Source organism: Rhinatrema bivittatum, chromosome 19, assembly GCF_901001135.1.
Source record: "Rhinatrema bivittatum chromosome 19, aRhiBiv1.1, whole genome shotgun sequence".
NCBI classification, from domain to species: Eukaryota; Metazoa; Chordata; class Amphibia; order Gymnophiona; family Rhinatrematidae; genus Rhinatrema; species Rhinatrema bivittatum.
Genome location: NC_042633.1, coordinates 34,439,799 through 34,511,022, shown reverse-complemented (window position 1 = coordinate 34,511,022; position 71,224 = coordinate 34,439,799). Strand labels below are relative to the sequence as shown.

The 71,224-nt window shown below is 48.1% G+C and overlaps 1 protein-coding gene and 3 long non-coding RNA genes across 4 annotated transcripts in view; all 4 read right to left on the bottom strand.

Moving 5' to 3' along the window:
- Positions 1-36,926: 36,926 nt before the first annotated feature.
- On the bottom strand, positions 36,927-47,191 carry LOC115081186. The gene is made up of 3 exons (XR_003853743.1): positions 47,088-47,191; positions 44,359-44,573; positions 36,927-37,424 (listed from the first exon to the last, which is right to left on the bottom strand). It is a non-coding gene; the product is annotated as an uncharacterized LOC115081186 (long non-coding RNA).
- Positions 47,192-51,355: 4,164 nt separating this feature from the next.
- On the bottom strand, positions 51,356-53,101 carry LOC115080916 (zinc finger CCCH domain-containing protein 13-like). The gene is made up of 2 exons (XM_029585378.1): positions 52,674-53,101; positions 51,356-51,801 (listed from the first exon to the last, which is right to left on the bottom strand). Exons 1-2 carry the CDS (start codon positions 52,880-52,882, stop codon positions 51,600-51,602), a joined length of 411 nt encoding a protein of 136 aa, XP_029441238.1. The 5' UTR covers positions 52,883-53,101; the 3' UTR covers positions 51,356-51,599.
- Positions 53,102-56,724: 3,623 nt separating this feature from the next.
- Positions 56,725-57,732, bottom strand: LOC115080202. The gene is made up of 3 exons (XR_003853535.1): positions 57,613-57,732; positions 57,439-57,495; positions 56,725-57,107 (listed from the first exon to the last, which is right to left on the bottom strand). It is a non-coding gene; the product is annotated as an uncharacterized LOC115080202 (long non-coding RNA).
- Positions 57,733-58,289: 557 nt separating this feature from the next.
- LOC115080245 overlaps positions 58,290-71,224 on the bottom strand; it is a 14,836-nt gene continuing 1,901 nt past the window's right edge. Inside the window, exon 3 of the long non-coding RNA XR_003853545.1 lies at positions 58,290-58,417. This is a non-coding gene — a long non-coding RNA (uncharacterized LOC115080245). The remainder of the gene's footprint in view (positions 58,418-71,224) is intronic.

Genomic DNA, 71,224 nt, shown 5'->3' with positions numbered 1-71,224 from the left:
CTACACAGAGAGAGCGATCGCGGCCCAGGGGAGAAGGTGGGGGGAGGAAGGCACCGGGGGACGTGTGCGATGCTGCTGTGTGGGGATCGCTCCCTTATGCAGAGCCCTTCAGCAGCTCATAAAGACTCTGAGGAGCTCTGCTTTCCTATGGGAATCTAACTTTTTGCTTTTTAATGCGGCGATCGAGGAGGCTCCTGCACAGGTCAAGCAGTTCATGTCTCAGGTTCTGAAGGCTGCGAGATGCTCGGTTCCGGCCGAATGGAAGAAGATCGCCGGTCCAGCAATGTCACGGGCCTGCAGCCGTCCGGATGAGAAGCACAGGGGATGGAGCAGGTCAGGGCAATACGGAGAAACGGGCTGGATCCTTTACAACTATTGGGAAGTCCTAGGAGACGTGGAAATCCTAGCATTCTCCGGGGCGGGGGAATAAAAGAAGGGTTGGGGATATTGTTCTGTACTTTGTATTGGCTGTTGGTGGTTGCTGATTGATGGAGGCATTGTGGACTTGCTGTTTTCCTGATAAAAAAAAAAGTTTATTGTAATAAAAAAAAATCACATCGAAGTGTGTTTAAATAAAACAGACAGTAAATGTGAACCGTGGGACTTGTGGTTTCTAAACGGCTGCCTTTGAGCCCTGAGCCACGGTTGGATTCTGGGAGGCTGTAGTGCTCCTGGTAATGATATCTTTTCGCATGTGGTCGGGGGAGGTGTTTCTACTCCTTGAAAAGGTTAAATATAAGTTCCGAACGTTACTTGGTGTGAAATCCTCGCTGGCCCAAGGGTTGGGAGCCGGGTTAGTAACTTTGAGGCTGTGGGCTCGAAGCCCCATCAGCTCAGTGACACCGTGGATTGTAACATCCTCTCCGCGACAGAGGATGTTACTGATCACAAGGACTAGAAAGAGGTAGTTTTGGTGAAATTTGGGCCATTTTTCCTAGTAGAAAGTAGTAAAACCCCCAGTCTGCTAGTGGCTCTTTCTTGTTATTAATTAAGGCTCTTTCTCATTAGAGGTATTCACCGGAATATGCTTGGAACACAGGTCTAACTGACCCCCTCCTCCCCATCCACCCGCACCGCTTCCCTACACTGGCCCCCACCTAGCTTCTGGCTAAGCTAGACTCGAGTAAATCCCTGTAACGGAGCCACCAGTCAGCTGGGTACAAACGCTCCCGGGTTTATACCCCCTATTCTTCTCCTAGCACAGGACTCCAGCCCTTCACAGCAGGCTCTGCACTCTCCAGGCTGCCGGGGACAAAGGCTCCGGGGTTTTACCCCTCTTTCCACCACTCTTTTGTATTACACCCTCCAGTGATTAACAGTTACTCGCCCGCAATCACAAGAATGAAACGTTCTCTCTTAAAATAAAAGAATCTTTCTAACGCACACAGTGCGCGGTGAAACCTCCTCCCCTATGCAAACAAACATTAAAAGTGGACAGATTATGGGTTTCCAGCAGGGGCTGTTAGACACGGGCTCCGGGGGAGCTTCTGAGCCATCTCTTGCCAGCACTGCCCTGGGAAAGGAAGCCCCCAGGACAGATTTTGGCTTCCGCGTGTGCGATGTTTACCGCTCCCCCCCCCCCCCCCCCTCTCTCTTTCTCACGCACATCGCATCCCTCGCTCATTTATTTAACCGATTTCTGGTTCCATGCAAACACCTCTGGCACAATCAGACCGTGAACACAGAGCAGTTAGAACAGGCTGGCGGGAAGAGCCGCTTAAAACCCAGGGACGTTTGCACGGTTTGCAAGCTTAAAGCCTGGGGAGGGGGAGGCCGTAAAGCGCAGCTCATGCCTGGGCCAGAACCCGAGCTTCCCTAGCCTTAGCCCCCATTGCTCCTTCGGTGCTGAGCGGCTTTTCCCGGCAGGGCGGACGCTGCCCGCTTTCGGAGCGCACGGCCGAGCTCTCGATCACCGACCGGAAGCTACAGCTCCACCATGGTTGTGAGGGCGAGACAGGCAGGGTGGGAGCCTAATCACAGGAGAGAGCTCTGCTGCAGCCCCGCCCCTTCCTGCTGCTGCGAATGGACGGCAGGGGGAGGAGGCGGGGCACAGCACAGCCCGGTCCCGGCCGTTCCTTCGCAGCGAACCCGAGAGACGGATCCAGGCTCAGGGGAGAAGGTGGGGAGAAGCACGGACAGAGGTTGGAGACGGTGCGGGGAGGAAGGCCCCGGGGGACGTGTGCGATGCTGCTGTGTGGGGATCGCTCCCTTATGCAGAGCCCTTCAGCAGCTCATAAAGACTGAAGACTCTGGTTTCCTATGGGAATCAACTTTTTGCTTTTTAATGCGGCAATCGAGGAGGCTCCTGCACAGGTCAAGCAGTTCATGTCTCAAGTTCTTAAGGCTACGAGATGCTCGGTTCCGGCCGAATGGAAGAAGATCGCCGCTCCAGCAATGTCGCGGGCCTGCAGCCGTCCGGATGGAGCAGGTCAGGGCAATACGGAGAAACAGGCTGGATCCTTTACAACTATTGGGAAGTCCTAGGAGACGTGGAAATCCTAGCATTCTCCGGGGCGGGGGAATAACAGAAGGGTTGGGGATATTGTTCTGTACTTTGTATTGGCTGTTGGTGGTTGCTGATTGATGGAGGCATTGTGGACTTGCTGTTTTCCTGATAAAAAAAAAAAGTTTATTGTAATAAAAAAAATCACATCGAAGTGTGTTTAAATAAAACAGACAGTAAATGTGAACCGTGGGACTTGTGGTTTATAAACGGCTGCCTTTGAGCCCTGAGCCACGGTTGGATTCTGGGAGGCTGTAGTGCTCCTGGTAATGATATCTTTTCGCATGTGGTCGGGGGAGGCGTTTCTACTCCTTGAAAAGGTGAAATATAAGTTCCGAACGTTACTTGGTGTGAAAGCCTCGCTGGCCCAAGGGTTGGGAGCCGGGTTAGTAACATTGAGGCTGTAGGTTCGAAATGTACCGTTCTTTCCGTGACAGAGGATGTTACTGATCACAAGGAGGGGAAAGTTTTGGTGAAATTTGGGCCCAAATTTCACCAAAACTTCGCAGAGAGGATGCTGCAACCCACGGTGTTACTGAGCTGGTGGGGCTTCGAACCCACAACCTCAAGGATACTAGCCCGGCTCCCAACCCTTGGGTCAGCGAGGCTTTCACACCAGGTACCTTTCGGAACTTATATTTGACATTTCAAGGAACAGCAACGCCTCCCCCAACCACCTCCGGAAAGATATCTTTACCAAGAGCACCCTCAGCCACCCAAGATCCACCCGTGGCTCGGAGCTCAGAGAGAACCACTTATAAACCACAGGTCTCACAGTTCACGTTCAGTCTTTGTTTTATTTAAACACACTTCGATTTGATTTTTATTACGATAATTTTTTAAATTTTTTTTAATCAGGAAAACAGCAAGTGCACAACGCCTGTATCCATCGTAATTCAATCAGCACCAATCAACAGCCAATACAAAGTACAGAACAATATCCCCACCCCTTACATTATTCCCCCGCCCCGGACAATGCTCGGATTTCCACGTCTCCTAGGGCTTCCCTATATCTGTAAAGGATCCAGCCCGTTTCTCCGTATTGCCCTGACCTGCTCCATCCCCTGTGCATCTCATCTGGACGGCTGCAGGCCTGTGACATTGCCGGAGCGGCTATCTTCTTCCATTCGGCCGGAACCGGACATCTCGCAGCCTTAAGAACCTGAGACATGAACTGCTTGACCTGTGCAGGAGCCTCCTCGATTGCCGCATTAAACAGCAAAAAGTTAGATTCCCATAGGAAAGCAGAGCTCCTCAGAGTCTTTATGAGCTGCTGAAGGGCTCTGCATAAGGGAGCGATCCCCACACAGCAGCATCGCACACGTCCCCCGGTGCCTTCCTCCCCCCACCTTCTCCCCTGGGCCGCGATCTCTCTCTCTGTAGGGCTCTTTGCAGCTCCTGACCGGACAGAGGGTGAGATCCTGGGACCCGGTCCCTCCCTCCACGTCCCCTCTGCCCGCGCCTCTCCCTACCTTCTCCCCCGGGCCTGGATCCGTCTCTGGGCTTCTCTGAAGCTCCTGCTCGCTGCGAAAGAACGGCCGGGACCGGGCTGTGCTGTGCCCCGCCTCCTCCCCCTGCCGTCCATTCGCAGCAGCAGGAAGGGGCGGGGCTGCAGCAGAGCTCTCTCTTGTGATTAGGCTCCGACCCTGCCTGTCTCGCCCTCACAACCATGGTGGAGCTGTAGCTTCCGGTCGGTGATCGAGAGCTCGGCCGTGCGCTCCGACAGCGGGCAGCGTCCTTCCTGCCGGGAAAAGCCGCTTAGCACCGAAGGAGCAATGGGGGCTAAGGCTGTGGGGAAGCGCGGGTTCTGTCCCAGGCATGAGCTGCGCTTTACGGCCTCACCCTCCCCAGGCTTTAAGCTTGCAAACCGTGCAAACGTCTCCGGGGTTTAAGCGGCTCTTCCCGCCAGCCTGCTCTCACTGCTCCGTGTTCACGGTCTGATTGTGACTGAGGGGTTTGCATGGAACCAGAAATCGGTTAAAGAAATGAGCGAGGGATGCGATGTGCGTGAGAAAGAGAGGGGGGGGGGGAGCGGTAAACATCGCACACGCGGAAGCCAAAATCTGTCCTGGGGGCTTCCTTTCCCAGGGCAGTGCTGGCAAGAGATGGCTCAGAAGCTCCCCCGGAGCCCGTGTCTAACAGCCCCTGCTAGAAACCCATAATCTGTCCACTTTTAATGTTTGTTTGCATAGGGGAGGAGGTTTCACCGCGCACTGTGTGTGTTAGAAAGATTCTTTTATTTTAAGAGAGAACGTTTCATTCTTGTGATTGCGGGCGAGGAGCTGTTAATCACCGGAGGGTGTAATACAAGAGAGTCGTGGAAAGAGGGGTAAAACCCCGGAGCCTCTGTCTCCGGCTGCCTGGAGAGTGCAGAGCCGGCTGTGAAGGGCTGGAGTCCTGTGCTAGGAGAAGAATAAGGGGTAAAAACCCGGGAGTGTTTGTACCCAGCTGACTGGTGGCTCCGTTACAGGGATTTACTCGAGTCTAGCTTAGCCAGAAGCTAGGTGGGGGCCAGTGTAGGGAAGCGGTGCGGGTGGATGGGGAGGACGGGGTCAGTTAGACCTGTGTTCCAAGCATATTCCGGTGAATACCTCTAATGAGAAAGAGCCTTAATTAATAACAAGAAAGAGCCACCAGCAGCAGGGGCTTTTACTACTTTCTACTAGGAAAAATGGCCCAAATTTCACCAAAACTACCTCTTTCTAGTCCTTGTGATCAGTAACATCCTCTGTCGCGGAGAGGATGTTACAATCCACGGTGTCACTGGGCTGATGGGGCTTCGAGCCCACAGCCTCAATGTTACTAACCCGGCTCCCAACCCTTGGGCCAGCGAGGTTTTCACACCAAGTAACGTTCGGAACTTATATTTCACCTTTTCAAGGAGTAGAAACGCCTCCCCCGACCACATGCGAAAAGATATCATTACCAGGAGCACTACAGCCTCCCAGAATCCAACCGTGGCTCAGGGCTCAAAGGCAGCCGTTTATAAACCACAAGTCCCACGGTTCACATTTACTGTCTGTTTTATTTAAACACACTTCGATGTGATTTTTTTTATTACAATAAACTTTTTTTTTTATCAGGAAAACAGCAAGTGCACAACGCCTGTATCCATCGTAATTCAATCAGCACCAATCAACAGCCAATACAAAGTACAGAACAATATCCCCAGCCCTTACATTATTCCCCCGCCCCGGACAATGCTCGGATTTCCACGTCTCCTAGGGCTTCCCTATATCTGTAAAGGATCCAGCCCGTTTCTCCGTATTGCCCTGACCTGCCCCATCCCCTGTGCATCTCATCCGGACGGCTGCAGGCCCGCGACATTGCCGGAGCGGCGATCTTCTTCCATTCGGCCGGAACCGAGCGTCTCGCAGCCTTCAGAACCTGAGACATGAACTGCTTGACCTGTGCAGGAGCCTCCTCGATCGCCGCATTAAACAGCAAAACGTTAGATTCCCATAGGAAAGCAGAGCTCCTCAGAGTCTTTATGAGCTGCTGAAGGGCTCTGCATAAGGGAGCGATCCCCACACAGCAGCATCGCACACGTCCCCCGGTGCCTTCCTCCCCCCACCTTCTCCCCTGGGCCGCGATCGCTCTCTCTGTAGGGCTCTTTGCAGCTCCTGAGCGGACAGAGGGTGAGATCCTGGGCCCCGGTCCCTCCCTCCCTCCCTCCCTCTCCCTACCTTCTCCCCCGGGCCTGGATCCGTCTCTCTGGGCTTCTCTGAATCTCCTGCTCGCTGCGAAGGAACGGCCGGGACCGGGCTGTGCTGTGCCCCGCCTCCTCCCCCTGCCGTCCATTCGCAGCAGCAGGAAGGGGCGGGGCTGCAGCAGAGCTCTCTCCTGTGATTAGGCTCCCACCCTGCCTGTCTCGCCCTCACAACCATGGCGGAGCTGTAGCTTCCGGTCGGTGACCGAGAGCTCGGCCGTGCGCTCCGAGAGCGGGCAGCGGCCGCCCTGCCGGGAAAAGCCGCTTAGCACCGAAGGAGCAATGGGGGCTAAGGCTGGGGGAAAGCCCGGGTTCTGTCCCAGGCATGAGCTGCGCTTTACGGCCTCCCCCTCCCCAGGCTTTAAGCTTGCAAACCGTGCAAACGTCTCCGGGGTTTAAGCTCTTCTGCTCTCACTGCTCCGTGTTCACGGTCTGATTGCGACTGAGGTGTTTGTATGGAACCAGAAATCGGTTAAATAAATAAATAAATGAATGAATGACCGAGGGATGCGATGTGTGTGTGATAGAGGGTGAGCGGTAAATATCGCACACGGGGAAGCCAAAATCTGTCCTGGGGGCTTCCTTTCCCAGGGCACTGCTGGACGGTCTGTGCTGGCAAGAGATGGCTCAGAAGCTCCCACGGAGCCCTTGTCTAACAGCCCCTGCTAGAAACCCGTAATCTAATGTTTGTTTGCATAGGGGAGGAGGTTTCACCGCGCACTGTGTGCGTTAGAAAGATTCTTTTATTTTAAGAGAGAACATTTCATTCTTGTGAGTGCGGGCGAGGAGCTGTTAATCACTGGAGGGTGTAATACAGGGGAGTGGTGGAAAGAGGGGTAAAACCCCGGAGCCTCTGTCCCCGGCTGCCCGGAGAGTGCAGAGCCTGCTGTGAAGGGCTGGTCCTTAGGCTGGAGTCCTGTGCTAGGAGAAGAATAAGGGGTTAATCCCCGGGAGAGTCTGTACCCAGCTGACTGGTGGCTCAGCAGCTCTGTCCGATGGCTCCGTTACAGGGATTTACTCGAATATAGGAGGGCGCGGGTTCGAGTCTAGCTTAGCCAGAAGCTAGGTGGGGGCCAGTGTAGGTAAGTGGTGCGGGTGGATGGGGCGGAGGGGGGGGTCAGTTAGACCTGTGTTCCAAGCATATTCCGGTGAATACCTCTAATGAGAAAGAGCCTTAATTAATAACAAGAAAGAGCCACCAGCAGACTGGGGGTTTTACTACTTTTTACTAGGAAAAATGGAAAAAAATGGCCTAAATTTTACCAAAACTACCCCTTTCTGACCAGAGAGGATGCTACAACCCACGGTATTACGGAGCTGGTGGGGCTTCGAACTGAGCTGGTGCAGCATCCTCTCCGCCATAGAGGCTCAGTAACATCCTCTGTCGCGGAGAGGATGCTACAACCCACGGTGTTTCGGAGCTGGTGGGGCTTCGAACCCACAACCTCAACGTTACTGAGCTGGTGGGGCTTCGAACCCACAACCTCAACGTTACCGAGCTGGTGGGGCTTCGAACCCACAACCTCAATGATACTAACCCGGCTCCCAACCCTTGGGTCAGCGAGGCTTTCACACCAACTACTTTTCGGAACTTATATTTGACCTTTTCATGGAACAGCAACGCCTCCCCCAACCACCTCCGGAAAGATAACTTTATCAGGAGCACTACAGCTTTCCAACATCCCCCAGTGGTTCAGGGCTCAGAGGGAGTCACATATAAACCACAGGTCTCACAGTTCACATTCAGCCTCTGTTTTATACACTTCGATGTGATTTTTATTACAATAATTTTTTTTTTTTTTATCAGGAAAACAGCAAGTGCACAACGCCTGTATCCATCGTAATTCAATCAGCACCAATCAACAGCCAATACAAAGTACAGAACAATATCCCCAGCCCTTACATTATTCCCCCGCCCCGGAGAATGCTAGGATTCCCACTTCTCTAAATCGGTTAAATAAATAAATGAGCGATGCAATGTGAGTGAGAAAGAGAGAGGGTGAGCGGTAAATATCGCAAGCGGGGAAGCCAAAATCTGTCCTGGGGGCTTCCTTTCCCAGGGCAGTGCTGGACGGTCTGTGCTGGCGAGAGATAGACATGGGCTCCGGGGGAGCTTCTGAGCCAACAGTCCCTGCTAGAAACCCATAATCTATCCCCTTTTAATGTTTGTTTGCATAGATGACAATGGAAACTGTGTGTGTTAGAATGATTATTTTATTTTTTTAAATTTTCTTTTTATTAGTTTTAATCAATTAACATAAGCATTATTACACGCCTTAAATTCCGGGCCAGGCTTACATACATTTCATCTGGAAAATGTATTATTGCTTGCTAAATTATATACTAAAACAATATTGCAATTTTTCATACAATGACATTTTAATTCCATATTTTCTCTCAAAACTCCTTGCCTAATTACTATGCAATGTGGGGAGAACAAATATAGAAATTGGAGCAATATCTCTTAAACATTACTAGTGCAGAGAAAAAAGGGAGTAACAAGGTTATCTAAATAATACCGGTATTGTTTGGTGGAACAGCCCCTCATTCACTCCTTGAATTCAGGAAATGTTCAAGTTGCTCTGGCTCCATGAATACATATCTATTATTTTCTATATCAAGTATACATTTACAAGGAATCTTTATCATTATTTTCGCACCTAACTGGCGAGCTCTAGTGCACAGAGACAGAAAGTTTTTCCTACACAATTGCATTGATCTAATAATGTCCAGATATATCCATATTTTCCCTCCAAGGTAAGGCTTGTTCCTATTGTAGAAAAACTCTTTAAAACCATATCCCTTTCAGCAGGTAACAAAATCTTCCCCAGCAAATCACCTCTCTTTTCAATTTGTTCCTCCTGGGTTGTCTCAAGAAATCCAGACAGGTTATCAAACGGGGATGGGAACTCTGGACGCTCCCCTCGGTCTTCCTTGTCCTCTGTCTCTCCCCCACTTCTCTGTACTGAATCGTTGGTGTGGGAATTATGAGCTTTGCCAGCAAACCATTTCAGGGTTTAACACTAACTTCCCTTCCCCCTGACCTTTGCATTGAAGAAAGCATCACTTGTGCTTAAGCCTCTCTGCTTAGGAGAGGATACCTGACTGTAATGTATTTCTCTGGCTTATAATTAACCCTGATCGCCTGAAAGAAAAGCTAGTTGCCCCTAGTCAGGGGCAGGACAAAGACAGGAAGTATAGAATTCAGCAGCCAATGAAATGATCCGTACACACCCCCTGAGCCAAGCCAATAGTGTGGAGACACGTCTGTTGCTATGTGGAAAGGAGCCAATCGTGTGATGACACATCATCTGCCTTTGTATGAATGTGCAATAAAAAGAGGACCCTTGGGACTGCTCAGTCTTTTTCCTGCCTGCCATGAAACCTGCCTGATGTGCCTTCTTTTCCTCCAAATTCAATATCTGGTGACCCGCGTCGTGATACTCCCTGCTCATCCGGCTGGACATAGCTTAGGTGCGCACCGTACAGCAGACTTGCCTTCGCAATCGTAAGTATTTTTAAAGTACTTTTTAGTATTTTTTAAGTATTTGTCAGCAAGTTTGTTCCCCACATTCGTGAGCATGGGAAGTGATTTGACTGTACAGCAAAGGCTTCATGCTAGAGAGCTGCAGAAAATAATCAAGAATCATTATTTCATCACCAGAGGAAAAATAGCAAAAATTAAAATAGGGGACTTAGAAGAATTGATAAGTGAAATAGCTTGCCGCTGCCCCTGGTATTCACAGGCTGGAACTCTGAATATCCAGGACTGGATTTTAATAGGCAACAGTCTTCATATGGCCCCCAAGGGCCCCCATAAAGCAATTATTAATATGGTAAAAATGTACAGAGGCCATAGAACACATAGGGAAAAAAAGTCTCAAGGCAGCATTTCCAAACCATGTGCTCTTAGAAGCAGACAGCATCAGTACACTCAATCAACATACCCTTCCCCCATCTTATGCACATACTCCCTCAGAGACAGCAAATTCTTTGTATCCTCAGCTCCCCATACCTACACCCATGGCACAACACATTCACGCCTTCTATAGAACATAAGAAAATGCCATACTGGGTCAGACCAAGGGCCCATCAAGCCCAGCATCCTGTTTCCAACAGTGGCCAATCCAGGCCATATGAACCTGGCAAGTACCCAAAAACTAAGTCTATTCCATGTAACCATTGCTAATGGCAGTGGCTATTCTCTAAGTGAACTTAATAGCAGTTAATGGACTTCTCCTCCAAGAACTTATCCAATCCTTTTTCAAACACAGCTACACTAACTGCACGAACCACATTCTCTGGCAACAAATTCCAGAGTTTAATTGTGCGTTGAGTAAAAAAGAACTTTCTCCGATTAGTTTTAAATGTGCCCCATGCTAACTTATGGAGTGTCCCCTAGTCTTTCTACTATCCGAAAGAGTAAATAACCGAGTCACATCTACCCGTTCTAGACCTCTCATGATTTTAAACATCTCTATCATATCCCCCCTCAGTCGTCTCTTCTCCAAGCTGAAGAGTCCTAACCTCTTTAGTCTTTCCTCATAGGGGAGTTGTTCCATTCCCCTTATCATTTTGGTAGCCCTTCTCTGTACCTTCTCCATCGCAATTATATCTTTTTTGAGATGCGGTGACCAGAATTGTACACAGTATTCAAGGTGCAGTCTCACCATGGAGCGATAGAGGCATTATGACATTTTCCGTTTTATTCACCATTCCTTTTCTAATAATTCCCAACATTCTGTTTGCTTTTTTGACTGCCGCAGCACACTGAACCGACTATTTCAATGTGTTATCCACTATGACACCTAGATCTCTTTCTTGGGTTGTAGCACGTAATATGGAACCCAACATTGTGTAATTATAGCATGGGTTATTTTTCCCTATATGCAGCACCTTGCACTTATCCACATTAAATTTCATCTGCCATTTGGATGCCCAATTTTCCAGTCTCACAAGGTCTTCCTGCAATTTATCACAATCTGCTTGTGATTTAACTACTCTGAACAATTTGTGTCATCTGCAAATTTGATTATCTCACTCGTCGTATTTCTTTCCAGATCATTTATAAATATATTGAACAGTAAGGGTCCCAATACAGATCCCTGAGGCACTCCACTGTCCACTCCCTTCCACTGAGAAAATTGCCCATTTAATCCTACTCTCTGTTTCCTGTCTTTTAGCCAGTTTGCAATCCACGAAAGGACATCGCCACCTATCCCATGACTTTTTACTTTTCCTAGAAGCCTCTCATGAGGAACTTTGTCAAACGCCTTGTGAAAATCCAAGTATACTATATCTACTGGTTCACCTTTATCCACATGTTTGATGTATAGCTATACGTACCTCAGTATAAAAGAACCTATAAATAAATACATATTAACTCCTTCAAAAAAGTGAAGCAGATTTGTGAGGCAAGACTTGCCCTGGGTAAAGCCATGCTGACTTTGTTCCATTAAACCATGTCTTTCTATATGTTCTGTGATTTTGATGTTTAGAACACTTTCCACTATATTTCCTGGCATTGAAGTCAGGCTAACCGGTCTGTAGTTTCCCGGATCGCCCCTGGAGCCCTTTTTAAATATTGGGGTTACATTTGCTATCCTCCAGTCTTCAGGTACAATGGATGATTTTAATGATAAGTTACAAATTTTTACTAATAGGTCTGAAATTTCATTTTTTAGTTCCTTCAGAACTCTGGGGTGTATACCATCCAGTCCAGGTGATTTACTACTCTTCAGTTTGTCAATCAGGCCTACCACATCTTCTAGGTTCACCGTGATTTGATTCAGTCCATCTGAATCATTACCCATGAAAACCTTCTCCATTACAGGTACCTCCCCAACATCCTCTTCAGTAAACACCGAAGCAAAGAAATCATTTAATCTTTCCGCGATGGCCTTATCTTCTCTAAGTGCCCCTTTAACCCCTCGATCATCTAACGGTCCAACTGACTCCCTCACAGGCTTTCTGCTTCGGATATATTTAAAAAAGTTTTTACTGTGAGTTTTTGCCTCTACAGCCAACTTCTTTTCAAATTCTCTTAGCCTGTCTTATCAATGTCTTACATTTAACTTGCCAATGTTTATGCTTTATCCTATTTTCTTCTGTTGGATCCTTCTTCCAATTTTTGAATGAAGATCTTTTGGCTAAAATAGCTTCTTTCACCTCCCCTTTTAACCATGCTGGTAATCGTTTTGCCTTCTTTCCACCTTTCTTAATGTGTGGAATACATCTGGACTGTGCTTCTAGAATGGTATTTTTTAACAATGACCATGCCTCTTGGACATTTTTTACTTTTGTAGCTGCTCCTTTCAGTTTTTTTCTAACAATTTTTCTCATTTTATCAAAGTTTCCCTTTTGAAAGTTTAGCACGAGAGCCTTGGATTTGCACACTGTTCCTTTTCCAGTCATTAAATCAAATTTGATCATATTATGATCACTATTGCCAAGCGGCCCCACCACCGTTACCTCTCTCACCAAGTCCTGTGCTCCACTGAGAATTAGATCTAAAATTGCTCCCTCTCTCTGTTCCTGAACCAATTGCTCCATAAAGCTATCATTTATTCCATCCAGGAACGTTATCTCTCTAGCGTGACCCGATGATACATTTACCCAGTCTATATTGGGGTAAATGAAGTCTCCCATTATTACTGCACTACCAATTTGGTTAGCTTCCCTAATTTCTCTTAGCATTTCACTGTCCGTCTCACCATCTTGACCAGGTGGACGGTAGTATACCCCTATCACTGTAGTCTTCCCTGATACACAAGGGATTTCTACCCATAAAGATTCAATTTTGTATTTAGTCTCATGCAGGATGGTTATCCTGTTGGACTCTATGCCATCCCGGACATAAAGCGCCACACCTCCTCCCGACTGCTCCTCTCTGTCATTGCGATATAATTTGTACCCCGGTATAGCACTGTCCCATTGGTTATCCTCTTTCCACCATGTCTCTGAGATGCCAATTAAGTCTGTCATTTACTACTATACATTCTAATTCTCCCATCTTACTACTTAGACTTCTGGCATTAGCATACAAACATTTCAAAGTTTGTTTTTTGTTTGTATTTTTATTCTGCTTTTTAATTGATAGGGATAAGTTAGAATTTTTTTGCTCAGGTGAGTTTTTAGTTACAGGCACTTGGACTACTTTTCTAATTATTGGAACCTCACTGTCGGGATGCCCTAATTCTATTGCATCATTAGTATCCTTTAAAGATACATCTCTCCGAATCATGCGCTGCTGAGCGACTGTCTGCTTTCCCCTTTGTTCTAGTTTAAAACCTGCTCTATCTCCTTTTTAAAGGTTAGCGCCAGCAGTCTGGTTCCACCCTGGTTAAGGTGGAGCCCATCCCTTCGGAAGAGACTCCTCCTTCCCCAAAAGGTTCCCCAGTTCCTAACAAAACTGAATCCCTCTTCCTTGCACCATTGTCTCATTCACACATTGAGACTCCGGAGCTCTGCCTGCCTCTGGTGACCTGCGCTTGGAACAGGGAGCATTTCAGAGAATGCTACCCTGGAGGTTCTGGATTTAATCTTTCTACCTAAGAGCCTGAATTTGGCTTCCAGAACCTCCCTCCCACATTTTCCTATGTCGTTGGTGCCCACGTGTACCACGACAGCCGGCTCCTCCCCAGCACTGTCTAAAATCCTATCTAGGTCATGCGTGAGGTCCGCCACCTTCGCACCAGGTAGGCATGTTACCAGGCGATCCTCACGCCCACCCGCCACCCAGCTATCTACATTCCTAATCAAGTCACCAACTATGACGGCCGACCTAACCCTTCCCTCCTGGGCAGTAGGCCTTGGGGAGATATCCTCAGTGCGAAAGGACAATGCATCACCTAGAGAGCAGGTCCTTGCTACAGGATCCTTTCCTGCTACACCTGGTTGGTGCTCTCCCATTATGAGACCTTCTTCCTCCAAGGCAGCACCAGGGCTGCCAGTCTGAAGTTGGGACTGGACTACTATGTCCCTGAAGGTCTCATCTATATACCTCTCTGTCTCCCTCAGCTCCTCCAGGTCTGCCACTCTAGCCTCCAGAGATCGGATTCGTTCTCTGAGAGCCAGGAGCTCTTTGCATCGCATGCACATGTACAACTTCTCACCGGTGGGTAAAAAATCATACATGTGACACTCGATGCAAAAGACTGGGAAGCCCCCCTCTTGCTGCTGGACTGCTGCCTTCATCTCAATTTTGATCAGTTCCTAGTTGAGTTTTAGGTTGCTATGGGAGTAGGAATGTGTCTAAGTTCCTTTAAATGTATTAGTGAATTCACTATATGTCTGGTAGTGGCCTACTGGGGTCTGATCGAATTCTCAAAGTTTTTGTTGATGGGTTTTTTTTTTGTGCAAGTGACACCTGCCTATAAATTAAGGGATGAGCTTGGGTTGGGAATTACAAACAGTCTAACTTTAGTTAGTCAGCCTGAGTGACTCACAGCTCCCTTGATTAACAAATGTTGTTCCCTATTCAAACCTAATCACACTACCTAAACACCTTTCCAAGGTGAGTAACTGAGCTGAACTATTCAACTTTTTTACTTTGGTATATACTGCTCCTAGCTTATTTCTAGCTTCTGGCTACCTTTTTGTGGGGTTTTTTGTTTTTCAATACAATGCACTCAGTTATTATTAAATAAAACACTTGAGCACAATTAAGCCACAACCTGGCCTGTGCACAGAATTTCCTCAAACAGCAAAAAGAAAACCTTACAGAAAAAGAATTATTAGAAAGACTTCAAGCCTTTCCCATTACAGAAAAGACCAATGAACTAGGGGGGACAGAATATGAAATAAAGCATCTGGGGACGCACCGTCCCCTACCATGGCTCCTGTGGCTTCCTCTGCGTCCACCTCAGAGAGAAGGCCCCTGGAGACTGGGGACGCTGAAATCAGAGAAGCTAGCCTCCCTCCACCTTGCCCGCAAGCCCTTCCCCCACCAACTCCCTGTACCCCCATTTGCCATTGCCTGAGACAGTCATTGATTCTGCATCACCAATTTGTCCAGGTAAATTACCATCTCAAACCGCTGCTCCCGGTAACAATTTATGTGCCGCGGTCAGCATGGGATTTCACCTAGAGCAAGTGAATGAAAATCTCACAAAGGAGGAATTATTGGAAGGGATTCAAGCCTCTCCCATTACAAAAAGGATTAAAGAACTAGGTGTGGCAGCAATAGAGTTGAGTGCCGCCCGGAGTGCCATGGACAGTGGCTATGCCCCCAGGTCTTCAAAGAAATTAGCGTATAAGACCTTGGGCCAGGCAGCTGCACTCCTGCGTTACAAGCAAAGAAAATATCAATATGAAAGAAATGATTTAATGAGACAGTACAATGACCTGTTACAAACCAGACTACACCTGGTGCTGGAGCAGACAGGGCAGACTAAGGAGTGGTTTCTCTTGGTCTTTGATATTCAGTTACAGAAAATCTGCATACTTTGAGAGCATTTCCCCCACACAAAGTGATTGCAGAGCCTTATGTTATAACTGTACTGAAACTTGAGCAGTATTACAGTGAAAATTTCCCTTTTGCAAAGTTAATTTGGCTCACACTTAAAATGACTCCATTTCTCTGAGATTTAAGTTTATAGCAATTGCTTGAATTGCCAGTGCACAAAACTTGTAATTCTCCCTATAGGACAAAGAGAAAATCTGTTTGCAAGAGATCAGCAAGTCCTTGCCAGTCATTGTCTCTGTTAAACAAAGCTGTCTTTCAGTTCCTATTGACTGAAGGATTAATTCATTGAATGAAGTTCTCTGCTCTGTTTCTTTTCTTTTGAGACACTGCTCCTCCCCCTCTTATCCTGTCTTTCTGTTAACTCTTGGTAGCCACTCAGGTGGGGGGGGGGGGGGGGGGGGGGATAACTTTTGAAAAGAAAAAACTGGACTTAGTACTGCAGTTTCTCTCCCTAGTTTCTATACCTCTCAATTCCTGAATTATCTGCTGCAACTGTGCGTTGCAGCTTTCAAAGGGGGGCACGAGACAGATCAGATCTCCTGCTGATCCAAATCTTTTCCCTCAACCTTCAATGCATTATTACACTAGCCCTTCCTCTCACTCTGTCTTTAATCTTTTTAATACTTTCAAACTTCTTTAATACTGAACTGAGATTACTGAACAGCGTGTTTAATTTCCTATTCTAATAATTATAAGAAGAAATTGTATTCTGATATTCCACATTGAAAGTAAGCTCAGAGTATTATTGATTGCAACCTGGAACAATAATTGCAATCTATAAAGTAATGATGGTGTCTCCACTAGGAGGCGCTATGCTATATTACAAGTTATATTATATTATTGTTTTAATAATTCTGTTGTATACTAGTTTTTATTTTTCAGATCTGTGGTCCTCATGTCTTAAGGAAACTTCAGTTATTTTCTTTTTCACAAATTTTATACAGAATTCTGAACCTTAAAATTTTTACTGACAGAGGTTGCTACATCTAAAGCAATCCCTCCCAAGCCTTTTCTTGCAAATCCAAATTGATTTTATTAAATTGAATAATAGAATTGATGTATCCAAGGTTAAAGTAAGAATTTCACTTTAATCATTACCTTAGTAAATGTTTTGCTGTATACCAGTTTTTAATATTTTCCAGACTGACAGCCTTCCTGCCATGAGAGATGTGAAGATGAACACTTTGCAGTTTATTTTAACATTTTTCTAACACCTTTTGACTTTTGATCCTTGATCTAACTTTGTTTTTGATACCTTTTTGAGAACACATAATATGAGCTAAAAATCTTATCTGTTGTCTATCTTGATGCCAAGAAGACTATGAATGAACATTTGCAGGATGAATGAATGTGTCAGTTTTGTGTAAATGAATATTTGCAGGATGAATGAAAATGAATGTCAGTCTTGTGTAACATGTTTAATGTAATGTCTAATATACTTGTCATTTGTGATTCAGCCTACTACAATTGACTTTTCCTTTAAATGATTGATTTACATGTGTGCTATTTTACTGAATGAAAATTGATCACTGCATAAAAACTTTCTTGATAATGGGGTTACCCTCTGTTCTGAAAACTGATAATGGCTCTATTTACTGCAGCCATTCCTTTGCATGAATTTTGTCAATAATTGAAAATTAAATACTTATTTGGCATCCCCTACAACACCACAGGGCAAGCCATTGTGGAGAGAGCCAACCATACCCTTAAGAGCTCTTGACAAAACAAAAAGGAGGGAATGCCCCTGGACTTCCCCCTAAACAGGACTGGCTGAACAAAGTATTGTTTACTTTAAATCTAAACATATCAAATTCAAATAAGACCACAGCCATGGGTAATCATTATGGGACTAGGGTTAGTCACTCACAGCCATCAGTTTTGTATAGAACAGTGATGGCCAACCTTTTGAGCTCAGTGTGTCAAAATTCATAAAAAAAACCAAGCATTACTCGGGTGGTGTCACTTCTAGAAAAATCCATAATTGTGATACTTGAAGCTCTAACAAGTTATAATTTTAATATGTACTGTATTTATTAATAAAGCAAAAACAAATAATTCTTTACCTTGCCTGCTTAGTGACTTTTTTGTTGCTGAATTTCGTCAGCTAAATCTTCAATTAAAACACTCTCTCCCCCTCCCACACAAACTCTTACTCCCCTGGATTTTCTCATACACACTCATGCTCATACACACACCCAGGCAGGCTCCCATTCATTTTCACATCACTCCCACTCCATCCTCCAGGCAGGCACCTATGCATTCTCACACACAGACCCCCAGGCAGGCACCTATGCATTCTCACACACAGACCCCCAGGCAGGCACCTATGCATTCTCACACATACACCCCTAGGCAGAGTCCCATTCATTCATATGCACACACTAAAGGTAGACCCCCCCCTCTCTTTTGCCAGCAACCTCGGAACCTCTCTCATTCCACTGCTGCCACTGTCACTGCTGCCACATGACTATTGGGGATGTTACTATTCTTGCACATTCCCAAAGATTACATGTGCCAATCACTAAAAATATATATTTTTTTTAACCTTTGCTGTCTGATCTTAGTTTTCTAATTGATTGGTCACAGGCTTTTTTTTTCCACCTTACCTTTCTTTTTTTTTTGCCAATTCCTTTTATATTGTCTTTTTTCTGTTTCTTTTCTCTCCATCTTCTTCCCTCAAACACAGTCAGGTTCTCATTCTCACATGCATTTCTCTCTCTCACACACACACACACAGTCTCTCACTGGCAAATGCTGTCTGACTTTCTCACACACAGGCTCTCTCTCACTCCCATATGCCTTCTTGCTCAAGCACATGCTGTCTCTGCAAACATTCACTCTCAAACACAATCTCTCAACTCGTCTCATACACACACACACCCTCTACAGACCCTCAGCCTCTCTCACCTCTGGGCCGCCTCTTCGCGGGTCGCGCAGGATGGGCTCTGCAGCGGCCCTGATCTTCTCGGGCCGCGGCGGCCCTGCAACCGGGCCTCTTCCTCTTCTCAGGCCGCTGCGACTTGGGTGGGATTCGCGGTGGCCCGTAAGCTCAAGTGCTGCTCCTCTTCTGCGCGTGCTGATGCTTCTCTCCTTCCTGCCCATGCGGCTCCGGCAACGTTTACTTCCGGGCCGCACAGGCAGGAAGGAGGAGGGGCATCAACGCGTTTAAATGCGATCCCTATCTGCCTGTAGTTGCGCAGCATGAGCCTCTCTGCACCCGGGGCGGGGGGGAGATACTAAACTAATTTTAAAGGGTCGGCACAGCCGGAAAAAAAAAATCCCGATAGTCCATGAAATGCTGCACGTGTCAGCAAACACGTCTCAGCGTGTCACCTCTGACACACGTATCATAGGTTAGCCATCACTGGTATAGAATATTTAATGTCTGGTACGGTCCCGTTCCCATAACATAGAGACGAGGATATGTTTCTCTGCTTACTTCCACAGGTATCAAGCTGTGGAGAGATGGAAAGGTGTCCAGGTCTACAGGACCCGATCACCAACTTCTCCCTGAGCCTCCACCGCCCTCAGAAGGACAAAGACCGGACTCCTTGCAAAAAGCAGCACCTCATGACCTGGGGACAGATCAAGGCCCTATCTGACCAATCTGCACAACTCTTAGAACAGCAAGGCCTTGAGAAAACTCCAGAGAACTTATTAGCCGCCTTTTCTTGCCTGAATGCCAACTCATTAACAATTGTGTTGTGCACCCTCCTCCTTTGCCTTATTTCTCCAGCTATGGCGATTTCAGAACAAGGACTCTGACAGGACACCATGTACATCCTCAATGCACAGAACTTTTCACACCTGTTGGATCTGCACACACATGCCAACCCATGCCTGCGGAGAACTACTGATGCATGCTGTACCATTTAACCTTACACTATGGACTAATTATCCTTTACAGAGAGGTGTTTTCATTAACTCTCCAATTAATAATACCATACTACACAGTGGTAGCTGTATTCAAGAGCCTGCCGCTCTTTGTTGGGACTATTGATACAGGGGATGGGAAGGGGCTTCAGGTGGGAAATATCCATATTGTAACTGAACCTTTGTATTAATCACTGAACACTTACATAATTATACCACATATATGTGCAAGTGGGAGACCTAAGCAGGTGCAGAGAGTATAGAGGGGAAGAGGGATTTACCCTTTGTAGTTATATAGCCCAAATTATATCATTGGTATCTTTAAATTGTGTTATGTCCACTAATCTGTTAAGAAACATAGGGATGTTATGTGGGTGTAGAGCACATATGAACATTTCCCCAAGATGGAGAGGCAGAAGCACTCTAGGCTACATCCTCCCCTCATACTATGCAGTCAAAAATTTACCCAAAGCAAGACTCCGTAACAAAAGGGAGGGGATCAAGAATCCCATAGATATGTATACAGAAACCCAGATAGCTAGAAGCCTGTTTCCCCAATGGGGACAGCTATGAATTACAGAGACTTACACATCCTAGCTAACTGGACGACTGCCATATTTAATCAGACAGTCCATGCATTGAAACTACTCACAACAGAAGTTTCTCAGATTAGAGAAGTAGCATTACAGAACCGCTATGCCTTAGACACCATTTTAGCTTCAAAGGGTGGTGTTTGTGCATAAATTGGATCTCATTGCTGTGTGTACAAATCAGACTATAAAGCAAACCTCACACATACCATAGAGCAGATAGAAACCATGGTTGCTGATGCACCACTTTCAGGCAGAAATAGGAAAATTGGTCCTTACCTGCTAATTTTGTTCCTCTAGTACCACGGATCATTCCAGACTCCTGGGTTTTGCCTCCCCTCCAGCAAATGGAGACAGAGAAGTTTTAATGGACTCTGTCCTATACCCCTGAGGTGCCACCTAGAGTCTGTCAGTATTACACTGTACCCAAGCAGAGAAAAGTAAACTAGTACAACCAAAATCCCCCCTCGGGAATGAAAAACTGGTAACATGAACGAAAGCATGCCCATTCTCCTACCCTTTGAAGGTGGGCGCACAATATCAAAATGCATTGAATAAATCTGCAGAATATGAACATCAACCGGCAGAGCAGACTCTCCATTTCCCCATGGGCGGGACTCTGGACTGATCCGTGGTACTACAGGAACGAAAATTAGCAGGTAAGAGCCAATTTTCCTTTTCCCTGTACGTACCCGGATCGGTCCGGACTCCTGGAATGTACCAAATCTAGGGTTGGATTGAGAGAGAGAGTCCCGCTCGGAGAACACTGGCCCTGAAGGAACCGGGCTCTGGGGCCCGGACGTCTAGACGGTCATGCCTGGTAAACGCGTGCGGAGATTTCCACGTAGTTGTGCGACAAAATCTCCTGCGGCGACACCTGCTGACATTCCGCCCACGAAGTCACCTGCGATCTAGTAGAATGAGCCCGGAGACCGACCGGAATCGGACGGCCCTGAACTAGGTAAGCCAAAGCAATAGCTCCCTTCTGCCAGCGTGCAACTGTGGCCCTTGAAGCTTTCTGACCCTTCCTGGGACCACCCCATAGGACAAACAGATGGTCCGAAAGACGGAAACCGTTCGTGACCTCCAAATAGCGTACCAGCACGCGTCTGACGTCCAACTGTCTTAACTCCCTAGACTTGGAAATAGAAAGATCTAGGCCCGCCAAGGACGGGAGCGCCACCGTCTGATTCAAATGAATAGAGGACACTACTTTCAGAAGGAAGGAGGGAACCGTTCGTAAAGAAACTTCTTCGTTGGAAATCCTTAAGAAGGGCTCCTGACAAGATAAGGCCTGTAGCTCCGAAACACGCTGCGCCGATACGATAGCCAAGAGCAAAACGACCTTCAACGTCAGATCTTTCAAGGTCGCACGCGTCAGCGGCTCGAAAGGCGCAATACAAAAGGGCACGGAGAACCAGGTTGAGCTTCCACGAAGGACAGGGGCTCCAAATCGGAGGATGAAGATGTTTAACGTCACGCAGAAAACGAACCACGTCCAGATGAGACACTAGAGCGAGGCCCTGTACCATTCCCTGAAAACTGCCAAGGGCTGCTATTTGAAATCGTAGGGAATTGAAGGCTAGACCTTTTACTAGACCTACCTGCGGAAAGGCCAGAACATCCGGAATAGTAGCCCTGGACGGCTCCACCGCGTAGTTCAGGCACCAGTCCTCAAAAATACCCCAAACTCTGACGTAGGCAATGGAGATAGAAGTTGTACGGGACTGCTAAAGCTTAGCAATCACCTCCTCCGAGTAACCCTTATTTCTCAGTCTCTGCCTTTCAAAAGCCATGCCTGGAATAGCAGGAGATGCTGCAGGGCAGGAGTTAGGTGCATTGGCAGAGCTGTGTGTGAGGGTCTCAGTACTGGAATAGCAGGAGGTACTGCAGGGCAGGAGTGAGGTGCATAGGCAGAGCTGTGTGTGAGGGTCTCAGTACTGGAATAGCAGGGGGTGCTGCAGGGCAGGAGTGAGGTGCATTGGCAGAGCTGTGTGTGAGGGTCTCAGTACTGGAATAGCAGGAGGTACTGCAGGACAGGAGTGAGGTGCATTGGTAGAGCTGTGTGTGTGAGGGTCTCAGTACTGGAATAGCAGGAGGTGCTGCAGGGCAGAAGTGAGGTGCATTGGCAGAGCTGTGTGTGAGGGTCTCAGTACTGGAATAGCAGGAGGTACTGCAGGACAGGAGTGAGGTGCATTGGTAGAGCTGTGTGTGTGAGGGTCTCAGTACTGGAATAGCAGGAGGTGCTGCAGGGCAGGAGTGAGGTGCATTGGCAGAGCTGTGCGTGAGGGTCTCAGTACTGGAATAGCAGGGGGTGCTGCAGGGCAGGAGTGAGGTGCATTGGCAGAGCTGTGTGTGAGGGTCTCAGTACTGGAATAGCAGGGGGTGCTGCAGGGCAGGAGTGAGGTGCATTGGCAGAGCTGTGTGTGAGGGTCTCAGTACTGGAATAGCAGGGGGTGCTGCAGGGCAGGAGTGAGGTGCATTGGCAGAGCTGTGTGTGAGGGTCTCAGTACTGGAATAGCAGGGGGTGCTGCAGGGCAGGAGTGAGGTGCATTGGCAGAGCTGTGTGTGAGGGTCTCAGTACTGGAGTAGCAGGGGGTGCTGCGGGGCAGGAGTGAGGTGCATTGGCAGAGCCTTGGGTGAGGGTCTCAGTACTGGAATAGCAGGGGGTGCTGCAGGGCAGGAGTGAGGTGCATTGGCAGAGCCTTGGGTGAGGGTCTCAGTACTGGAATAGCAGGGGGTGCTGCAGGGCAGGAGGGAGGTGCATTGGCAGAGCTGTGTGTGTGAGGGTCTCAGTACTGGAATAGCAGGAGGTGCTGCAGGGCAGGAGTGAGGTGCATTGGCAGAGCTGTGTGTGTGAGGGTCTCAGTACTGGAATAGCAGGAGGTGCTGCAGGGCAGGAGTGAGGTGCATTGGCAGAGCTGTGTGTGAGGGTCTCAGTACTGGAATAGCAGGGGGTGCTGCAGGGCAGGAGGGAGGTGCATTGGCAGAGCCTTGGGTGAGGGTCTCAGTACTGGAATAGCAGGAGGTGCTGCAGGGCAGGAGGGAGGTGCATTGGCAGAGCCTTGGGTGAGGGTCTCAGTACTGGAATAGCAGGAGGTGCTGCAGGGCAGGAGTGAGGTGCATTGGCAGAGCTGTGTGTGAGGGTCTCAGTACTGGAATAACAGGAGGTGCTGCAGGGCAGGAGTGAGGTGCATTGGCAGAGCTGTGGGTGAGGGTCTCAGTACTGGAATAGCAGGGCACTCTCACACTCAGCACACACCCAGTCACTCCCAGCAGTAAAACACCTTTCCATCCCCTCCCTCCCCTTCTACAGGTCTACTGAGGGGTCATGGACGTGGGATCGGGGAGTTTGGGGGTCTCTTACCTCTGGCGCTCAATCTTCCCAGTGAGAGAATCTCCGAGGTCTCAGGCAGCTCCCCCAGGACGGGTCCGGTCTCCCTTCCTCTCCTTCATATTGCAGCAATTCGCAAATGTAAAAGTAAAAACAGAAAGGTATTTGGCCATCTGGATTTATTTTTTTTTATTATCTCTTTATTCAATTTTCAGAATTTACATCAAGAAACCATCTCGACATATTATTACGTATACAACAAGTACTTACACCTTGTTAATAGTTATCAGGAAACATATAATTACTTGCATACGTTATTAAGTCCACCAATGACTCCAAGAATGACCTTTTACTCATAATATTTCACAATAAAGGAGGAAAATTTAACTTTCAACGAGCTTGAGAGGTGAAACTATATTAATTATGAGGGGTTACATTCTCACCGAGTACAAGGGAACCCCTTCAAGAACACTCTGCTGACTTATCACTCAGGAACTGTGTTAATTGTGAGGGTTTATAAAACAAGAAGGATTTATCTTTAAATTTAACGTAACACTTGCATGGGAATTTCAACACAAATGTTGCTCCTATTTGTAATACTTGAGGCCTTAAAACCAGGAATTGCCTTCTTTTCTTTTGGGTAGTTTTAGAAACGTCAGGGTACACTCTGACTTGCATTCCCAAAAATTTTTCAAGACGATATTTAAAGAATAATTTCCGCACCCATTCTTTATCCATTTCCATTGCAAATGTTACTATCAATGTCGTGGGCTCGGCCAGAGCCTGATCAGAGGTTTCCAGGAAATCTGTAAGATTAAGTCCGATTCCTGTTTCTTTTTCTCCTCCTATTTTGTCCCTCATAGATAGTCTGTCAGCTTCACTTTTTCTTATTTCTTTCGCTGTAATATAGAACGCACGTACTAATGGTGGGATCTGCTCTTGTCTCACTTTTAATATTTCTTGGAGGTACCTATTAAACATCTCTAGGTAGAGTATGTGGGACTTTTGGAAAATTCACCAAGCGCAAGTTTTTATTTTTTAAGGTATTTTCCAAATTTTCAATTTTACTTAGCAATGCCAAGTTATCTTTAACCATCAGGTCTTGTCTGGCTTTAATAGATTCTAATAAAGGTGTTTTCTCCACATGATGTTGGTGTAGAACTTTAACTGTATTCTCTGACATTTTAACACGAAGCTCATGATCCTGTACAGTTGACGCAATAGGTTCAGTTCGTTCAATTACCAGATTTCCAAGTCTCTCCATAGCTTCCCATATTCTTTCCAGCGATATCAGAGCAGGTTTTGGTAAGGAAAAAGGAGGAATTTTTAAACTTATCTGTTGCGGGGTTGATGAGCTTCCCGGTGTACACGGACCCTCTAAGCCTCTGTCTGGAGTGCCGATGGCCGCGCCAAGCCCCTCAGGGCGTTCTTCATAGCTGGTTTCTTCCGAATTGAGACTCCCTGCCCGGATATATCCTCCAGCTGCTTCGGCTTGGGGGACTTCCGGGTCTCGCTCCGGATCGCGCAGCGACGCAGGATTCCTCGGAGCCTCCCTCACCATCGGGGACAAGGTGGTTTCTGAGTCCGGCGGGGAAACGCATATCCTCCAACTCGCTTCCCAGCTCCTGTGGCTCGATCCCCGAAGCCAAGACCCCTCTTAGGACGTGGGCATCCATTGGGCCTGTTTTCGGCGTCTCGGAGGGCTCCCCAGGGATGGCTTTCTCCTTCGCCCGCCATTTCCTGGCCGAATGGGGCATAATTAGCAAGAAAATTTCAGGGAAATTATCCAAAGGTAAGCTGCCCACGCTCACACAGCTGGCACGCCGACGCCATCTTGAGCCGCCAATTCACCTGGCCATCTAGATTTATAAATCTCAAAACCTTCTGCATACAAGGACCTCAGTCGTCCGCTCTTCTGCAGACTTTTACAGCACAAAATACAAGGAAACTTTCCCCGATCTCTGCTGCTCCCACAGTGAAAGTGAAAGTGGAGTAAACGGGTTTTATTCTGCCTCTGCCCCTTCGCCACAATCAGATCTGGGTTAAAGGTGACTTTTAAATCTGAATCCCTGGCTTTCCTGATCTCAGCTTGCTCAGCCCTTACCTTGTTCATGCAAACGAATAACCGGCCGTCTGCCAGCAATCCCCCTATTGCATTAGGGGGTGGATTAGCCCCTATTTATCCCGCGTGGGACTGCGAGGTTATTGGTGGACATTTTCATAACCGGCAGCCACGGCGTCCCCCTAATTTACATATTGCATGGCGCCCCCCCCCCCCCCTTGCAGGTGCCATGGGTGCGTTAAGAAAGCTGGCGCTGAAAGCTTAGGGACCCTTCCCATGAGTTACAATCCGCGCCTGCTCCGGAGAGTTTACAATCTAAGGGGCCGATGCAATACCTAAGGGGCCGAGCGCACCTTTAGCGCCGGTGTGGCCGCGTGTTCTCCACGCGCTATTTTTACCCCTTATACAGTCAGGGGTAATACCGTGTGGAAAACGCGTGGCCAACCCCCCCGAGACTAATAGCGCCCGCAACGTGCAAATGCATTTTAATGGCCCTATTAGTGATTCCTGCGCGATTCAGAAAGTAACGCCTGCCCCTGGGAAAGTGCACAGAAAAGCAGAAAAAACTGCTTTTCTGTGCACCCTCCGACTTAATATCACAGCGATATTAACTCGGAGGCCCCAAAATTAAAAAAAAATAATTTTTAATTAAAAAAAAATTTTAATTAAAAAAAAATTTTTAAATCTGCCTGCGGCTTGGAAGACGGACGCTCAATTTAGCTGGCGTCCGTTTTCCGAACCCGTGGCCGTCAGTGGGTTTGAGAACCGACACCAGTAAAATTGATTGTCGACTGTCAAACCCGCTGTCAGCCGCCGCTTCTGTCAAAAAGGAGGCGCTAGTGTCCCGAGCGCCTCCTTATACCGCGGGCCCTCATTTAAATACCTGCGGTTTTTACTGTATCGACCCGTGTATAAAATGCACTCCGACATGGTTAAATAGGCGCTAATCCACCCCCTAATGCACCTATTTAACCTGCATCCCATGCCTATTACTCATTCACTCCGCATGCAATAAAAATGTGCATCTCAATAGCTGAGCAATAAATGTGCGGCTAACGCCTGCCTGGAGCGGGTGCTAATAGCCGAGCGCAGGTAAAAGAATTACAGAAAAGCAGGAAAAAAAAACCGAACAGAAAAGCACCACCCAAACCGAGGATCAGCAATACTTTCCTCAAAACCATGCTGGTATCTAGAGAGGGGAGATCCATTGGCATGCACGAGAAAGAGGTTACCACCGGGAGGTCGCGCAGATAAGTATGTGAGCACGTCGGCAACAGGACAGGTCGCGAGTCCAGGAACACTAGACAGGACCAAGCAGGCACCGCTCCTGGACTGATCGGTCTTAGGCTGCGTTTAAAAATCCACCGGTCTAACACCCTCTAAGAAAACATTTGCCGCCCTCAAACTGTTATGGTTGCTATGGGATCCAGAACGATCCACCAGTTCAACCACCTGGAATGCCCCAAAAAAGGCCAACACAAAGACATTTCGGAATAGGCAAAACTCAAAAGGGGGAATACCCAGCAGGCACTTCCAAAATTGCAGTAACCTGGCGTGTGTTATGGGTAACCTGCCATGGACAGACTGGGGCAAGCGACACGACCACCCAGACAATAAACGCCTAACCAAACAACTATCAGACGGATTTACCCCAGCCATGTGCCTTAAAAAGAAGAAGGACAATCCAGAAATGTGCGAGGCAACAGAAGATTTTGACAAGCCTGCCTCCATGGAGGAGGCGATGTAATTGGAGAGCAGCTCGTCAGAAACCAGATCCCCAAGACCAACCATGTGCAGTTAAGAATAGCAAAACCTTGGAACACCCACACAGATAAGAGGTCCATGTTGACGCCGCCACCGATGACCTCAACAAATGCCAAGCTTCAGGACTCCGTAGTTCCAAAGGAAATCTGGGTCGACAGCGCCTTCCGAGTCAGCGTTCGGCGCCAGCTTCCAAAACTGCTCCCACTTAAAACGAGAGAGAGAGTCAGCTAATTTGTTATCCACCCTGGGAACAGGCCTCGCAGAAACCATTGCATTTAGCTGCAAGCAACAGAAGAGAAATTTGCGCAGCAAATCGGCTACCAGAACACATTTGGCTGACAAATTGTTGATAACCTGGACAACTCCCAAGTTACTGCACCAAAATCCCACCCTCTTATTTTGTAAACGCTCCTCCCAGATGACCAGCGCAACCCACTATGGGAAAAAGCTCCAAGAAGGTGATCTTCCCGCTCGAAGCCGCTAAAACCCAGTTATCCGGCCAAGCTGCTGCGCACCCTGCACTCTGACAGTAAATACAAAAACCAAATTATGAATTAAACGATACTTTCCAAACTCCTTTTTTGGAACCACCGCTAGAGGAGAAATAATCATTCATGCAAAAGGGGGTTCCACGTGGGAAGACTGACCTAGAGAATCCGCTCGACGAGCAGACGAAGAGGAGGAAGACGAAGTGTACGAGGAACTGGAGTCGGAGGAACTAGACCTCCTATAACTGCCGTGTCGTTTGTGTTTCCCACTCCCTCCTCAACCTTGTCAACAACCGGGACGGACTCAGAATTACCTCGGCCCCCGACTGCGCTGGTCACACAAGGAGCCACAGCATCCGAGGCATCTGTCACACCCGCCACGGAAAGAAGAGGGCCACAAGGTCTCCCAGAAAGCAGACCCTGACTGACGGCACCGACTGTTGTCCCGGAGAGCAAAAATTCATTAGAGGGCATAAACAAGACATTAACAGGGAGGGTGCTGGGAATAATCCACTGACAGCATCAGCGCCCTAACCAAAACTCACCTGGAGCATCAGCGCCCTGTGACACTGCAGGCTGGGCTGGATGTGAGGTAAGAGCAGGGCAGGAAAGAGAAGAACCGGGTTACTGAAGCCCTCTGACCTGGATCGGCCGATGAAACGCCGGAGCTGATGAGCGCTGAGGCTTCCTGGTTCCACCAACTCTCAAGGCTTGAAGGACCTGGACGATCGGAGGCGTTCCCAGAGACTTCTGATACTGAGCTTGCAAGTCCTGCAACTTTGATTGTCCGCTTCATTTCAGAACCACATAGAGAGAGAGAGGTTATTGGAGCTTTGTTATTTTTGGGATGCAATGTCAGGGGGTTCGCGGATGTTGCACGGGAGACACAGAAGAAGAGAAAGGCTTTTCTCCTCATGAGAATGCAGGTATTACAGCTGGAGGGGCTTTTTTCCTTTAGTTTCCCTGTAAGTGCCTAGTTAAGCACAAAGGTAATTCCTATGGGGTAGATTTTCAAACCGCGCGATTTGGCCTACTTTTGCTGGCGCATCAGGCGCAAGCAAAAGTACGCTGGATTTTAGTAGATACGCGCGGAGCCGCGCGTATCCGCTAAAATCCGGGATCAGCGCGCACAAGGCTATGGATTCTGTATAGCCGGCGCGCGCCGAGCCGCGCAGCCTACCTCCATTCCCTCCGAGGCCGCTCCGATTTCGGAGCGGCCTCGGAGGGAACTTTCTTTTGCCCTCCCCTCACCTTCCCCTACCTAACCCACCCGCCCGGCCCTGTCTAAACCCCATCCTTACCTTTGTCGGGGGATTTACGCCTCCCTCTGGGAGGCGTAAATCCCCGCGCGCCAGCGGGCCGCTAGCGCACCGGGACGCGACCTGGGGGCAGGTACGGAGGGCGCGGCCATGCCCCCAGACCGCCCTGGGCTGTAACCACGCCCCCGTACCCGCCCCCAAAACGCTGCCGACACGCCCCCTAAACGCCGCGACGACCGGGCCCGCCCCGACATGCCCCCCTCGGAGAACCCTGGGACTTACGCGAGTCCCGGGGCTCTGCGCGCGCCGGTAGGCCTATGTAAAATAGGCTCACCGGCGCGCATGGCTCTGCTCGCCTAAATCCACCCAGATTTGGGCGGATTTAGGCGAGAAGGGCTCTTAAAATCCGCCCCTATGTGTTTTATGACCCCCCACATCTGTCTCAATTCTTGGCAGGGAAAGTAGTCCCAAGCTCCACGGAATCCAGAGACAACGAATGTAGTTCCTGAAATATGTAATAATCTTTGTAAAAGCTACGGATGCAGTCTGTATTTCCTTGATATTGCTATCTGCAAATCTCCTTCTGTAGTGTATCTCCTACCCCCTCCATTTGAGGGTTAGATTCAGGACGGAAATGATTTGATTTGTGAAAATTATTTACCTATTGTGAAATAATGATATTTCTGTATTTCCTATCAAGAGTTTTCTTGTTAAATTATGTAAAATTGCATAAAGATTAAAAAAAAACATTGACATTCCAAATAGTTGTATCATTGATTAATGTAAAAGAAGAAAAATAAATCTCTTGAAATTGTTTCACAGATAACTGTTGAAAGAACTTGAATATTTATTATTGTTGATTGCAATTCCAAATCCTTTTCTTTTGGTGAAAATAGAAATAGTAAAACTTGTTTCTTAGGAATTGTTTATTTCAGGGGTCCCTCAGGACAGGTAACCTAAATGTATCCATACATCCCCCCCTCCCCCCAGGAGACTTCACAGGGTGGGTTCTGGACCCCATTTCTACACAGGAAACCCAGCAGGGATGAGGGCATCAATCAGTGCCCCCTGTAAGGTTCCATCTAGAGACCTTTGCAAACAGAAACATTTCACACCCAGCACCCGCCAACCTCAGCCATGACAGCGGGAGAAGGTCTCTGCCACAGGGAGGCGCTGTTTACCATAATTTAGATTCTACTCACACAGACGTTTCCTTCCACCATCTGCTGAGAAGAAAAAACTGTCCCTGCAGAGCTAAAACCAGAATCGTAGCGAGCACACAGGGGGCCAATAGGGCTGTGGGTGATGGGAAGCCCTGGAGTGAAATAACCAAATCAGAAACTGCCTTTCAATAGCTCATTCAGTAATGGGGTCAGTGGGATCAGACCCATGGGATCGCTGGCACTGCTGAGTCCTGACAGGGAGTGACAGCTAATAACAGAGCTCATCTCACAGACAAAGTAAGTGACTGTGCAAGCAGCCAATGAGGTTTGTAAAAAAAAGGCGCAAGTACTGCAGCTTTCCAAAGGAATCTTGCACCTACCGGAAAGAAGGGCTGGAGAGAGACTGCTCAGCATTGTGCGAGTCTGCAATGAATCCGTAGGAACAGATGCACGGGGGGGGGAATAAAACCAAGAGCACAGACCATTTACTAATTTCAGAGAGACCCGAGATCCAGCGGGAGCTGCCGAGAGGAAGGACCCCAGTGTGATTTAAAGGGAAGACTCGCAGAGGAAGCCCGCCAAAAGTAAGTGGCCAATCAGGGAGGAGTCACATGATGTAAACCCACCAATACTGACAAAGAGGGGGAGGAACCTATGAACGGAAGTCTCAAGACTATGACATGGCTAGACGGACCTGGAAGAGAACCTAAGGACAATTGGCTGCTTAAGGACATGAAAGGAATATAAGGACATGAGCTGTCAATGCGGACCTGAAAGAGAACTTAAAGCTAGGAGATAGGAGAAAACGGACCTGAAAGAGAACTTAAGGACAATTGGCAACTTAAGACGAGCTTGAAATAGAATATAAGGATAGGAGCTGCCTCATGCGGAGCTGAAAGAGAACTTAAGCCTAGGAGATAATAAAAAACAGACCTGAAAGAAATCTGATGAAGAAAACATAAATGGGCGCGTGAGCCAAAAAGAGGATTTAGGGATTCAAAAAGACGCTTAAAGCAATGGACATTAGAGATCGTCCATCTAACTATGTATTCGCGGGCTAGGAAACTAAACATTCATAAAACGGATATAGAATACGTCCCAAAAGCAGATGGCAAAAACGTGTGAAAGCGATAAACCGGTGTCCAATGGCTTCGGAAACTTGATGTAGAGTAGAAAAATTATAAATAGGCAACCGGAGCAACAGAGAGGTTTATGGCATTCACACGTTTTTGCCGTCTGCTTTTGGGACGTATTCTATATCCTTTTTATGAATATTTGGCTTTCTTACCCCGCGATCTCTAAAGCGCACTGCTTTTAACTAATGTAGCGCATGGGGCGCGTCTTTCCGAATTCCTAAATCTCACTCTCCCCCTTTACGTTTTCTTAATCGGTCCTTTTTCAGGTTTCGTTTTCAGGTCCACCTAAAGTCTCGGATTTAAATTCTATTTTATGTCTGTGTTAAACAGTTCATTATCCTTGTGATCTCTTTCAGGTCCATCTTTACCCCATAATCAAATCCTTGAGTTCTCTTTCAGGTCCATCTTTACCACATAATCAGATCCCTGAGTTCTCTTTCAGGTCCATCTTTACCACATTATCAGATCCCTGAGTTCTCTTTCAGGTCCATCTTTACCCCATAATCAGATCCCTGAGTTCTCTTTCAGGTCCATCTTTACCACATAATCAGATCCTTGAGTTCTCTTTCAGGTCCGCTTTCATGCATTTCACATCTTTAAGTTTCCTATCAGGTCCCTTTGGCTCCCTCCTCATAGGTTTTCTGTCTCTGTCAGTATTGGCGGATTTATTTCACGTGACTCCTCCATGATTGGCCACTTTCTTTTGGTGGCTTCCTCTGCCTCTCTTCCCTTTAAATGACAGTGGCCTCCCTGCTCGCAGCAGCTTTCCGGACGATCATGGGTCTCTTTGAAATTACTAAGTGGCTGTGTGGTCTTGGTTTTTATTCAGGCCAGTGCAGCCTTCCACGGTGCATCTTTTCCTACGGATTAATTCCAGAATTACACAATTTTGAGCTGTATCTCTTCAGACGTTGTTTCCGCCTGTACCCAATGGTTTCTGGTATGCACAATATGCAATACACGCTTTTTTATGTAATGTTTTATGCATTTCCTTTATATGCTTGCCAGAAATCTGTGTTCTCTGTGCTTCTTGCTTTTATTGTTTTCTCCCACCATTGGGAAACTCAGAATGCGTTTTGCTGCAGGACCACAAGACGGCGCTAAATGGTCCAGAAAGGACAGATCTGCTGGGAAACACTGAGCTGCAATCTCCAAAATACCACGAGATGGCGTTAATGGTCCAGAAAGGACAGATCTGCTGGGAAACACAGAGCTGCAATCTCCAAAATACCACGAGATGGCGCTAAATGGTCCAGAAAGGACAGATCTGCCGGGAAACACAGAGCTGCAATCTACAAAATACCACGAGATGGCGCTAAATGGTCCAGAAAGGGCAGATCTGCTGGGAAACGCAGAGCTCATCTCACAAGATCCAGCGGGAGCTGCCGAGAGGAAGGACCCCACTGTAATTTAAAGGGAAGACTAGTGGAGGAAGCCCGCCACATGTAAGTGGCCAATCAAGGAGGAGTCACATGATGTAAACCCACCAATACTGACAAAGAGGGGGAGGAACCTGTGAACGGGAATCTGAAGACCATGACATGGTTAAAACGGACCTGAAAGAGAACCTAAGGACAATTGGCTGCTTAAGGACGTGAAAGGAATATAAGGACATGAGCTGTCAATGCGGACCTGAAAGAGAACTTAAAGCTAGGAGATAGGAGGAAACGGACCTGAAAGAGAACCTAAGGACAATTGGCAACTTAAGACGAGCTTGAAATAGAATATAAGGATAGGAGCTGTCTTTTGCGGAGCTGAAAGAGAACTTAAGCCTAGGAGATATTACAAAACAGACCTGAAAGAAATCTGATGAAGAAAACGTAAATGGGCGCGTGAGCCAAAAAGAGGATTTAAGGATTCAAAAAGACGCTTAATGCAATGGACATTAGAGATCGTCCATCTAACTATGTATTCGCGGGCTAGGAAACTAAACATTCATAAAACGGATATAGAATACGTCCCAAAAGCAGATGGCAAAAACGTGTGAAAGCGATAAACCGGTGTCCAATGGCTTCGGAAACTTGATATAGAGTAGAAAAATTATAAATAGGCAACCGGAGCAACAGAGAGGTTTATGGCATTCACACGTTTTTGCCGTCTGCTTTTGGGACGTATTCTATATCCTTTTTATGAATATTTGGCTTTCTTACCCCGCGATCTCTAAAGCGCACTGCTTTTAACTAATGTAGCGCATGGGGCGCGTCTTTCCGAATTCCTAAAGCTCACTCTCCCCCTTTACGTTTTCTTAATCGGACCTTTTTCAGGTCTCGTTTTCAAATATCTCATTATGCTTTAGTTCTCTTTCAGGTCCACCCAGCCTCGTATTTCAATTCTATTTTATGTCTGTGTTAAACAGTTCATTATCCTTGCGATCACTTTCAGGTCCATCTTTACCCCATAATCAGATCCTTGAGTTCTCTTTCAGGTCCGCTTTCATGCATTTCATATCTTTAAGTTTCCTATCAGGTCGCTTGGCTCCCCCCTCATAGGTTTTCTGTCTCTGTCAGTATTGGCGGATTAATTTCACGTGACTCCTCCATGATTGGCCATTTTCTTTTGGTGGCTTCCTCTGCCTCTATTCCCTTTAAATGACAGTGGCGTCCCTGCTCGCAGCAGCTTTCCAGTCGATCTTGGGCTTCTTTGAAATTACTAAGTGGCTGTGTGGTCTTGGTTTTTATTCACGCCAGTGCAGCCTTCCACGGTGCATCTTTTCCTACGGATTAATTCCAGAATTACACAATTTTGAGCTGTATCTCTTCAGACGTTGTTTCCGCCTGTACCAATGGTTTCTGTTATGCACAATATGCAATACACGCTTTTTTATGTAATGTTTTATGCATTTCCCTTATATGCTTGCCAGAAATCTGTGTTCTCTGTGCTTCTTGCTTTTATTGTTTTCTCCCACCATTGGGAAACTCAGAATGCGTTTTCCAGCAGGACCAGAAGATGGCGCTAAATGGTCCAGAAAAGCTGGGAAAACACAGAGCTGGGAAACACAGAGCTGCAATCTGCACAATACCACGAGATGGCGCCACCCAATGCCAATAGTATATTAATGGGACTGAATGAGATCCTGTTATTGAGTGCTGTCACTGTGCTCTGAGACACTGGCCCCAACTCACCAGTGGCCCCAACTCACCAATCGGGCCGATTTAGTAAAATATGTGGGAGAGCTACTCCTGGGGGGAATTCTGCAGAATTTTAAATTTTGTGCCAACTTTATATTGGTCAAAACAATTTACATGACAATATTTAAGTAATTACATTTTAAATCTTTACAGAAAAGTTAAGTGACAGGAATGTAAATATTTTGAGCATAATTTCCCTAGAAATTCACTGTAAGCATGTACTTTCCACATACACAGCTCCTGCTATAGGCTCCCTCTCTCTTGCACACATCCGCACACAGGGGGCCCTCTCATTCTCACCCACACAAAGCTCCCTTGCTCTCACACAGGCTCCCTTTGTCTCTCTCATGCAGCCCCTTCACTACCGCTCTCACATACACAATCCCTTTACTCAGGCTGGCACCCTCACATACACACTGCCCCTCTCTCATACACACGAGCTCCCACCATCTCACACACATACACACTCCTTCACAATCTCCTTATATAGGCTCCCTCTGAAACCCCGACAATATTCACTCACCTGCATCCGCCCCATACTCTTACAGTCCTGCTCTCACCCCCCCCCCCCCCCCATGCTCTCTTACAGTCCTGTTCTCTCACCCTCCCACATTCTTTGTTACTGGCATTGCCACAGGACCCAAGCCCTTTGTGTCCAAGACTAAGAGGCCAGGCGCCCCATGCGGACCTTCCAGGAGCAGGAAACAGCAGCGGAGACCCCGGGATGCTATGAACGGAGCACATCTTGTGCACGCGCTCTGTTTACAGTGAGGACAAAGGGCCAGGCCCGCCGATCGCGGCACACGGGGGCCTTCCCTTTTCCCTGCAAACATTGCACTGTGCCTTCATCTTTGCCGTGGAGCCTGTGCCGCAGGATGTGCCCCCTTCTTGGCATGCCAGGGTCTCGGGCCCTCTGCACGTGCAGCTTCTCACTCCTTTATTAGTTTCCTGCTTTGTACTTAGCCCCGCCAGCCACTCAAAGAAAAATGTCCAACCTTGGTTCTGAAGAGCCACAAATGGGCCTAGTTTTTAGGAAAAGCCACAATGAGTACACACGAGAGAGATTTGCCTGCAATGCCTTTGTGTGCCAAAATCTCAGATTTATGTGGATATCCTGAAAACCCAAACATCTTTGTGGCTGCTGAGGTCCAGAGTTGAGCCCCCCCTTGCGCTACAGATTCTCTGGGGCCAGTTTATTAAGCTGCATTCAGCAGGGCACAGTTTAACCCACAACTTTGTACACATTTTTTGCAGCACAGAAAATGTGCACATAAAACTGCATCCTGCTTAGTGCCCTGCATGGAAATCACCTGCGAACCAGGGCATTACCTTTTACCTTCCCGTGCAAAGGGATGCGCTGGCTTAACTGCCCTTGCCTTAAATTTCCAGTGTTAAGCCCTGATCAGAGCTGCAGTAAAATTAGCTCATTCCACCTCCAATAGGAGTTACATTTCCAATCTGGCAAATTATAATTTTGAAATCACATGGAATCCACATAAGCAATGTTTTCTGCTGCCCTGACCTCTCCCCAGTGATTTGGCAAAGCTGCTGGTGCTGTCCCTGTTCCTCTTGGATTATGCCCCATGCACTCTCCTCCCCCCCATGCTTACTGCATCAGGAATTACATTTTTTTTTTTTAGTGCAAGCAGTAAGATTAATGCAGGGCTTACTACATTGACCCTTGTTTGCTACGGCAGCTGCTAGTGTCACCAGCATTCAGTGCCCAGGCTGAAGGATCAATGCATTAATGAGAATAAGTGATTGGTCTTGTTCTCACTGACCTCAGACCATGCATTTCACTGATGCACGGAGCAGCACAGGCTGGGGGGAGCCCGAGCCCTGACATTCCCCGTCATCTTTCTACTAGAACAAGATAACATACAAGGTGCGCACATGCGTGTACACACGCACCCCCCCTCTAGCCCAGCACAATACATGCTACAAACCCAGACTCTGCCCTAGGGCAGCACAATGCAAGCTGCACACACACAGGTAATGCAAACTTCTCTCCTCCACACACAGCAGCTTTGCTCTGTGCTGACTACAAGTGAGGAAAGGGAAGTGAGGCAGCGCTCACACTCAATCTGTACTGTACACTGCTGGTTTTATAAACTGTGTGCGAGAGGGGGACCTGGTGACCACACTGCAGCGAGCTCCTGTCACACACTGTACCCAGATATTATTCACCAGGGGGAGGAGGGGATACAGTCTATACCCATCATAAAGCAGGCAGAACGGACAGAGAGGGTCCCTCTCCCTAGTGTGGAATGGAGGAGAAGGCAGCAGTAATAACCTGAGATTAGGAGGGCACAGAGCCCAGGTGCCTGGTGGGTTAGGATAGGCACAGGCAGGCCCTGGTCTCAGCCTCAGAGCCTCTCATCACACAGGGAGTCAGGACATGTGCTCACTCATCCCCCCCCAATAAATCAGGACAATTTTATTTTGGTATAAGAGACCACAGTTTATTGAACATAACCCGAGCCCCCAACAATACAACATGGTTACTGTTCCACAATGGTAAAAATGCATTTGTCTGAATTGTTTGGTGCATAGGTTTATCATCTTGACGTGTAGGGTTGAGGGTTTTGTTAACCGATGCCTTCGTTGTAGTTTGGTGAAATATCCACATTTTAAGTTGTTTTTTGAATAAGTTGGTGTCATCTTGAAGCATTAGGTTTTCAAGTACGGAGCTCCATAAGCAAGGTCCGGCTACTGAAGCTGCTCCCTCTCTCTGATTGTAGCGAGGCTCGTAGTAGTTACTGATGGGAGGGCGAGCAGAGCTTTAGTGGTTGATCAGGTGTTGTGGGATGTGTTTTTGGAATATCGGATTTAAACATTCCAGCTCTCGGGGTCGAGGTGCGCGACCTATGGCCGTCTCAGTGCCCAATGAACGAAAGAACAGCCCAGAGTTCAGATGCAGCCTCGCCTCCTAGGCCACCCTTAAGAGCTCTGCAATAGAAGAAAATACCAATCAATAATCCTTTACCCCAGCGTTTCCCTCGTGCCCTTTAGATTGTTGCAGGCTGGTGCTCGTATTTATTATTATAACTTTTTTTTTTAAACCCTCACGTAAGACAGAAATGCCTTCGACTTCCACCTCCTTCTATCCTGTACGCTCGCACTGGATATACCACATCCCACGGCCGAGACTGCTGCCCCGATGCTGAAAGAATGCGAACCATAATCTTCTGCTTCCTCCCCGGCGCGCTCACCCCCATACAGAGCCCTCTGGGGAAAAACTGAAACCGGGTTAAAGGGCACCCATTCCCAGGAACCAGAAAGGACCCGGGAACTAACGGTGCCTCCTCAGGTACTGCTTCAGAGTACGGACCGGGCAAACCCATGCAGGGGTAGTGGAGAAGGAGCCTGACGACCTGCCCTTTACCTTTCTGATCCGTTTCCAGTTGATAAGAGCAACAAGTTGTGGGCAATGCACCATTGTCTGCGACAGCTTGGAAACCATGTCAGCTGTAGAGGAGCATCCTCAATACACCAATCTCATTACAGGCAAGGTTGAGAGCCCGGACACAGTGGAAGGGACGGCTCGTCGGGGACATCCCATATCACTAACTTCCCCATTTGTTTCATAATATCAAATCCCCAGCGGGCTTACCCAAGAACACCTTCACTACGTGGAAATCTCTGGCTAGGATACTAACGGGGCAATTTATGCAGCAGGGGAACATTACGTCTAGACAATACAGGAATCACATCTCTCCATCTCCTTTAAACTTTTGGAATGTGCCCAAATTTAATGTTTTCTGCGCAAGGCACTTACCTTCATATATGGTGGAGTTGTCCGGTAGTTACCTTATATAGGGACAGAACAGTGGAGTGGATCACCCAACTCTTTGGAGCAGAAACTACTCCAGACTTTCCGAACGTGCTTTTAGGAGAACCTTTCAGGGGACTGACAGCTCACTAGCAAATTATACGTCAACTACATAAACTACAGGAGTTACAACATATTACAGATATACGCTACAATTTGAATCTGTTTATCAGGATGTCAGGGGACCATTACTATCCTGGTGTATGACTCATAACAGTAGATAGGGTTCACATTCTAATAGTGTCATTTAGCTCCAGTGAGTATTAAAAGGTGAACCCTATCACAGGATGTCTGTTTTAAAGACTGGCTCTGGGTTACCTATAAAAAAGGAAGAGAGCAACTGCCAACACAGCCCGACAGGAGAGACCCTGCATCTATTCCTGTATAATGTTACCTATAAGAAAGGAAGAGACCCTCCATCTATTCCTGTATAATGTTACCTATAAGAAAGGAAGAGACCCTCCATCTATTCCTGTATAATGTTACCTATAAGAAAGGAAGAGACCCTGCATCTATTCCTGTATAATGTTACCTATAAGAATGGAAGAGAGCCTGCATCTATTCCTGTATAATGTTACCTATAAGAATGGAAGAGACCCTGCATCTATTCCTGTATAATGTTACCTATAAGAATGGAAGAGACCCTGCATCTATTCCTGTATAATGTTACCTATAAGAAAGGAAGAGACCCTCCATCTATTCCTGTATAATGTTACCTATAAGAAAGGAAGAGACCCTGCATCTATTCCTGTATAATGTTACCTATAAGAATGGAAGAGAGCCTGCATCTATTCCTGTATAATGTTACCTATAAGAATGGAAGAGAGCCTGCATCTATTCCTGTATAATGTTACCTATAAGAATGGAAGAGACCCTGCATCTATTCCTGTATAATGTTACCTATAAGAATGGAAGAGACCCTGCATCTATTCCTGTATAATGTTACCTATAAGAATGGAAGAGAACATGCATCTATTCCTGTATAATGTTACCTATAAGAATGGAAGAGAGCCTGCATCTATTCCTGTATAATGTTACCTATAAGAATGGAAGAGAGCCTGCATCTATTCCTGTATAATGTTACCTATAAGAATGGAAGAGAGCCTGCATCTATTCCTGTATAATGTTACCTATAAGAATGGAAGAGAGCCTGCATCTATTCCTGTATAATGTTACCTATAAGAATGGAAGAGAGCCTGCATCTATTCCTGTATAATGTTACCTATAAGAATGGAAGAGAGCCTGCATCTATTCCTGTATAATGTTACCTATAAGAATGGAAGAGAGCCTGCATCTATTCCTGTATAATGTTACCTATAAGAATGGAAGAGAGCCTGCATCTATTCCTGTATAATGTTACCTATAAGAAAGCAGGAGACCCTGCATCTATTCCTGTATAATGTTACCTATAAGGAAGGAAGAGAGCCTGCATCTATTCCTGTATAATGTTACCTATAAGAATGGATGAGAGCCTGCATCTATTCCTGTATAATCTTACCTATAACAATGGAAGAGAACATGCATCTATTCCTGTATAATGTTACCTATAAGAAACGAAGAGAACTGCTGCCAACACAGCCTGACAGGAGAGACCTTGCATCTATTCTTGTATACTGTTACCTATAAGAATGGAAGAGAGCCTGCATCTATTCCTGTATAATGTCACCTATATGAATGGAAGAGAGCCTGCATCTATTCCTGTATAATGTTACCTATAAGAATGGAAGAGAGCCTGCATCTATTCCTGTATAATGTTACCTATAAGAAAGCAGGAGACCCTGCATCTATTCCTGTATAATGTTACCTATAAGGAAGGAAGAGAGCCTGCATCTATTCCTGTATAATGTTACCTATAAGAATGGATGAGAGCCTGCATCTATTCCTGTATAATCTTACCTATAACAATGGAAGAGACCCTCCATCTATTCCTGTATAATGTTACCTATAAGAAACGAAGAGAACTGCTGCCAACACAGCCTGACAGGAGAGACCTTGCATCTATTCTTGTATACTGTTACCTATAAGAATGGAAGAGAGCCTGCATCTATTCCTGTATAATGTCACCTATATGAATGGAAGAGAGCCTGCATCTATTCCTGTATAATGTCACCTATAAGAATGGAAGAGACCCTGCATCTATTCCTGTATAATGTCACCTATAAGAATGGAAGAGAACCCTGCATCTATTCCTGTATAATGTCACCTATAAGAATGGAAGAGACCCTGCATCTATTCCTGTATAATGTCACCTATAAGAATGGAAGAGACCCTGCATCTATTCCTGTATAATGTCACCTATAAGAATGGAAGAGACCCTGCATCTATTCCTGTATAATGTCACCTATAAGAATGGAAGAGAGCCTGCATCTATTCCTGTATAATCTTACCTATAACAATGGAAGAGAACATGCATCTATTCCTGTATAATGTTACCTATAAGGAAGGAAGAGACCCTCCATCTATTCCTGTATAATGTTACCTATAAGAAACGAAGAGAACTGCTGCCAACACAGCCTGACAGGAGAGACCTTGCATCTATTCCTGTATAATGTCACCTATAAGAATGGAAGAGAGCCTGCATCTATTCCTGTATAATGTCACCTATAAGAATGGTAGAGAACCCTGCATCTATTCCTGTATAATGTTACCTATAAGAATGGAAGTGAACTGCTGCCAACACAGCCTGATACGAGAGACCCTGCATCTATTCCTGTATAATGTTACCTATAAGGAAGGAAGAGAACTGCTGCCAACACAGCCTGATACGAGAGACCCTGCATCTATTCCTGTATAATGTTACCTATAAGCAAGCAAGAGAAACCTGCATCTATTCCTGTATAATGTTACCTATAAGCAAGCAAGAGAACTGCTGCCAACACAGCCGGATTCGAGAGACCCTGCATCTATTCTTGTATAATGTTACCTATAAGAATGGAAGAGACCCTGCATCTATTCCTGTATAATATTACCTATAAGAAAGGAAGAGAACCTCCATCTATTCCTGTATAATGTTACCTATAAGAAAGGAAGAGAGCCTGCATCTATTCCTGTAGAATGTTACCTATAAGAATGGAGGAGACCCTGCATCTATTCCTGTATAATGTTACCTATAAGAAAGGAAGAGAGCCAGCATCTATTCCTGTATAATGTTACCTATAAGGAAGGAAGAGACCCTGCATCTATTCCTGTATAATGTTACCTATAAGGAAGGAAGAGAAACCTGCATCTATTCCTGTATAATGTTACCTATAAGGAAGGAAGAGAACTGCTGCCAACACAGCCTGACAGGAGAGACCCTGCATCTATTCCTGTATAATGTTACCTATAAGAAAGCAAGAGAAACCTGCATCTATTCCTGTATAATGTTACCTATAAGCAAGCAAGAGAACTGCTGCCAACACAGCCTGATACGAGAGACCCTGCATCTATTCCTGTATAAAGAGAGCCTGCATCTATTCTTGTATAATGTTACCTATAAGAAAGGAAGAGACCCTGCATCTATTCCTGTATAATGTTACCTTTAAGAATGGAAGAGAACTGCTGCCAACACAGCCTGACAGAAGAGACCCTGCATCTATTCCTGTATAATGTTACCTATAAGAAAGGAAGAGACCCTGCATCTATTCCTGTATAATGTTACCTTTAAGAATGGAAGAGAGCCTGCATCTATTCCTGTATAATGTTACCTATAAGGAAGGAAGAGACCCTGCTTCTTTCCTGTATAATGTTACCTATAAGAATGGAAGAGAACTGCTGCCAACACAGCCTGACAGGAGACCCTGCATCTATTCCTGTATAATGTTAGCTATAATAATGGAAGCGAGCCTGCATCTATTCCTGTATAAGGTTACCTATAAGAAAGGAAGAGACCCTGCATCTATTCCTTATAATGTTACCTATAAGAAAGCAAGAGAAACCTGCATTTATTCCTTATAATGTTACCTATAAGAAAGCAAGAGAAACCTGCATCTATTCCTGTATATTGTTACCTATAAGCAAGCAAGAGAACTGCTGTCAACACAGCCTGATACGAGAGACCCTGCATCTATTCCTGTATAATGTTACCTATAAGAATGGAAGAGACCCTGCATCTATTCCTGTATAATGTTACCTGTAAGAATGGAAGGGACACTGCATCTACTCCTGTATAATGTTACCTGTAAGAATGGAAGGGACACTGCATCTACTCCTGTATAATGTTACCTGTAAGAATGGAAGGGACACTGCATCTACTCCTGTATAATGTTACCTATAAGAATGGAAGAGACACTGCATCTATTCCTGTATAATGTTACCTATAAGAATGGAAGAGACCCTGCATCTATTCCTGTATAATGTTACCTATAAGAATGGAAGAGACCCTGCATCTATTCCTGTATAATGTTACCTATAAGAAAGGAAGAGACCCTGCATCTATTCCTGTATAATGTTACCTATAAGCAAGCAAGAGAAACCTGCATCTATTCCTGTATAATGTTATCTATAAGAAAGGAAGAAAAACCTGCATCTATTCCTGTATGTTACCTATAAGAATGGAAGAGAGCCTGCATCTATTCCTGTATAATGTTACCTATAAGAATGGAAGAGAGCCTGCATCTATTCCTGTATAATGTTACCTATAAGAAGAGACCCTGCATCTATTCCTGTTTAATGTTACCTATAAGAATGGAAGAGAACTGCTGCCAACACAGCCTGACAGGAGAGACCCTGCATCTATCCCTGTATAATGTTACCTATAAGAATGGAAGAGAGCTTGCATCTATTCCTGTATAATGTTACCTATAAGAAAGGAATAGAACTGCTGCCAACACAGCCTGATAGGAGAGACCCTGCATCTATTCCTGTATAATGTTACCTATAAGAAAGCAAGGGAAACCTGCATCTATTTCTGTATAATGTTACCTTTAAGAAAGCAAGAGAAACCTGCATCTATTCCTGTATAATGTTACCTATAAGAATGGAAGAGACCCTGCATCTATTCCTGTATAATGTTACCTATAAGAATGGAAGAGACCCTGCATCTATTCCTGTATAATGTTACCTATGAGAATGGAAGAGACCCTGCATCTATTCCTGTATAATGTTACCTATAAGAATGGAAGAGACCCTGCATCTATTCCTGTATAATGTTACCTATAAGAATGGAAGAGACCCTGCATCTATTCCTGTATAATGTTACCTATAAGAATGGAAGAGACCCTGCATCTATTCCTGTATAATGTTACCTATAAGAATGGAAGAGACCCTCCATCTATTCCTGTATAATGTTACCTATAAGAATGGAAGAGACCCTGCATCTATTCCTGTATAATGTTAGCTATAATAATGGAAGAGAGCCTGCATCTATTATTGTAAAATGTTGCCTATAAGGGGTAAAAGTGCTGCCAAAACAGTGCAGACTCCTGTGCCTCGATTCAGTCTCCTCAGGAATTACAAAGCACTATGTAAAGGGGAGAAAAATAACCAGAGAGCACAAATCAGTCAATACAATAAAATGGCAGCTAATTTGGTTAAATTGAACTATTAACCAGTCTTTCCAGGAGCATAGAAAGTATATACATGGGTGCGTTTTATGTATATGCAAGTGTGTGACTGGTGCCTATATGTATATATATGTAGTATATATGTGTGCTTTGTATTTTTATGTATATATATCTATATATGTGTGTGGTATATATGTGTGCTTTGTATTTTTATGTATATATTTACACTATGTATATATATATCTATATATGTGTGTGGTATATATGTGTGCTTTGTATTTTTAAGTATATATTTACACTGTGAGGCCGGTTAACATGGAAGTGCAACAGAATCTGGGGCCATCCATTGCCTTGTCTGCTTTCAGCCAGGGCTTGAAGTTCATTCAACGTATTTTGAATCATTTTATTTCCAGCCCAACACCATTTACAGGCTTAAAACTAGGTTTCACATGGGTAAATCTGCTTTACCCTCATTGTCAATAATTGTATCTACATTAAGTGCACTGCACAGGTAAATGACTTTAGAAAACTGCTCCTACAGCATCTTACACTGACACGCTCAATTCACCTGTAAATGTTGATTTTAGAGCTTGAATGGTGATCTTTGCAGCAGTGATGGGGTATTTTGGTGCAGATGAACATGTGTAATGCAATCTGGTCAGGCCTCACATAGCTAATCCTCGCTCCTTTTACCCCAGTACTGTATGAGCTTTTCAGACCAATCAGCTCCCTTCTAAAGACGTGACCTGGATGCTCTCCAAAGCTCATGTAGAATTATAATTCCTGTGTTGGTGCAAGAAAAGGTGTCACAGCTTAGGGAAAAGGCTATTATTCAGGACTAGAACACTGATGTCTTTGGCACAAGCACTTCCCACAGGACCTATCACTAAAGCATGAACGTTGAAAACGGCCATCCAGTGTTGCACCCACAGGATACTGGGGCCCCTCAGATCCAGCTATCTTCAGGCCAATATCCATTCTCCACTTCTTAGCTTAAACTACTCAAAAAAGTAGTAAACACCCAACATACCAAACACTTTACAGAAACACATTCTATATCCATCCCAATTCGGATTTTGCAAGTTCATCAGCACCAAAACAGTAATCTCCCTCACCGCCAGTTCAGAGGAATAGATAATGGCCAGTCCTATATCTTAGCAATGTTGGACATCGCCGCAGCATTTGATACCACTCACAAGATCCTCATAGACAGACTAACCGAAATTGGTCTAACTGGCACGGCCCTATGCTGGTTTGTCTCATATCTAGAAAACAGATATCAAAGTCAAAATAGGCAACAGCAAATCAGAACCTATCGAACTCACTCAAGGAGTGCCCCAAGGTTCATCTCTTCAACATCTACATGCTTCCCATATGTAAACTTATCGGACCTGGGGCTCACACACTTCATCTATGCAGATAACATCCAAATTCTAACCCCTATCACTGAACCTATCCCCAAATCACTCCATGGGAAACCCACCTCAATACTATCAACCAATTACTCACCCAAATGAACCTTGCCCTGAATACTTCCAAAACCAAACTCCTAATCATATCCCACAAACTAAGTCACATGACCCTTACTGACTTAAACTCCACTGGCTACGCATAAGCCAGTGGAGTTTAATCTTACACAAGACTCTCACCATCATTCACAAAAGCATTCACAAACAGATCCCTATCAATCTTCCATGCCCACTCACTATCCACACCTCAAGACCTATTAGAGAAGCCTACAGGGATCACTACGCACCCTCCCAACCAAATCCACCTTTCATGCAGCCACCAGAGAACGAGCCCTCTGATAGCAGGGCCAAACATCTGGAATGCCACGCCCCCCTGATCTAAGACAAGAACCCTGTCTATTGATGTTCAGAAAAAAAAAACTCTACTTGGCTGTTTCAACAAGCCTTCCCTTAATTCAGGGCCATCTCAATTATAAGATATTGCCATGCTGGGTGAGATAGCCACTTGACCACTGTCCCACTCAAGCTTTTGAATACCCTTCAAAGTTACTGGAGCTGTGGCTGAGAAATAACCCTATTGAAAGTATCTCTTATGCTTTCAACCATGTCCCATTCCTTCCGAGACTCGACTTGAGGGAACTTAAGAAGCTGGATGTCCAGAACCTATGCTCATGTTTTTACTCATCAATAAGAAATTTCTCCCTCCTCCCCCCCTCCACAAACAGCCTTCCTTCCCCCTCCCTCCCCATGTGCTAGTCTCCCTCTAATAGTGCATACTGCTACTGTTCCTAGTTATGTTATGTTATGTTATCCAAGTTGTTCACTCCCTTGCTCATTGTAAGACATATGTTGTCATTGTTTTCTACTTGTTATAATGTAAACCAGAGTGATAAGTAATTTTGTTACCTGAACTTCGGTATAAAAAAGTTATAAATAAATATATTTCAGAAGCTGCCTTTGAAGGCCTTTTGTCAATTTGAGGTATCTTAACTTGGGCACATGCAACTTGAAAGATTACCCACCCTGACTGCATTGGTGAGGTTGGAAGAACTGGAATTATCAGGGAACCACCTAGAAATGATTCAGCCTGGCTTGTTCCAGGGCCTAACCAGCCTTCATAGGCTTGCAAGACCTCACACACAAGCTAAGGAATAGCATCAGAGCCCTGCCAAATGCTTATAACCTTCTTTAGCTTGCAAGACCTGGCACACAACTTAACACTGCTAGAGGACAAATCAGGCCCTGCCACACACCAGCAGCAGGAGTCTAACCCTCTGCCAAAGGTCCCAGGTCCACCAGCAGAGATTAAGCATTTTAAGCAGGGCTCTGGCAGGTCTGATTTGTTCTCTAACACTATATTAAGTTTCCTCTCAACTCTCATCAGCCGTGGTCCATCTGATTGACTCCACTGCTCCTTTTTCCAAACTGGCTCCCTGGCTACAAACACTCCCAGGAACAGCAAAAGTCCAAAGGCTCTCAGTTATAAAATTTATCCACTGGTGCCCCTTGCGGGATTCAAACCCTCATTGGGCTGGCAGGGAGGCACCAAGCCCAACCAGTGAGTGCTGAGCCTGGCTTCTCCCCTTGAAGCTTCATCTTTATTTCACAGACCTCTTCTCTCCCTGCCACAAATCCTAACAAACCAAAAAAAAAAATGTCCCAAAACAGGCCAGCAAAGAATTTAAGTGCAGCCCTGCTGCCCTCTCTGCCTCCTCCCTCCTATCTCTGCTCTCTACCACACTCCTCAGCAATACCTCCACCCAATTGGCAGCCTTGGAAATAGTTCATTAGCAATAAAAAAAAGGGAAGGTTTTGAATCTGCACTCACCTTCTCTGGTACCAGGGTTTCAGTCCTTTCTCCCACAGTAAAGCAGACCTCAGCAGCATCAGGCAGCCAAGACCCACTCCCTCCTCTCCAGTACCTGGAAAGAGACTTGAAATGCTTTGCCTTGGCTCCTTTTTTTATAGGATGGAGACTCCGCCCCTGCTGGCCAGGGATTGGTTCCCAGGGCCCCACCCTCTTCCTTCCCCTCCCCTGCTGGCCAGGGATTGGTTCCCGAGGCCCCACCCTCTCCCTCCCACACCTGTGTCTCAGGTTTCTCCGATGCTTCAGGGGGAAGGAACCAGCCCGACTGACTCTGTGTCACCTGGTATTTCTTCCCCCTTCCCTGCAGATTTTTGGTTCCAGGGAGTTTTTGTTTCTGGGGTTTTGACCTACCTCCCTGCACTGTATACTGACCCCGTCACACACCTCCCCACTTTTTCAGGAGTCTTGCCCTTCCCCCCTCCCTGAACAGGAAGTCAGCATTTCCATGTTTCTTTCCCATAAACTTTTTCCTTTCAAAATCCCACCAGCCCCTTCCTGATTATTGTGATCCCATCTTGCCTCCCCCCACCTCCATAAAGATATCTTTACCAGGAGCACCACAGCCTCCCAGAATCCACCGGTGGCTCAGGGCTCAGAAGGAGCCATTTATAAGCCACACGGTTCACGTTCAGCCTCTTTTTTATTTAAACACACTTCTGTGTGATTTTTATTACAATAAACTTCTTTTTATCAGGAAAACAGCAAGTCCACAATGTCTCTATCCATCATAATCCAGTCATCAGCCGATACAAGGTACAGAGCAATATCCCCAGCCCTTCCTTTATTCCCCCGCCCCGGAGAATGCTAGGATTTCCACTTCTCCCAGGGCTTCCCTATAGTTGTAAAGGATCCAGCCTGTTTCTCCATATTGCAGCTGGGGACAGAGGCTCCGGGGGTTTTTTAACCCTCTTTCCAGGACTCTCTTGTATTACACCATCCAGGGATTAACAGCTCCTCGCCCGCAATCACAAGAATGAAATGTTCTCTCTTAAAATAAAAGAATCTTTCTAACGCAGAGCTGTGTGTGAGGGTCTCAGTACTGGAATAGCAGGGGGTGCTGCAGGGCAGGAGTGAGGTGCATTGGTAGAGCTGTGTGTGAGGGTCTCAGTACTGGAATAGCAGGAGGTGCTGCAGGGCAGGAGTGAGGTGCATTGGTAGAGCTGTGTTTGAGGGTCTCAGTACTGGAATAGCAGGAGGTGCTGCAGGGCAGGAGTGAGGTGCATTGGCAGAGCTGTGTGTCAGGGTCTCAGTACTGGAATAGCAGGAGGTGCTGCAGGGCAGGAGTGAGGTGCATTGGCAGAGCTGTGTGTGAGGGTCTCAGTACTGGAATAGCAGGATGTGCTGCAGGGCAGGAGTGAGGTGCATTGGCAGAGCTGTGTGGGAGGGCCTCAGTACTAGAATAGCAGGAGGTGCTGCAGGGTAGGAGTGCGGTGCATTGGCAGAGCTGTGTTTGAGGGTCTCAGTACTGGAATAGCAGGGGGTGCTGCAGGGCAGGAGTGAGGTGCATTGGCAGAGCTGTGTGTGAGGGTCTCAGTACTGGAATAGCAGGAGGTGCTGCAGGGCAGGAGTGAGGTGCATTGGCAGAGCTGTGTGTGAGGGTCTCAGTACTGGAATAGCAGGAGGTGCTGCAGGGCAGGAGTGAGGTGCATTGGTAGAGCTGTGTGTGAGGGTCTCAGTACTGGAATAGCAGGAGGTGCTGCAGGGCAGGAGTGAGGTGCATTGGCAGAGCTGTGTGTGAGGGTCTCAGTACTGGAATACCAGGAGGTGCTGCAGGGCAGGAGTGAGCTGCATTGGCAGAGCTGTGTGTGAGGGTCTCAGTACTGGAATAGCAGGAGGTGCTGCAGGGCAGGAGTGAGCTGCATTGGCAGAGCTGTGTGTGAGGGTCTCAGTACTGGAATAGCAGGAGGTGCTGCAGGGCAGGAGTGAGGTGCATTGGCAGAGCTGTGTGTCAGGGTCTCAGTACTGGAATAGCAGGAGGTGCTGCAGGGCAGGAGTGAGGTCGCCCGTATGACATAGTGAGGTTAAAGGTAGCGCCGGCGCCATTTTGAAGATTGGCAATACGGCCCGCGTGCAGGAGGTCGCTCCCGGACCCCCGCTGGACTTTTGGCAAGTCTTGTGGGGGTCAGGAGGCCCCCCCAAGCTGGCCAAAAGTCCCTGGGGGTCCAGCGGGGGTCCAAGAGCGATCTGCACGCATGACGTCGGGAGCCAAAAACCAAAATGGCGCCGGCGCTACCTTTGCCCTGTCACATAATCAGGGCAAAAGGCCACCGGCGCCATTTCTCAACGCAGCCGTGGCCAGAGAGCTGGAGATCGCGTCGGGACCCCCCCTCCCCCCCCCCCACTGGACCCAAGGTAATTTAAAACATTTGAGGGGGGGTTCGGGAGGGTGGGGGATTTGTTTTAAAGGTTCGGGGTGGGTTTTAGGGTTTTTTTGGTGTGCCGGTTTTCCCGCTCCCTATTTAACGATACAATACAAATGCCCCTGACGATAAATCGGGGGCATTTGTATTGTATCGTGCACTCTAACAATTTTGGACGATTTTAAAATTATCTGACGATAATTTTAAATCGCTCAAAAACGATTCACATCCCTAGAGACAGACACACACTAGTTCTTTTATTAAACAGTATATTGAACCACCAGAGGTGGCAGTAGTGAGCTGGAAGCGCCCGGCTGGGCTGAAGTCCCTCAGGTACTGGAACAGCGATCCCTGGATAACTGAGCTGCAGAGAAACTGAATATACTGAGTAGGCAGGGGGTGCAGAGTTCAGGAACAGACCCTTGATGGTAAGACCCACACAATAGTCTCTTAGAAGCAGCCCAGGAGCTGGAATGAAGTAGGCCCTCGAGGGGCGAGTACCTGGAAATCACCCATCCCACCTTCCTTAGGGGTGGGTCCAGAACAAACTTGGGGAAACTCTGCGCTGTAGCCGAAATTACTGCGCGTAAAACGCAAATCGCATGGGCAATTTCAGAAAACCTGGCGGATTTATCGAGGCTGGAGAGCGGATAAACAGCAGACTCCATCCGGGAATGAATCAGTCCACAGACATCCAAAACCCCACAGTCACCCTGCAGCTGTGGTCTGCTCGTCAGATCATCTATAGAAACTTACTTCAGCAAAGGGTGAGGGGGAGTGGGAAAAAATAATAGACACCCGGTGCTTTGTTGAGAAGGGTTGTTTATTAACAGTTATTAGCTCAATGTTAGTGTCTTGAGTATCGGTATATCAAAAATAATTAAATAAATACATAGTCACAGGATAATGGTACATCACAGGTAATAATATAAATAAATACATAGTCACAGGATAATGGTACATCACAGGCAATAATATAAATAAATACATAGTCACAGGATAATGGTACATCACAGGTAATAATATAAATAAATACATAGTCACAGGATAATGGTACATCACAGGCAATAATATAAATACGTAGTCACAGGATAATGGTACATCACAGGTAATAATATAAATAAATACATAGTCACAGGATAATGGTACATCACAGGTAATAATATAAATAAATACATAGTCACAGGATAATGGTACATCACAGGCAATAATATAATAAATACATAGTCACGGGATAATGGTACATCACAGGCAATAATATAAATAAATACATAGTCACAGGATAATGGTACATCACAGGCAATAATATAATAATACTGCTCCGGTACACTGCAAATGCATGGTAGTGATGTCTAAGTAGTATGGAACGTCATATTGTCAAGGTAGTCTTCACAAGGTCGTCTTCACATGGAAGTCTTCACAAGGAAGTCTTCACAAGGTCGTCTTCACAAGGGCTGTTCAGCTTGGAGAAGAGACGGCTGAGTGGGGGATATGATAGAGGTCTTTAAGATCATGAGAGGTCTTGAACGAGTAGATGTGACTCGGTTATTTACACTTTCGAATAATAGAAGGACTAGGGGGCATTCCATGAAGTTAGCAAGTAACACATTTAAGACTAATCGTAGAAAATTCTTTTTCACTCAACGCACAATAAAGCTCTGGAATTTGTTGCCAGAGGATGTGGTTAGTGCAGTTAGTGTAGCTGGGTTCAAAAAAGGTTTGGATAAGTTCTTGGAGGAGAAGTCCATTAATGGCTATTAATCAATTATACTTAGGGAATAGCCAATGCTATTAATTGCATCAGTAGCATGGGTTCTTCTTAATGTTTGGGTAATTGCCAGGTTCTTGTGGCCTGGTTTTTGGCCTCTGTTGGAAACAGGATGCTGGGCTTGATGGACCCTTGGTCTGTCCCAGCATGGCAAGTTCTTATGTTCTTATGTTCTTAGGTAGTCTTCACATGGAAGTCTTCACATGGAAGTCTTCACAAGGTAGTCTTCACATGGAAATGTTATGCCTTTCTTATACCATGCAGTCTATGTTCACTTGTGTCTTTAATGAGAAACAAAAGAAATCTCCTTCTCCTGGTCTTCTTCATTTTGTCTACTGGGTCTCCTCAACAAAGCTTCATCGAAGGGGGTCCCACCAGCTTCTCGTGATTCAGAGCCGTGTGAAAGTCTTGGTTAGATAAGCGTCGTCCACAAAGTTCTCCGTTATGGGCGTCGTCCACGACCGAGTTGCTTCTTGTGGAGAACCGAGATGCGGATCCCTCAAATTCTTTCTGGCGTTCCCCAGAAGTGCGGTCGCCTTCTCTCTGTCTGAAGAGGTAAAAGATAAAGATAAACTTAAGATAAACCAAAATGATTCCAATCTACTGGAAAGAGGAGGCCTCCAAAACAAGTTTGGGTTTGCTACAAGCAGAAGCCCGACTAACAGCTCATACTCCTGGGGGAATTCTGCGCAACAAAACTGAAAATTCCGCCCGTACATTTCCTGAATTCTGCAAAATTCTGCACATTTATTTGTCAACACAATACAATATTTTTGGCAAATTATTCTGCATGTCAATGCAATCCAGTATTTTCATGACAGGAGGCAAACAGGAAGAGAAGTACAGGTCAAAAGGAGGATTCACATCTCCACCGGCTCTAGGCCAGGGGCAGCCACCCACGGCGCTGGACAGCTGAGCGGACAACGAGCGCCGCCGCTTACCTGAATCAGCAAGCGAGCTCCAAGCCTCACGTGCAGCAGCAGCAGCAGGAGGAGTCGCATTTAACCAAACATCTCCCGCTGCTGAGGGGCCGGGTCTTGCGCAGCAGGAGATGATGTTTGGTTATAAATGCGACCTCTGCGGCGGAAGTCAGAGTCCGCTCGGCTGTCCGGTGCCAGGGCACACGCGTCAAAAGGCCGCAAACCTCTGGCTCAGAACAAATGGAAATATGAATCCCCCTTGGCCTCTGCCCGTCCCCATTCTGCTTTCCCCTCATACCTCGAGCCCCCACTAGAAACACTCTCCCCCCTCCCCCTCTCTCACACTCCTCTCTACTTTCCCTCTCTCCCCCTCCCCCTCTCTTCTCCCATTCCCTCTCCTCCCCTCTCCCCATCTCTCCTTTCCCCTCTCATTCTCTCCCCCTTCCCCTCCCCCCTCTGATTGTAGGGTCCTGGCCTTTGCACAGTGCAGCTTGCTAACCTCGCCCCTGCCGTGCTGTCTCTGCTCTCCAGGCGGGAACCTCTCCTGCGATGCCTCTGCTCTCCGTGCGCTCGCACCTGCCGCCATTCTTCTGCTCTCTCTTCACGTTGAACTCGCTCGTGCCGTGACGCTTCCGCTCCCTGTGCGCGGCGGCCGACCCGCTCGTGCTGCAATGCTTCCGGGTCTCGTTTCCTCTTCCGACAGATCATTCAGCTTCGGTGGATTGTGCGAGGCGAGGGGGGGAAATCTGCGGGGAGAGGGAGGAAATCTGCGGGAAGGGGGAATTTTGTGCAGAATTCCCCCAGGACTAAGCTTAGCATCCGCTTCACATGTCAACATCACCTGAACGAGTGGATGTGACTCGGTTATTTACACTTTCAAATAATAGAAGGACTAGGGGGCACTCCATGAAGTTAGCATGGGGCACATTTAAGGCTAATCAGAGAAAGTTCTTTTTCACTCAACGCACAATTAAACTCTGGAATTTGTTGCCAGAGGATGTGGTTAGTGCAGTTAGTGTAGCTGGGTTTAAAAAAGGTTTGGATAAGTTCTTGGAAGAGAAGTCCGTCCTTTATTTATTTATTTATTTATTTATTTATTTATTGTGGTCCATTATTTATTTATTTATTTAGAGAAGTCCTTTATTTATTTATTTGGAGATTTTTATATACCGACAACCGTTTGCACATTGTATCGGTTTACAGATAACTTAAAGCTTTTTGGCAGTGCCATTACATATAACAATAACTATGAGTACAAGAGAATAACAAGATAACATGGAAACTGGGTAACTATTTACAGGGTTCGAGGGTGTATCAACCAAGAAGTGGTTGAGGAAAAAGTCCACAATCTAAGCAAAGAGCGGCTTTTAATCAGGTTTACTTAGGGAATAGCCACTGCTATTAATTGCATCAGTAGCATGGGTTCTTCTTAGTGTTTGGGTACTTGCCAGGTTCTTGTGGCCTGGTTTGGCCTCTGTTGGAAACAGGGTGCTGGGCTTGATGGATCCTTGGTCTGACCCAGCATGGCAATTTCTTATGTTCTTCATTCCCTATACGTACCCAGATCAGTCCAGACAGTGGGGGTTGAGCCTCCTGTCCAGCAAGATGGAGACAGACAATTTTCATTTGCTGGCACTTTTCCCTCATGCGCCTATCACATATTATGCTTACTAATTGTCCACTTCCTTTTGTGTTGCCTTCCTTCATTATTAAATCTATTTTAACACTCAGTACTTCTTTTGTTCTTGTGGCCTCTCATCTGCCCCTTCTAGGTTCTCACACACCCCCTTGCATACCATCACACAGCCTACGCTTCTGCCTAGCTCATCACTCTCAGGGCCATGAGACTGTCTTAGGTTGCCAGAGGCCGTACTCTGATCTTACCCGTCATTGTCAACATGGCTCATCCTGAGGAGTTCCCTTTCTAGGGAAGCGTAGAGGTTCCGTCTCATACCTCATCTCTGGATGTTGACTCTGTTCAAGGTGATAGGTGACGTTGTTTGGGCTTAAACATCGGCCATGCATACATGTTTATTGGCCAAGCAATAAACATGTATGCAAGCACGTGCACACTGCCATGGCATATTAACTCTTCATTTCCCTCTTGATGATTGAGACAGCCATCACTCTCAGGGCCATGAGACTGTCTTAGGTTGCCAGACGGCACTCTGATCTTACCCGTCATTGTCAACATGGCTCATCCTGAGGAGGTTTCTTACCAGGGAAGCGGCTGTATCAAGGGAAGGATAGAGGTTCTGTGTCATACCTGACCTCGGGATGGTGACCCTGTTCAAGGTGATAGGTGGCGTTTTTTTGGGTTCAACGTCGTTGCATTATCTGATGGCCAAGCAATAAGCATGTAGGCAAGCACATACACACTGCTATCACAACTATAAGAAGGAGCAGAGCAAACCACAAGAAACCCCTGCCAGTTTACCCCAGGGATGTGAGCCAGTTTACCAGCTGATCCCACCAGGTAGACCAAATCCATTACTAATTCAGAATTCTCATCAACGGAAACACAACCTTGTCCTTTTACTCCACCTTGGGATAATAACAAATAATCTAATGCCATTCGGTTCTTTAAGCTTGAACCGATCAAAAGAAGAAATAAGCTGTGGGAGGAAACCTTAGGACATCTCCCCTTTGAATGAATTTATCTGGGAACCGCAGGTTGTACAGCCTTCCTCTGCTGGAGACAGAGAAATACTGGAGGGACGCAGGGGGCGTTACCAGACTAACGTTTTTCTCTGTCTCCATCTGCTGGAAGGGAGGCACAACCCACTGTCTGGACTGATCCGGGTAAGTACAGGGAAATGTGTCTTCCATTTAAAATGTCGCCATCCCTTATTAGTCTGGATCTGAAGGCAACGAAGCAACGTGACAAGTTAAAAGATAAAGCCAGAGGGATGCTGGGCTGCATAGAGAGAGAGGAATTAACCAGTAAGAAAAAGGCGGTGGTGATGCCCTTGTACAGGGCCTTGGTGAGGCCTCACCTGGCGTATTGTGTAAAGTTCTGGAGTTCATTTCTCTGAAAGGATAGAGGCAGGTTGGAAGGGGTAAGGGGAAGATTAGGATTAATTACACTCCCCTTCGTGCACTCCTTGGTGCTACCTTTTTTCTTTTTAACTTCTATGTTTCTTCCACTTTTGTTTACCTTTCTCTTTTTTTCATAGTTGTTATCCCTTGTTAACAATTTTCATTGTTATTGTTAAATGTATTTGACAAAGGTAACTATTTTTTCCCTGCATCTCCCTTTCTAATGTAAACCGGTATGATTTGTATATTATGCAAGAATGTTGCTATATAAACATTATATAAAAATATTTTCTTGCATCTCTTGTTTTAATGTAAACCGGTATGATTTGTATATTATGCAAGAATGTTGCTATATAAACATTATATAAAAATATTTTCTTGCATCTCTTGTTTTAATGTAAACCGGTATGATTTGTATATAATGCAAGAATTTTGCTATATAAACATTATATAAAAATATTTTCTTGCATCTCTTGTTTTAATGTAAACCGGTATGATTTGTATATTATGCAAGAATGTTGCTATATAAACATTATATAAAAATATTTTCTTGCATCTCCTTTTTTAATGTAAACCGGTATGATTTGTATATTATGCAAGAATGTTGGTATATAAAAATAATATAAAAATATTTTCCTGCATCTCCTATTTATAATAAACCGGTATGATTTCTATATTATGCAAGAATGTCGGTATATAAAAATTATATAAAAATATTTTCCTGCATCTGTTTATAATAAACCGGTATGATTGTATATTATACAAGAATGTTGTTATATAAAAATTATATAAAAATTTGTTCCTGCATCTCCTTTTTTAATGTAAACCGGTATGATTTGTATATAATGCAAGAATGTTGCTATATAAACATTATATAAAAATATTTTCTTGCATCTCTTGTTTTAATGTAAACCGGTATGATTTGTATATAATGCAAGAATGTTGCTATATAAACATTATATAAAAATATTTTCTTGCATCTCTTGTTTTAATGTAAACCGGTATGATTGTATATTATACAAGAATGTTGGTATATAAAAATAATATAAAAATATTTTCCTGCATGTCCTCTTTTACTGTAAACCGGTATGATTTGTATATTGTACAAGAATGTTGTGGGCGGATTTTAAAAGCCCTGCTCGCGTAAATCCACCCACATGTGGATTTACGCGAGCAGGGCCTTGCGCGCCGGCGGCCTATTTTCCATAGGCCGCCGGCGCGCGCAGAGCCCCGGGACGCGCGTAGGTCCCGGGGTTTTCTGAAGGGGGGGTGTCGGGGGCGGGGCCGAACGACGCGGCGTTTTGGGGGCGGGACGCGGCGTTTCGGGGGCATGGTTTCGGCCCGGGGCGTTCCGGGGGGTGGCCGCGCCCTCCGGAACCGCCCCCGGGTCGGGTCTCGGCGCGCCAGCAGCCTGCTGACGCGCCGAGACACTCGTATCTTATAAAATCCAGCGTACTTTTGTTTGCGCCTACTGCGCAAACAAAAGTACGCGATCGCGCTTTTTTTTAAAAAAATCTACCCCTTGGTATCTAAAAATTTTATAAAAATATTTTTCTGCATCTCCTATTTACAATAAACTGGTATGATTTCTATATTATTATCTATATATTATCTATATTTCTATTATATACAAATAAATAAATAAATAAATAATTGGGGGGATGGTTTGGGATGTTTGGAGGTCCTGGGGGAAGGCGTTAATGAAGAGGGAAGGATGATTGAGTGAGTGAAGGAGGAATGGGGAGCTGCAGCTATAGGAGGATGGGGAAGGAGGGCATTGGGAGGTAGATGGGGGAGGGCTGAGTGGGCAGGGAAAGATGAATGGGGAGCTGCAGCTATAGGGGGTTGGGGGTGAGGGAAAGGGGTGGGGTGGGGTTTCGCAGATTTCCGCTCTCTGTTAAAGCAAGGTTCAGGCATTAAAATGTGTACAATAGAAAACAAATCACAAATCTACACGGGGAGGCCGATATTGCAAGCCATTCCCTTGAGTAAAATCCTTTTTGACAAAGTCCCTGGGACAGAGGGCTGAGGGGATTTCAGAGCCGTGTCCTGTGGTGGAGCGGTAACTCCTTTCCTGTCTGCGTTGTGCCTCTGGGATGTACGGGACGACGCCACCCCGAATGCACGTCCACGCGAATTAGGAGCTGCAGGATTCAGAGGGACTGTGCACCCCCTCCCGGCCCAGTGAGTGATGAGCCTCGCTTATAAAGTGTAAGAAAGTTTACCTTTATTCTTCTGGGCACCGCCAGCAGGCCAGGAAGGGGCTGAATATTTGGAGAAATCTAAAAATAAACGGAATAAGAGCGGTTATTCCCTCTCTGAGACTGGTGCTAAGTAAATAACAGACATTAGCACATTCCAGAGAGAGATATCTACAGGTAACCTCTCTTTCAACTCACCTTGACTTCCTCCACCACCTGGCAGCTGGGGGAGGGGATTCTGGAGGGGGAAGGGGGGGAGGAGAGGGACAGGGTGTTGGGGAGGAAGGAACTGGGGTGGTGGATGGCGGGGAGGGACATGGAGATGGGGAGGGAGGGGGAGGGGGAGGGAGAGGAGATGGCGCAGGAGAACTGAGAGAGGGAAGAGATAGTGAAAAGACAGAGAGAGGGAGGAAAGGGGAAAAGATTGAGAGAGGGAAAGAGAGTGAAAGAGAACGGAGAGAGGGGAAAGGAGATAGTGAAGGAGAACGGGGCAGGGGAGCAAAGATAGTGAAGGAGAAGGGGGAGGCGGGGAGGAGGAGATGAATGAGGAGAACGGGGGGGGGGAGATAGTGAAAGAGAACGGAGAGAGGGAAGAGAAGATGGGGAAGGAGAACGGGGAGGGGGAGGAGAAGGGGCCGGGGGACTGGGAGAAGATGTGGGGCTGAGATTGGGCTTTTTTAAAATCTTTGGAGAGGGGGAGTACGGGAGGATGATGAAATAATTGGGGGATGGGGCTTGGACATCTGGAGGTCCTTGGGGAAGGGGTTATTAAAGAGGGAAGGATGATTCAGGGAGGGAAGGAGGGCACTGGGGGGTAGATGGGGGAGGGCTGAGTGGGGGGCTGAGGGGAAAACTTTACAACTGGGACGGGGGTGAGGGATAATAGGGGGGAGGGTTTTAGAAGGGGGATGGGGCAGAGAAGAGGGTTTCAGAGGAGGGAGGGAAAGGGGTGTGGTGGAGGTGGTTCTCCGGCCCCTTGCTGGCTCCACGTCTCTGGCCTGACCTGTTAAAGCAAGGTTCAGACATTAAAATGTGGAAAATAGAAAGCAAAATTACAGAGCCCTGTCCTGTGCTGGAGCGGTAACTACTTTCCTGTCTGCGTTATGCCTGTGCATGTGCGGGACGAGGCCACCCCGAATGCACGTCAAAGGAAAATTAGTTTCCCCGTACGTACCCGCATCAGTCCAGACACCGGGGTTGTGACTCCTCCGCACCAGCAGGTGGAGACAGAGCAAGACCTGTCGGGCTCCCCCCCATATAGTGAGGCGCCACCCACAGCCCCTCGGTCTTACTCTGTCTCCAGCAGATGGGGCAGGTTCACCCACAGCCTCTGGGATCCCTGGGTAGTTTTGTTAGTCAGGGATAAGCAAAAAAAAGAAAAAGAAAATTAAATCACAAAGCAGAAGAAGAAAGAAGAAAAAAGAGTCTCCCTCCGTTGGGAGCCTCCCAGGGGGGTTGGGAAGGTTCTGAGGGGACCATTCCCCCCTGGTTGAGGCCACTGCTGAGGGTCGAGGACCCGGCCCGGTGTTGGCAGCAGCGTCGGGGGTGACACCGGGGAGCCCGGTTCACTCACCCCCGCTGGAGCAGAAGATTCAGGACCCGGGACAGCGGCAAAAGTAAAAAAAAAAAAAAAAAAAGTTTCTCGGGGACTTTGTTTTTTGGCCGCGCAGACTCTCTCGTTCTCTCGCTGTCTCGGGGCAGGTCGCGGGAGGGGGGCGGCTAATTTACATCCTTTTTTTTTTTCTTCTTCTGAGGTTGGTACCGAGGACCGCGGATGCCGAGGGGGGTCTCGCGCGACGGTGTGTGCTCCAATTTCGTTTGCCTTGCGCTGTGTGTACCTTCTGCCCTGCTTTACCTTGTCTTGCGCTGTGTGTGTACCTTCTACCCTGCTTTACCTTGTCTTGCGCTGTGTGTACCTTCTGCCCTGCTTTGCCTTGTCTTGCGCTGTGTGTACCTTCTGCCCTGCTTTGCCTTGTCTTGCGCTGTGTGTACCTTCTGCCCTGCTTTGCCTTGTCTTGCGCTGTGTGTACCTTCTGCCCTGCTTTGCCTTGTCTTGCGCTGTGTGTACCTTCTGCCCTGCTTTACCTTGTCTTGCGCTGTGTGTACCTTCTACCCTGCTTTACCTTGTCTTGCGCTGTGTGTACCTTCTGCCCTGCTTTACCTTGTCTTGCGCTGTGTGTACCTTCTGCCCTGCTTTACCTTGTCTTGCGCTGTGTGTTCCTTCTGCCCTGCTTTACCTTGTCTTGCGCTGTGTGTACCTTCTACCCTGCTTTACCTTGTCTTGCGCTGTGTGTACCTTCTACCCTGCTTTACCTTGTCTTGCGCTGTGTGTACCTTCTACCCTGCTTTACCTTGTCTTGCGCTGTGTGTACCTTCTACCCTGCTTTACCTTGTCTTGCGCTGTGTGTACCTTCTGCCCTGCTTTGCCTTGTCTTGCGCTGTGTGTACCTTCTGCCCTGCTTTGCCTTGTCTTGCGCTGTGTGTACCTTCTACCCTGCTTTGCCTTGTCTTGCGCTGTGTGTACCTTCTGCCCTGCTTTACCTTGTCTTGCGCTGTGTGTACCTTCTGCCCTGCTTTGCCTTGTCTTGCGCTGTGTGTACCTTCTGCCCTGCTTTGCCTTGTCTTGCGCTGTGTGTACCTTCTGCCCTGCTTTGCCTTGTCTTGCGCTGTGTGTACCTTCTGCCCTGCTTTACCTTGTCTTGCGCTGTGTGTACCTTCTGCCCTGCTTTGCCTTGTCTTGCGCTGTGTGTACCTTCTGCCCTGCTTTGCCTTGTCTTGCGCTGTGTGTACCTTCTGCCCTGCTTTGCCTTGCCTTGCGCTGTGTGTACCTTCTGCCCTGCTTTACCTTGTCTTGCGCTGTGTGTACCTTCTGCCCTGCTTTGCCTTGTCTTGCGCTGTGTGTACTCCGCCCAGGACGCCGCCTGAGAACGTGTAGAATGCGCTACGATTCCGGGTGGGGGAGTCCGTCCCGCCCCAATGTAGGAAGCAGCAATGCCGGCCTTCAGCCATCTGGCAATGGTAGTCTTCGAGGCCTGAGACCCCTTCTTAGGACCGGCCCAGAGTACGAAGAGATGGTCAGAGGTCCGGAACTCATTTGTAGCCTCCAGATAGAGGCGCAGAGTGCGCTTGACATTCAAGAGACGGAGAGACTTCGGCTCTGAGGAAGAGAAGGACGGCAACTCCACCATCTGGTTCACATGGAATGCAGAAACCACCTTCGGAAGGAAGGAGGGAACGGTGCGAAGCGAAACTCCAGAGTCGGAGAAACTGAGATAGGGCTCTCTACACGACAGAGCCTGCAGCTCCGAGATGCGTCGAGCGGAACAGATGGCCACAAGAAATACAGTCTTGAGAGTGAGATCCTTTATCGTTGCGTTGCGCAGCGGCTCGAACGGTGGTCCCGACAGGGAGCGAAGCACAAGGTTAAGACTCCAGGAGGGACAAGGGTCCCGTAACGGAGGACGCATATGCTCGACACCCTTGAGAAAACGAGCAATGTCAGGATACTGTAGAAGAGAGCCCCCATCGCTCAACAGCGAACCAAGGGCGGCCACCTGAACCCGTAGTGAATTATAGGCGAGCCCTTTTTCCACCCTCGCCTGTAGAAACTGAAGGATCTGAGGTACAGAAGCCTTAGCGGGTCTCGTGGCCTGGCTGGTACACCACAGCTCGAACACCTTCCAGACTCGAACATGGGCCGCCGACGTCGATGTCTTTCGTGCCCGCAATAGCGTGGATACTACCGCCGGAGGCGGCGCCTCTCAAAAGCCAGGCCGCAAGACAGAAGAGTTCTGCCTTCTCGAAAAATACCGGGCCCTGATGTAGGAGCTGGGGGAGGTGCCCCAGCCTGATTGGCCCGTCGATCACCAGCTGTAGCAGGTCCGCAAACCAGGGTCGCCTGGGCCATTCTGGAGCAACGAAAACCACGGTCCCCTGATGGCTTTCTATTCTGCGGAGCATCCTGCCCACCAGGGGCCATGGTGGAAAAGCGTAGAGCAGAAGATGTGGCGGCCACGGGATTACCAGGGCATCCACTCCCTCCGCGCCGCGCTCTCTCCGGCGACTGAAGAAGCGTGGAGCCTTGGCGTTGAGAGCGGACGCCATCAGATCCAAGTGGGGGGCCCCCCACCGATGGACAAGAAGTTGCATCGCTTTGTCGGAGAGAGACCACTCTCCGGGGTCCAGCAGTTGACGACTGAGGAAGTCCGCCTGGACGTTGTCCACACCGGCGATGTGCGAGGCCGCTAGCTGGACGAGATGAAGCTCCGCCCATTGCAGCAGCAGCGCCGCCTCGAGCACGACCTGCGGGCTGCGCGTGCCTCCTTGTCGGTTGATGTAGGCCACGGTGGTAGCATTGTCCGATAGGATTCTGACTTCCCGGTTCCGAAGAAGCGGGAGGAAATGTCGCAGAGCTAGCCGGACCGCTCTGGTTTCCAGACGGTTGATTGACCACTTCGCCTCCACCGTGGACCACGTCCCCTGCGTGGCGCTTCGATCGCAGACTGCACCCCAGCCTGCTAGACTGGCATCGGTGGTCACCACCACCCAATTTGGCAGATCGAGGGACACGCCACGGGCCAGGTTCGGCGGATCCAACCACCAGCCCAGACTGTCCCTGGCATTCTGCGGGAGCGGGAGAATCATCTGGTAGTCCTGCGATACTGGTTTCCAACGGGAGAGGAGCGCCCACTGTAAGGTCCTGAGGTGCGCGAAAGCCCAAGGTACAAGGTCGATGGTGGACCCCATCACTCCCAGGAGTTGCAGGTAGTCCCAGGAGGTGGGCTCTGGTAACGCAGAGAACCGTCGTGTGTGATCCCGCAAGGATTGAGCTTTGTCCTGGCGCAGAAAAACTTTGCCCAGTAGGGTGTCGAAGGTCGCCCCACAAAAAACCCAAGCGTTGCGAGGGCATGAGGGAGCTCTTGGAGAAGTTCACTACCCATCCCAGGGAATGTAGAAACCGTACTACTCGAGTCACTGCTGAGCGTCCATGATCGAATGACTTCGCCCGGAGGAGCCAATCGTCCAGATAAGGATGAACCAGGATGCCCTCCTTCCGGAGAGCTGCCGCCACGACTACCATGATCTTGGTGAAGGTGCGCGGCGCCGTCGCCAATCCGAACGGGAGAGCCGTGAACTGAAAATGCTGGTCCAGAATTTTGAAACGAAGGAAACGGTGGTGGTCCAGGCAGATGGGAATGTGCAGGTAGGCCTCCGTTAAGTCCAGGGAGGCGAGGAACTCCCCCCAATGCACCGCCGCAATCACTGACCGGAGCGTTTCCATGCGGAACCGAACGACTCGAAGGGATTTGTTGACTTCCTTGAGGTCTAGGATAGGCCGGAAGGAACCGTCCTTCTTTGGTACGACGAAATAGATGGAATAGTGGCCCGAGCCCACCTCTCCGAAGGGCACAGGCGCAATAGCGCCTATCTCCCGGAGTCCGTCCAGAGTCAGCTGCACCGCTCCTCTCTTGAGGTCCGAGGTACAGGGGGAAAAGATGAACCTTCCCTGCGGGGGGCGGACAAATTCCAATGCGTAGCCGTGTTTTATGGTATCCAGGACCCACTGGTCCGAGGTGATCCGTGCCCACTCCGCGTAGAAATACGTTAGTCGGTCCCCAATCCTGGGGACAGGGGAGTGGGCGAGACTGGCATCATTGTGAAGACTTGGTATAGGGGTTCCCGGTTCCGGGAGTAGTGCGTGCGGGCCGACGCCCGCGAAAGGAGCACGACCAGGGCTGAGACCTGGGGGCGGATGACCGGGAGCCCGCCTGTCTGTATCCCCTGTAGCGCCGTTGCGCTCTGGCTCTGGTCCGAGAAGAAGAAAACGCTCTGGATGGTCGAAACCTATCCTCCGGCAGCCGATGAACAGCGTTCTCCCCCAGGGACTTGATGATCTGGTCCAAATCCTCCCCGAAGAGGAACTTGCCCCTGAAGGGAAGAGAGCCCAGACTCGACTTAGAGGACTTATCAGCCGCCCAATTGCGTAGCCACAGTAGTCGTCGTGCTGCCACTACCGAAACCATGGATCTTGCGAGGACCCGAAAGAGGTCGTACGAGGCATCCGCCCCGTACGCCACTGCGGCCTCCAGCCGATCTGCCTGGGCAGCCTCATCGGACGGCAGGACCTGAGACGTGAGGAGTTGTTGCACCCAAAGGAGACTAGCCCGCTGGGCAAGCGAACTGCACATCACCGCCCGCATACCCAGAGCGGAGACCTCGAAGACCCGCTTAAGGAAAACTTCCAACTTACGATCCTGTGTGTCCCGCAACGCCGCACCTCCCGTTACTGGGATAGTCGTCCTCTTCGTGACCGCCGACACTGCGGAGTCCACCTTTGGGACCTTGATGGGGTCCAGAAAATCTTCGGGGAGCGGGTACAGCTTTTCCATAGCCCGGCTGCTCTTCAGGGAGGCCTCCGGGGTGTCCCATTCCCTGGTGAGAAGTTGTAAAAACGAGTCATGAATGGGAAAAGCCCGCGCCCTCGGCCGGAGTGCCGCCAGGACAGGATCTCCCTTCCTTGAAGAAGTGACGACAGCGGGAGCTACTGGGGCAGGCGGGTCTGGTGGTGGGTCCAAATCTAATTCTTGGATGATCTGCGGGATGAAGTCATCCAGCTCTTCCCTCTGGAAGAGGCGTAGGGTACGCGGATCATCCCCCTCCTGCGTGCCGTCCCCTTGTCCCCCGTCCGGGAGGTCAAGTCCATGTCCCGCTGGGTCTGGCACCGCCCCCACTGCCGCAGGCGTGGATCGGACCCGGGTAGGAAGGCGGGAGGCCCCCACTCCCGGAGGGTCGGGGGGTCCGGCGTCGAGGGCGACATCCGAGGGATCTTAGGAGGGGGGGGTCCCACAGGTGCTTCCAGCCCCTGCAGATAAGCGGTATGCATGAGCAGGATAAACTCCGGAGAGAACCCCGGCCTGCTCGGGTGCGCTTCGGGGGCGGCGTGGTTCCTGCTCCCTGGCTCTGGGTGCTTGGTTCCTGCACCAAAATCGGGGGAACACCCCCGCTGGTAGAGTCCTCCAGGGATCCGTTCTCCCTCGTGGCCTCCAGGGATCCGTTCCCCCTCGTGGCCTGCGCCTCAGGGCGCTCAGAATGTAAAATGGCCGCCGTTCCCGCCAAAAATGGCGGAGTGGCCGGCCCGCACCGCCCGGGCAAAAAAGAGAAATCAGTCAGGGACTGTGAGGTACCTTCCCCCCCGGGAAGGCATCGTGCACAGATGTCCCTCCCGGGAAATCCGGGACCCCGGGTCTCTGCAGGCCGCACAGTGGGACGGCCGCGGCATCGGGATCGCTGTAGGAGAAAAGAAAAAGCCACGGGGGGGGGGGGGCCACGCGCACAAAAGCGCCGCTGCGGGGGGGCCCGGTCGGCCCGCACTGCCCGCTGTCCGAAAATAGAGGAGGGTGCCGCGGGGGGGGCCTTCCCGGCCACACGACCCGCCCCAGACATCTTTCCCTAAATGGCTCAGCAGCCCATGAGGAGCTGTAAAATGGCCGCGGGGTGAGGGAGTAAAGAGCGAAGAGGCCGGCTCCACCGGCTTTCGCGGGCACCGGGGGCTGAGCTGTGAAGGAAAACACCGCAAAGGAAAAACAAACTTACCCCTGGCTGCAACGAGAAATAAACAGCAAGGCCGCAGAGAAGAGACAAGGAAGAGAAGCCACTCCCCAGAAGTTGAAAGGACTCTGCCTTACTTTTTTTTTTTTTTTTTAACTTAATACAAACTTGATACAAACTTGATCCACAGAAAAAGACAACAACAAGCCATAATCAAGCAAGAAAGTGAAGAAAAAGGAAAAGGAGGGGAAGCCTGATTCCCCTACTCGCATCTGCTGGAGTCAGAAGATACTGAACTCCTGCAGAGGGGGTAGTAGTATATATGGATACGCCCCCTCAAAGCTTGTGCTGACTCCATCTGCTGGATTGGGGACATGACCCACTGTCTGGACTGATCCAGGTACGTACAGGGAACCTGCTTTACCTTGTCTTGCGCTGTGTGTACCTTCTGCCCTGCTTTACCTTGTCTTGCGCTGTGTGTACCTTCTACCCTGCTTTACCTTGTCTTGCGCTGTGTGTACCTTCTACCCTGCTTTGCCTTGTCTTGCGCTGTGTGTGCCTTCTACCCTGCTTTGCCTTGTCTTGCGCTGTGTGTACCTTCTACCCTGCTTTGCCTTGTCTTGCGCTGTGTGTACCTTCTACCCTGCTTTACCTTGTCTTGCGCTGTGTGTGCCTTCTGCCCTGCTTTACCTTGTCTTGCGCTGTGTGTGCCTTCTACCCTGCTTTGCCTTGTCTTGCGCTGTGTGTGCCTTCTGCCCTGCTTTGCCTTGTCTTGCGCTGTGTGTGCCTTCTACCCTGCTTTGCCTTGTCTTGCGCTGTGTGTGCCTTCTACCCTGCTTTACCTTGTCTTGCGCTGTGTGTGCCTTCTACCCTGCTTTGCCTTGTCTTGCGCTGTGTGTGCCTTCTGCCCTGCTTTGCCTTGTCTTGCGCTGTGTGTGCCTTCTACCCTGCTTTGCCTTGCCTTGCGCTGTGTGTACCTTCTACCCTGCTTTGCCTTGTCTTGCGCTGTGTGTACCTTCTACCCTGCTTTGCCTTGTCTTGCGCTGTGTGTACCTTCTGCCCTGCTTTGCCTTGTCTTGCGCTATGTGTACCTTTGGGCCTTCTACCCTGCTTTGCCTTGTCTTGCGCTATGTGTACCTTCTACCCTGCTTTGCCTTGTCTTGTGCTATGTGTACCTTCGGGCCTTCTACCCTGCTTTGCCTTGTCTTGCGCTGTGTGTACCTTCTAACCTGCTTTACCTTGCCTTGCGCTGTGTGTACCTTCTACCCTGCTTTACCTTGTCTTGCGCTGTGTGTACCTTCTACCCTGCTTTACCTTGTCTTGCGCTGTGTGTACCTTCTACCCTGCTTTGCCTTGTCTTGCGCTGTGTGTACCTTCTACCCTGCTTTGCCTTGCCTTGCGCTGTACCTTCTACCCTGCTTTGCCTTGCCTTGCGCTGTGTGTACCTTCTACCCTGCTTTGCCTTGTCCTTGCGCTGTGTGTGCCTTCTACCCTGCTTTTCCTTGTCTTGCGCTGTGTGTACCTTCTACCCTGCTTTACCTTGTCTTGCGCTGTGTGTACCTTCTGCCCTGCTTTACCTTGTCTTGCGCTGTGTGTACCTTCTGCCCTGCTTTACCTTGTCTTGCGCTGTGTGTGCCTTCTACCCTGCTTTACCTTGTCTTGCGCTGTGTGTGCCTTCTACCCTGCTTTACCTTGTCTTGCGCTGTGTGTGCCTTCTACCCTGCTTTACCTTGTCTTGCGCTGTGTGTACCTTCGGGCCTTCTACCCTGCTTTGCCTTGTCTTGCGCTGTGTGTACCTTCTACCCTGCTTTGCCTTGTCTTGCGCTGTGTGTACCTTCTGCCCTGCTTTGCCTTGTCTTGCGCTATGTGTACCTTCGGGCCTTCTACCCTGTTTTGCCTTGTCTTGCACTATGTGTACCTTCTACCCTGCTTTGCCTTGTCTTGCGCTATGTGTACCTTCGGGCCTTCTACCCTGCTTTGCCTTGCCTTGCGCTGTGTGTACCTTCTACCCTGCTTTGCCTTGTCTTGCGCTGTGTGTACCTTCTACCCTGCTTTGCCTTGCCTTGCGCTGTGTGTACCTTCTACCCTGCTTTGCCTTGCCTTGCCCTGTGTGTACCTTCTACCCTGCTTTGCCTAGTCTTGCGCTGTGTGTACCTTCTACCCTGCTTTGCCTAGTCTTGCGCTGTGTGTACCTTCTACCCTGCTTTGCCTTGTCTTGCGCTGTGTGTACCTTCTACCCTGCTTTACCTTGCCTTGCGCTGTTTGTGTACCTTCTGCCTTGCTTTACCTTGTCTTGCACTGTGTGTACCTTCTGCCCTGCTTTACCTTGTCTTGCGCTGTGTGTACCTTCTGCCCTGCTTTGCCTTGTCTTGCGCTGTGTGTACCTTCTACCCTGCTTTGCCTTGCCTTGCGCTGTGTGTACCTTCTACCCTGCTTTACCTTGTCTTGCGCTGTGTGTACCTTCTACCTTGCTTTGCCTTGCCTTGCGCTGTGTGTACCTTCTACCCTGCTTTGCCTTGTCTTGCGCTGTGTGTACCTTCTACCCTGCTTTGCCTTGTCTTGCGCTGTGTGTACCTTCTGCCCTGCTTTGCCTTGTCTTGCGCTATGTGTACCTTTGGGCCTTCTACCCTGCTTTGCCTTGTCTTGCGCTATGTGTACCTTCTACCCTGCTTTGCCTTGTCTTGTGCTATGTGTACCTTCGGGCCTTCTACCCTGCTTTGCCTTGTCTTGCGCTGTGTGTACCTTCTACTCTGCTTTACCTTGTCTTGCGCTGTGTGTACCTTCTAACCTGCTTTACCTTGCCTTGCGCTGTGTGTACCTTCTACCCTGCTTTACCTTGTCTTGCGCTGTGTGTACCTTCTACCCTGCTTTGCCTTGCCTTGCGCTGTGTGTACCTTCTACCCTGCTTTGCCTTGTCTTGCGCTGTGTGTACCTTCTACCCTGCTTTGCCTTGCCTTGCGCTGTACCTTCTACCCTGCTTTGCCTTGCCTTGCGCTGTGTGTACCTTCTACCCTGCTTTTCCTTGTCTTGCGCTGTGTGTACCTTCTACCCTGCTTTACCTTGTCTTGCGCTGTGTGTACCTTCTGCCCTGCTTTACCTTGTCTTGCGCTATGTGTTCCTTCTGCCCTGCTTTGCCTTGTCTTGCGCTGTGTGTACCTTCTACCCTGCTTTGCCTTGTCTTGCGCTGTGTGTACCTTCTACCCTGCTTTGCCTTGCCTTGCGCTGTGTGTACCTTCTACCCTGCTTTACCTTGTCTTGCGCTGTGTGTACCTTCTGCCCTGCTTTACCTTGTCTTGCGCTGTGTGTACCTTCTGCCCTGCTTTGCCTTGTCTTGCGCTGTGTGTACCTTCTACCCTGCTTTGCCTTGTCTTGCGCTGTGTGTACCTTCTGCCCTTGCTTGCCTAGTCTTGCGCTATGTGTACCTTCGGCCTACCCTGCTTTTGCCTTGTCTTGCACTAGTGTGTACCTTCTACCCTGCTTGACTTGCCTTGCGCTGTTGTGTACCTTCTGCCTTGCTACCTTGCTTGCACTTGTGTACCTTCTGCCCTGCTTTACCTTGTTGTACTGTCGGGTACCTTCTACCCTGCTTGCCTGTCTTGCTGCTGTGGTACCTTCTACCCTGCTTGCCTTTGGCCTTGCGCTGTGTGTACCTTCTACCCTGCTTAGCCTTGTCTTGCGCTTGTGGTACCTTCTACCCTTGCTTCCTTGCCTGCGCTGTGTGTACCTTCTACCTGCTTTGCCTGCCCTTGCGCTGTGTGTACCTTCTACCCTGCTTTGCCTTAGTCTTGCGCTGTGTGTACCTTCTACCCTGCTTTTGCCTAGGTCTGCGGGCTGTGTGTACCTTCTACCCTGCTTTGCCTTGTCTTGCGCTGTGTGTACCTTCTACCCTGCTTTGCCTTGTCTTGCGCTGTGTGTACCTTCTGCCCTGCTTTGCCTTGTCTTGCGCTATGTGTACCTTTGGGCCTTCTACCCTGCTTTGCCTTGTCTTGCGCTATGTGTACCTTCTACCCTGCTTTGCCTTGTCTTGTGCTATGTGTACCTTCGGGCCTTCTACCCTGCTTTGCCTTGTCTTGCGCTGTGTGTACCTTCTACTCTGCTTTACCTTGTCTTGCGCTGTGTGTACCTTCTAACCTGCTTTACCTTGCCTTGCGCTGTGTGTACCTTCTACCCTGCTTTACCTTGTCTTGCGCTGTGTGTACCTTCTACCCTGCTTTGCCTTGCCTTGCGCTGTGTGTACCTTCTACCCTGCTTTGCCTTGTCTTGCGCTGTGTGTACCTTCTACCCTGCTTTGCCTTGCCTTGCGCTGTGTGTACCTTCTACCCTGCTTTGCCTTGCCTTGCGCTGTACCTTCTACCCTGCTTTGCCTTGCCTTGCGCTGTGTGTACCTTCTACCCTGCTTTTCCTTGTCTTGCGCTGTGTGTACCTTCTACCCTGCTTTACCTTGTCTTGCACTGTGTGTACCTTCTGCCCTGCTTTACCTTGTCTTGCGCTATGTGTTCCTTCTGCCCTGCTTTGCCTTGTCTTGCGCTGTGTGTACCTTCTACCCTGCTTTGCCTTGTCTTGCGCTGTGTGTACCTTCTACCCTGCTTTACCTTGTCTTGCGCTGTGTGTACCTTCTGCCCTGCTTTACCTTGTGTTGCGCTGTGTGTACCTTCTGCCCTGCTTTGCCTTGTCTTGCGCTGTGTGTTCCTTCTACCCTGCTTTGCCTTGTCTTGCGCTGTGTGTACCTTCTGCCCTGCTTTGCCTTGTCTTGCGCTGTGTGTACCTTCTGCCCTGCTTTACCTTGTCTTGCGCTGTGTGTACCTTCTGCCCTGCTTTACCTTGTCTTGCGCTGTGTGTACCTTCTACCCTGCTTTACCTTGTCTTGCGCTGTGTGTACCTTCTACCCTGCTTTACCTTGTCTTGCGCTGTGTGTACCTTCTGCCTTGCTTTACCTTGTCTTGCGCTGTGTGTACCTTCTACCCTGCTTTGCCTTCTCTTGCGCTGTGTGTACCTTCTACCCTGCTTTGCCTTGTCTTGCGCTGTGTGTACCTTCTGCCCTGCTTTGCCTTGTCTTGCGCTGTGTGTACCTTCTACCCTGCTTTGCCTTGTCTTGCGCTGTGTGTACCTTCTACCCTGCTTTGCCTTGCCTTGCGCTGTGTGTACCTTCTACCCTGCTTTGCCTTGTCTTGCGCTGTGTGTACCTTCTACCCTGCTTTGCCTTGTCTTGCGCTGTGTGTACCTTCTACCCTGCTTTGCCTTGTCTTGCGCTGTGTGTACCTTCTACCCTGCTTTGCCTTGTCTTGCTCTGTGTGTACCTTCTACCCTGCTTTACCTTGTCTTGCGCTGTGTGTACCTTCTACCCTGCTTTACCTTGTCTTGCGCTGTGTGTACCTTCTACCCTGCTTTATCTTGTCTTGTGCTGTGTGTGTACCTTCTACCCTGCTTTACCTTGTCTTGCGCTGTGTGTACCTTCTGCCCTGCTTTGCCTTGTCTTGCGCTGTGTGTACCTTCTACCCTGCTTTGCCTTGTCTTGCGCTGTGTGTACCTTCTACCCTGCTTTGCCTTGTCTTGCGCTGTGTGTACCTTCTGCCCTGCTTTACCTTGCCTTGCGCTGTGTGTACCTTCTGCCCTGCTTTGTCTTGTCTTGCGCTGTGTGTACCTTCTACCCTGCTTTACCTTGTCTTGCGCTGTGTGTACCTTCTGCCCTGCTTTGCCTTGTCTTGCGCTGTGTGTACCTTCTACCCTGCTTTACCTTGTCTTGCGCTGTGTGTACCTTCTGCCCTGCTTTACCTTGTCTTGCGCTGTGTGTACCTTCTGCCCTGCTTTGCCTTGTCTTGCGCTGTGTGTACCTTCTGCCCTGCTTTACCTTGCCTTGCGCTGTGTGTACCTTCTACCCTGCTTTGCCTTGTCTTGCGCTGTGTGTACCTTCTACCCTGCTTTACCTTGTCTTGCGCTGTGTGTACCTTCTGCCCTGCTTTACCTTGCCTTGCGCTGTGTGTACCTTCTGCCCTGCTTTGCCTTGCCTTGCGCTGTGTGTACCTTCTGCCCTGCTTTACCTTGCCTTGCTCTGTGTGTACCTTCTACCCTGCTTTACCTTGTCTTGCGCTGTGTGTACCTTTTACCCTGCTTTACCTTGTCTTGCGCTGTGTGTACCTTCTACCCTGCTTTGCCTTGTCTTGCGCTGTGTGTACCTTCTGCCCTGCTTTGCCTTGCCTTGCGCTGTGTGTACCTTCTACCCTGCTTTGCCTTGTCTTGCACTGTGTGTACCTTCGGGCCTTCT

Excerpts from the sequence above, each read along its gene's own strand:
- LOC115080916 (XM_029585378.1), bottom strand. The coding sequence starts at position 52,882 with ATGATCTGTCGGAAGAGGAAACGAGACCCGGAAGCATTGCAGCACGAG. Across the intron at positions 51,802-52,673 it reads GACAGCACGGCAGGGGCGAG|ACAGAGAGAAGGCGACCGCA; the intron begins GTTAGCAAGCTG and ends TTACCTCTTCAG.